The sequence below is a fragment of the Silene latifolia genome, chromosome 7 (genome assembly GCF_048544455.1).
Source record: "Silene latifolia isolate original U9 population chromosome 7, ASM4854445v1, whole genome shotgun sequence".
NCBI classification, from domain to species: Eukaryota; Viridiplantae; Streptophyta; class Magnoliopsida; order Caryophyllales; family Caryophyllaceae; genus Silene; species Silene latifolia.
Window position 1 is genome coordinate 63105919 of NC_133532.1, and position 72089 is coordinate 63178007.

The 72089-nt window shown below is 37.4% G+C and overlaps 3 protein-coding genes across 3 annotated transcripts; 1 reads left to right on the top strand and 2 right to left on the bottom strand.

The window, feature by feature from the left end:
* The first annotated feature begins 26462 nt into the window (after positions 1-26462).
* Positions 26463-29639, top strand: LOC141592247 (uncharacterized). The gene is made up of 5 exons (XM_074412851.1): positions 26463-26698; positions 27421-27939; positions 28032-28115; positions 28225-28296; positions 29298-29639. Exons 1-5 carry the CDS (start codon positions 26672-26674, stop codon positions 29460-29462), a joined length of 867 nt encoding a protein of 288 aa, XP_074268952.1. The 5' UTR covers positions 26463-26671; the 3' UTR covers positions 29463-29639.
* Positions 29640-29784: 145 nt separating this feature from the next.
* On the bottom strand, positions 29785-31750 carry LOC141592246 (uncharacterized). The gene is made up of 5 exons (XM_074412849.1): positions 31434-31750; positions 31193-31315; positions 30771-31007; positions 30444-30608; positions 29785-30352 (listed from the first exon to the last, which is right to left on the bottom strand). The coding sequence occupies exons 1-5, from the start codon at positions 31563-31565 to the stop codon at positions 29999-30001; spliced, it is 1011 nt and encodes a 336-aa protein (XP_074268950.1). The 5' UTR covers positions 31566-31750; the 3' UTR covers positions 29785-29998.
* Positions 31751-32508: 758 nt separating this feature from the next.
* On the bottom strand, positions 32509-36687 carry LOC141592245 (protein trichome birefringence-like 11). The gene is made up of 4 exons (XM_074412848.1): positions 36001-36687; positions 34434-34823; positions 33990-34148; positions 32509-33367 (listed from the first exon to the last, which is right to left on the bottom strand). The coding sequence occupies exons 1-4, from the start codon at positions 36546-36548 to the stop codon at positions 33007-33009; spliced, it is 1458 nt and encodes a 485-aa protein (XP_074268949.1). The 5' UTR covers positions 36549-36687; the 3' UTR covers positions 32509-33006.
* Positions 36688-72089: the final 35402 nt, after the last annotated feature.

Sequence of the window (72089 nt, forward strand, 5' to 3'; positions counted from 1 at the left end):
TTCAAAATTTGGGTCGATAGCCCAATTATTCAAAATTTTCAACATGTTCAAATTTCGGGTCGATGACCCAGTCTTCCAAATTCAATTTCGAAGGGTCGAGGGCCCAACATTCCAAGTGATGTCAAATTCAAACTTCGGGTCGATGGCCCAGTTTTTCAAAATTTTCAAATTCAATTTTCGGGTCGATGACCCAACCTTTCAAATGATCCAATCTCAAGATCGATGATCCAAATGTGCTTATGTGATGATTATTGCTTGTACATTTTCTATGTTTCAAATATAGCAGGATATGCTTCAACTGGGGGCTCTAAAGTCTTCGACTTTAGAGCCATTGCAAACTGGGGGCTCTGAAGCCGTTGGCTTCAGAGACCATTATCAAGATGAAAAGGATGACCACCCACTGGGAATTCAATTCGATACAAGAGTATGAAATGGAAGAATTCCGTAGTCGAAAGCAAATTATGAAAAAGCGGCGAACCTCCTCGGAAAGTCCCGTCCCATTTGGACAAGCGCCAAAGATGATAAATTTTGGGCAAATGTCAAGATGATGAATTTTGGACATACGCCAAAGCAGATGATAAACTTTGGGCATGTGTCGGCGATTTGCCGAACTACGACACGGGTTTGATTCCGTCAGAAACGGATACGTAGGCGCCTAAGGATAAGGCTCAACCCACCTTTTATGCAATTCATGGGTCGATGACCAACAATGATAATTCGACGCAATGAAAGCAAGAGTCAATCTCCAACGAAGTTTCGGTATGATCTCTTCTTATGGTCAAGGCGAGCTTATATACGCAAGTCTAATGGACTATAAACGACCGGAAGAATCCTCGGTCGAAAGGGACTGGGGTATACTTTGACTTTCGCCTTGTCCAAGCCTCAGTCAAAGTGGGGGCTCTGTAGATACCCGTATCCGTCGATATTGGAATTTATAGAGAACCCGACAAACACCCGATGATGATAGGACACATGTATTCTTTAGTTGTCATTGTCATTATTTGGAGCTCGTTTACGAGGTAGAATGGGCGTCGTCGATGAAGTATTTTGTTAATTTAAATGATATTTGAATTAATGTTTTTAGTGGGTTCATTTTGTTATTTTAAATGATATTTAAAATTAATGTGTTTTTTTGAGTGAAGTCATTTTTATTTAGTTTAAATGATATTTAAATTAAAGCTTTATTTTGAATTTATTTTCTTAAGTTATTTTATTGAAAATAAAATAAATATTTGATTTGAAAAATCATTTTATAAGTATATTTGATTTGAAAAGTCATTTATTTCAATTTGTTAATTGATTTGAAAAATCGTTTTTTAAAAGCGAAGAACTCGTTTTGCATCGTGTGTTTTGAGCTCGATTTTAGCTCGGTTTTTAAGCCCGTTTCCTTTGCGAATTGGCACGAATCTCGAGTACACTAACCCACCTATACCAATACCCATCAACCCATGTTCGAACCCCCTCACAAGCAGCCCAAATTCTCATTCAAAACCAACCCCAAGCAGCCCGCATAAAACCGCAAACAGTCCCCTGTTTTGCGAGCCAATTCCCGAGCCCAAACCCGCTTCAAACACTACCAAGACCCGTACCCATTAACCCTAACCCATACCCTAGTATCCTACCCATATTATCCTAGCTTAATCACCAAGAAATCCCCAAAACGAACCCTAGAAACCCCTCCCAAAACCGATGGACAGCAGCCATGTTCAATGAGCCCGACTGCTCCTTACTCCCTTTTAACCTATTTTAAACCCTTATAAATACCACCCCTTCACCATACATTCATTCCTCTAAGTTCTCCATACATCCAACCATCACCCACAAGCTTTAAACCTCAGAAACAAACCCTAAACATCCTCCAAAAACCCTAAACAAAACCGACACACAAACAGAAACTGTTTGTGTGCCTCCTTCGAAAACCCTTTCGTTCCTCCATCAAATCACCATAAAAATTCGAGTTTCTTGTTCCTAATTAACCACATAACATCCATCTACACATTAGACAAAGATTTACGAGCCGAATTGACTTTGAGAGCACACGAAATCCCTCGAAAAACAGAGTGAAATAACACTCTGTTTTCGCGGTTTCTTCTTGTCTGTCCAGTTCTGTTTGTGCTCGTTTTTCGTGCCCAATAACCCAAATCGAGCAGGGGTCGCTTTAAGATCCTTGTTCTCCTCTCTTTCTAGTTTCCAAAACATCTTTCGGATCGAATTTTCGTCGTGAAACGAGGGAGATATCACTGTTTTAAAACTGCTGTCCAGAAACTTTCCAAAACGCGTGTTGCTTTGTTACTTCGTCGACGACGGCCTCTCGAGATAAAATCTACCATCGATTACGACCCAAGACGGTGTCAACGATACATGTAGGTTGAGGGTGCATCAAATCCCCTTCTCTTCTCTCTTTTTATTTCGTTTTTTTATGCCCTTTTTATTGTCTTTTTTTGTTTGTTTCTTCGTTTTAATTATCGTTTGTTTTAAATTAACTACGAAACTAGTTAGTCCGAGTATGAGTTAAAGTACCACCACGAACACCCGCGTTGACTTGAGATGGGAAAAGAAACCGCTCCTTCTGTCGGTCGTACACCCCCGTCTCATTTACATATCCTCGTGTTCAAGGTAGGGCATAAATAAAACAAGTTATCTAACTTCGATCTTCGTTTTCGACCCCCTTTTGTTTCGGCCAAATCGATGGACCTTAGGACCCGTTGCATGTTAGTTTAACTTCTGATTGTTAACCTATGACGTAATTAGATGACTTTAAATCAATTTAATAATCTAATTAGACACTTTAGGTGGCTTCGACGTAAGTTATAAAATCAATCGACGATTTCTGTAAATAATTGAATGCATCTATCTCTTTCACCTAATTTCTCGCTAGTATAAGAGTGCGTGATTAGCACCTTCTTATTGACACTCGATGAGTTAAATTAATTAGCTTAATTTAACCTAATTGGACCCTTTAGGCCGTGTAGAATGCACCCTTGCGCGACAATCAATCAACATCGTTTTTAACTCGTTTTCTAACTTGTTTTCGATTCCTTTTCGCAATCATTCGATCTAATCAATAAATCTAACTTAGGAACTAGGTTGGCTTTGGTTGGGCCGTGGTTGAGCCGTGGTTGGCCGTGTGTTTGGCCTGTCCTATTTCGTTTGTTTGCGCATCGTTCGTTCTTTATTTTGTTTTGTCATTTGTAATTAATTTATGTTTCTTTGAGTCACGTTTTGTAATCTGTTTGTAATTAGTTCTCCTTTTTGAGTCAAAACCTTTTCTGAAAACCTTAGTTTTATTTGGTTAGACGGTTGTTCCCAATGCTTGTAGGAGCGTAGTAAACCGCATGTTGTTTAAAGCAACATGGCCCGGTTTATGCTAATGCATGCTTTGGTGCGTAGCCCAATGTCTAATTCGATGGGATTAAGTGAGAGCACGCAATACGAGGAGGGACCCACGGCCGTGTGTCATGTAGGCCGTGAGTCACCTCCCCCATGTGCACGGTTTTCAAGGCCCAATGGCCGTGTGTTTTGTGTCGTGTTTTGAGTTGTATGTAGCAATTGTATTTAGATCGAGTTGTATCTTTAATTTGTTGTTGTGTCGGCATGAAATGCTTGGGTTGTAATAGGTAGATCCCAACGGCTCCCCCATTCCCCCTTAAGCCTTGTTTGCTTTATTTGTATGTTGTTAGATCAATCAACCCACATGCTAAATTACAACTTTGACAAAGTTAGTATAGTTGCATCTAAATCAACATAGAAACTTCACATGTTAGGGTTTAAAACAACGTTTGCATTTCATACATCGTAGTAGCTATGACCTTGTTTGAAATCCGACACTTGACTTAGTAGAGGCCGTTATTGACGGGCGGGGTTGGGTGTCCTTATGGGCTTCCCAACACGTACCCTCACCCCTTACTCAAGATCTATGGTTTGTGGATCCGTCTAAATACCATTGGATTACGAGAGTCATTCAAATCGAGTGATATAGGGTACAAGTCTTTATCTTTAATCACTCGTAGTCGATTGGCTTTATGCTTTTCGATGAAAGGTGTAAAGTTGACTTGAACGGTTCCAAGTTCCCAAAAAACTTGGTGGCGACTCTAATATGTCTTAATTCGATTCGAAAGAACCTCGAGTCGATTATGTCAGGTGTGGATCCCTCGGACGCAGTTCCCGAGGGCCTTGTCCACACTTCTGCAATTATTTCTTCGTTCTCCCTTTCTCCTTCTATTTCAGCGATTTCGTCTTCTTTGGAGTCAAGATCAACACCCGGATCCAACATCATGGATATAGGAGGTCTCTTTATTAGACCACCACGACTATGCCTTCCTCTGCCTCATCCTCGAAGTAGGGCAGATCGTTTGGTGCGTTTGAAAACAGAGGGTTTTTGTACAGGTTTGGAAGGAGATTTTTCAGAGGGTAATGGACTTCTAGAATTATTAGGTGCAGGGGAAGTGGGAAAGGAAGCCATTTTCTTTTGAGCAATCACTTTTTGACAAATGAATCTCTGAGTATTTTAACTTCTCGGCTGAAACCCTTTTTAGAACGCATGTTTGAAGGTTGTAATTGTTTTGGATGAAGAAGTTGGAGAAGGTTTTATTTTTGTTTGAAAATAAAAAAGGTGATGGGATAAAGTTGGTTGGTTAATATGTGGAGCGTTAAATGTTTGGCCGGTTAAAAGGTCATGGGAGTTAAGAGGGGTAGTTGAGTGTATATGTGAGAGTGAAGGGAGAGGGTGTCGGTTAAAAGGTCATGGGAGTTAAGAGGGGTAGTTGAGTGTATATGTGAGAGTGAAGGGAGAGGGTGTAATACTACGGATTTTATTAAGCTGTATACTCGACCGAGTAGAGCCTACTCGGCCGAGTAGTGTTAATTGTGGAGTCTGTTTTGGTTCTGCCAAGGAATACTCGGCCGAGTATGGAGAATACTCGACCGAGTAGAGGATACTCGGCCGAGTAAAGCTTTACTCGACCGAGTATCCGGTCTGGCGAGTGTTATTTTACCGGTTTGATTAGGGAATGTTTAGGGTTATTTTTATATTCCGCGTCAGTTTCTAAACATTATTTTCAACCCTCATCATTTTACGATTACCCTAATCACTCCCTAATCACTCCCTAATCATCTCTTAATCTCGTTGTGTGTGCAATCGTCGTGATCCTTGCGTATAATCTCTTTTTCTACTGTTGGTAAGTTTCATTTCCATGTCATTTGTATTCTTTTGGGGTTATTGTATTTATGGAATTGGGAAATACGGGGATTGTGCAATGTGTAATTGTGTTATGTGGTTATTATATAGGAGAAGACTTCGTAGAGGAGCCTTTCTGATTGTTCGGTTTCCGTTCTACTGTTGATTGCTAAGGTAGGATTTTCCCTACTCAGTTTACTGTTCACTGTTTAAGACATGATTGTTTTGTGTTAGTTGTTATCTGCTGATCACCGGAATATGGACGTTGTTGTGACGGTGTTGGTGTGGAGATGTTGTGACAGTTGTAGTACTGTGTGTTTGTGATTGTGGTGGAGTCACTTGCGGGAGTGGCTTCACACCCTAGTTCGCCCTCCGTGGAACCCGCCACGGGAGGGGATGTGCACATTAAGGGACATGGATTGTTAGTCGCTCGTTGATGAGCTGGACTAGGTGGGATCGACTGTGGTCACCCACTGGCGGCGAGGATTACCTGTTGCGATGGGTAATCTGGCAGGGCTACACACTTCGGTGTGTAGTCGGTTACTGTGTGAGATCGGGAGACTGGGGTTGGAGGGTGATCAGCTAGTTACCTCGTTTGTTTGTCTTATATTGATTGAGTAATACTGACCCCGTTGTTGTTTGTGGAATATGCCGTGATCCATTCGGGGATGGTGAGCAGGCTTGACAGGTATTGCTAGTGGTGAGCTTGGGGCAGTCATGGGAGCGTTGTCATCACCAGTCATAGCATCACCGTCCGAGACTTAGTTTTGATTTCACTAGTTGTCAGACATTATAGTTTTTTTGTTGAATCAGTTTTGGATTTTGGTTTGATGTAAACTTTAACTCTTTATGGTATTTTAATAAATGTGCTCAGTTCAGACGCTTTTGATATGTACAAACCTCGGGCAACCGAGATGGTAACACACTTTCATGGTAGGTTGGTCCTGGTAAGGCACCTTGGTATGAGGGGGTGTTACAAAGTGGTATCAGAGCCGAAGATTTCGGCACCTAAACAAATGAATCAAATGAATTTAGGGAGTCTAAATAAAATGAACCCGGGGAGAGTTGTTTGGAGCTACCGCAAAGACTCGGGAGACGTCCCGGAGTCGCAATTTGGCCCTCATTAACTCGAGCCGGTCACATGGGGAAGTGTGATGAGAGTTGTGTCTTGTATGTGTATGTATGTGAAGATTCTTGTTGATAATAAGGGATGGTTGGAAATTTATATGTGGAATTCGTCAGTTTGATGATTGGAAAAGTAGTAGAAGGGACGGGTATGTGAACTTATGGTGTATTGGATAGCCTGTGAATGAGTGGTATGGTTGTGTGTTTATAACGTGGCATTTAAGTTCCTGCTGTTATATGTTTGATGATGGAATAGAAAGCATGATAGGGGACTTTATACTGTTTAACCCGTCTTTAGTATGGCTCGGCCGAGCAGGGCAGGTACTCGACCGAGTAGGGAGTACTCGGCCAAGTAACCAAGCACTCGACCAAGTGCTGTTTGGCAGTGAGTAGTCTTGGCTATGGTACGTGTTTACTCGACCGAGTAAGTAGGTTTACTCGACCGAGCAGTGACTACTCGGCCGAGTATTGTCTGTACTCGACCGAGTATGCTTTCTGGGTTTTTGACGTTAGCTACTGGAGTCGATTACTCGACCGAGTATCTGGGATACTCGACCGAGTAGTCGTTACTCGACCGAGTATTGTCGTATACTCGGCCGAGTGTTCCTTTGGCGGAAGATTGTTACATTTTGAGCAGTAGGCTTTTGTGCTTACGTTTCCTTATTTCTTATCAGCTCAAAATGCCGCCCAAAAGTACCCCCGCACAGATCCAAGCTTCTGAGATGACTCTTGATGAGGTTTCTCGCATGATTGAGCAACAAGAGGCTCTCCTTGAAGCTCTCAGAAATGTGGGAAAGGGGAATGAGAAGCCGATGGATGCTACTCAGCTCAGCATCTTCATTTCTCGCTTCAACCCTCCCACATATGAAGGGGTGGGAGAACCAAAGCTGCTCGAGAACTGGCACCGTGAGATTGAAGCTCTTATGGAAATGGTTAAGTGCTCCGAAGACATGATCGTTGAGCAGGTAGTATACTACCTGAGAGGTGAAGCTGCTGTTTGGTGGCAAAACGTCAAGGAAGATCCTAGGGCTTATTACCAGGCTGAGGGTCTGGGAGCTATTCCTTGGTCTGGGTTGAAGAGCGCTATGAGAGAGCAGTTTGTGCCGGAGCATATTCGACACAAGATGAGATCTGAGTTTGATTCCTTCACCATGTCTGAGGAGATGACAGTCACTGACTGCTATCATCGGTTCCTAGAGCTATCTCGTTATGTTGAGGACATGCAGCTAGGACAGAGGGGTTTGGCTCTCCGTTTTGAGAGGGGTTTATCTGCCAAGATCGTGAGTCGTATGCCAGCTGGAGTTGCTACTAACCTTAAGGAAGTGTACTTAAGAGCGGGCCAAGCTGAGAGAATGGTAGATCTCTCAAGAGAGATCGATGAGAGGACTGCTGCTGAAAAGAGGAAGGCTGACAGTGGAAGCAACAGCCAGTCGGGCAACAAGAAAGGGAACTTCAACCATGCAAAGGCTTTTTCTGGTGGAGGTGGTTTCTCGGGGGGGATCTCGTGGCTGGGTAAAGAATGGAGGCCGGAGTGTGAGTGACAACTCTAACCTTACATGCTTCAACTGTGGTGGTGTAGGCCACAGGAGACGGGAATGCACGAGTTACAGGCCCGACACTAGTTCAGGAGCTCGGCAGGGGAATTTCTCTCAGGGACCAACTCAGAGTTTTGCTAGTAACCGACCGGGAGGTTCATGGGGCAATAGAGGTGGACAGGGCAGCCAGGGCAGTTATAACCGCAGTGGTGGTGGATCATATCAGCGTCAGAACAACAGCACCACCCAAGATTCAGCACCTAAGCCAAGTACCTCCAATGCTTCGGTTCAGGGTGGAGGACAGAAAAACAGTGGGAAGCTTTTCATGATGGACAAACAGGAAGCACATGATGATGCTCATATAGTTACCGGTACCTTTCTTGTTCATAATGTACCATCCTTTGTTTTGTTTGATTCGGGGGCTACCCATTCTTTTGTGTCTAAGAGTCATGCCTTGTCCATGGGTTTGGGAAGTTCGAGGATGTAAAAGATGATGTGTTCATACCTTCGGGGGATTCTGTGTCATGTCTCAAGTTGTATAAGGGAGTGTCTATGGTGGTTGGAGGGGTAGATTTACCGGTAGACCTGCTAGAGTTTTCTATGGATGGGTTTGAGGTGATTATCGGGATGGATTGGCTGGGTAAGTATGATGTCAAGATAGAGTGTCGGCAAAATAGAGTGTCCTTAAAAGGTCCTAAGGATGTTAGAGTGTCCTATCGGTGGTTTGTGGTAAAACCTAAGTGTAAGTTCATAGCTGTGATGACTTTAAAGTCATGTTTGAGGAAGAAGTGCCCCTTGATTCTCTGTCATGTGAGAGATCGCCGAGTAGAGCCGCAGTCAGCTGCTGAGATACCTGTGGTGGGAGATTTTGATGATGTATTTCCTGAGGATATACCGAGTTTGTCTCCCAAGAGGGATGTTGGTTTCAGCGTGAAGCTTAAACCGGGAACAGGTCCGATATCCAAAGCACCTTACCGTATGGCACCTAAAGAGTTAGCAGGGTTGAAAAAGCAGATACATGAGTTGCTAAGCAAGGGTTATATCAGGCCTAGTGTGTCACCGTGGGGAGCCCCAGTTCTTTTTGTAAAGAAGAAAGATGGGAGTATGAGACTATGCATTGATTACAGAGAGCTCAATCGTGTCACAGTGAAGAACAAGTATCCTTTGCCTAGGATTGATGACCTGTTTGATCAGCTAAGTGGAGCAGGTGTGTTTTCCAAGATTGATCTGAGGTCGGGCTATCACCAGCTGAGGATAGCAGATGAGGATATTCCTCAGACAGTGTTCCAATCTCGATATGGTCATTATGAGCACGTGGTGATGCCTTTTGGGTTGACCAATGCACCAGCAGCTTTCATGGATTTGATGAACCGGATCTTTACACCGTTCTTAGACAGGTTTGTGGTTGTTTTCATCGACGACATCTTAGTCTATTCTAAGACTAAGGAAAAATATGAGGAGCACTTGAGGATAGTCTTACAGACTCTGAGAGAGAATCAACTTTATGCCAAGCTATCTAAGTGCGAGTTCTGGTTGGAGGAGGTGGCTTTTCCGGGTCATGTGATATCTAAGAAGGGGGTATCTGTGGATCCTAGTAAGATTGAGGCCGTAACCAAGTGGGAATCACCGAACAATGTTGCTGAGATTCGGAGTTTCTTAGGCCTTCCTGGCTACTACAGGAGATTTGTGAAAGATTTCTCTACCATAGCCCGGCCTATGACATCTTTGATGAGGAAAGAGACCAGATTTGTTTGGGATGAGAGTTGTGAGACGGCGTTTCAGACCTTAAAGGAACGCTTGACCACAGCTCCTATCCTAGCTTTGCCAGAGGGATGTGAGAACTTTGAGGTATATACCGATGCTTCAAAGAATGGTCTTGGTTGTGTTTTGATGCAGGCAGGGAAAGTCATAGCTTATGCTTTGAGGCAGCTGAAGCCATATGAGGAGAACTACCCTACTCATGATCTGGAGCTGGGTGCAGTTGTTTTCGCTCTTAAGATTTGGAGGCACTACCTTTATGGAGCAACTTTTAAGGTGTTTTCTGATCATAAGAGCCTAAAATATATCTACACTCAGAAAGAGATTAACATGCGACAGAGACGGTGGATGGAACTGATCGGAGATTATGATATGGAGATCATCTATCACGAGGGTAAGGCTAATGTTGTTGCAGATGATTTGAGTAGGAAGAGCGTTCATTCGCTATGTACGGCCATGTCCTTGCTGAAGCTGAGGGATGAGGTTTCTAGGATGGGGATATTTATGTTAAGGAAGGGAGATGCCATCGGGGATTTGACGATCGAGCCAGAGTTATATGAGAACATCAAGAGTAAACAGGAGCTTGATCCTAAGATTCAGGAATGGAAGTCAAGAGTAGAGAGTGGGACGGTTTCCAGGTTTTCTATCCATACAGATGAGAGTGTCCATTTTGATGGGAGATGGTGTATTCCTAAGGATGTGGAGTTGAGGAGAGTGATCTTGACGGAGGCTCATTGCACTCCTTATTCAGTTCACCCGGGTGGTGACAAGCTTTACAAAGATCTTAAGAAGACTTTTTGGTGGCCAAACATGAAGAAAGATGTAGCTGAGTTTGTGGCCAGACGTTTGACCTGTCAGAGGGTCAAGGGTGAACAAAGGAGACCACAAGGTAAGATACAATCTTTCGAAGTACCTGAGTGGAAGTGGGAGTCAATCTCTATGGACTTCATTGTGGGGTTGCCTAGGTCACAGCAAGGTAATAATATGATCTGGGTGATTGTTGATCGGTTAACCAAGTCAGCTCACTTTGTTCCTATGAAAGATACTTGGTCTAAGATGCAGCTGGCACTGGGTTACAGGAGGCATGTGGTACGGTTACATGGTATACCCAAGGATATCGTTTCTGATCGTGATGCGAGGTTCATGTCCAAGTTTTGGCAAGAGCTGCAGGAGTTGATGGGTACAACCTTGAAGATGAGTACATCTTTTCATCCGATAACCGATGGTCAGACAGAACAAACCATCAAGACCTTAGAGGACATGTTGAGGGCATGTGTCATGGAGTTTGGGGGCATCTGGGAAGACAGGCTTGATCTGATCGAGTTTTCATACAACAACAGTTATCATACGAGTATCGGGATGGCACCTTTTGAGGCTTTGTATGGTCGGAAATGCCGAAGTCTAGTTTGTTGGGATGACAATTCTGAAACAGTGGTTTTAGGGCCATAGCTGGTACAAGATATGGTTGAGCAAGTTCAGTTAATTCGGCAAAAGATGAGAGCAGCCCAAGATCGTCAGAAGAGTTATGCCGATTTACACCGCAGGGACATTGAGTTCGCACTAGGTGACAAGGTCCTTTTGAAAGTGTCACCTATGCGAGGTGTGATGAGGTTTGGGAAGAAAGGTAAGCTAAGTCAGAAGTTTATAGGTCCTTATGAGATTTTGGACCGTATAGGCGAAGTAGCCTACAGATTAGCTTTGCCACCAGCTTTGGATAGAGTCCACAATGTTTTCCATGTTTCTCAGCTTCGGAAGTATGTGAGTGATCCGTCGCATATCCTTGAGATGGAGAACATCGAGCTTGATGAATCATTGTCCTACGCCGAGGTTCCTAAAGAGATCCTTGATCGCAAGGTTCGTAAGACAAGGAATGGTGAGACGGTCTTACTCAAGGTTCTTTGGTCTAATCACAATGTGGAGGAAGCCACATGGGAACCCGAGGAAGCCATGCGAGAACGTTCTCCTAACCTTTTTGATCAGGTATGTTTGGTTACGGGGACGTAACCGTTGTCTTTTTAGGGGGGTAGGAGATGGTCGCGGTTGTGTTTTACCTTATTTTGAGTCGGGTTGGTGGTGTTTTGTGTAGTTCTTTGGGTTGACAAATGTTTTGTGGAAAGTCTTTTTGTGTTTTGTAGTGTGCTTTTTGTGTTTGTGGTGTCTCGTTTTAGGTTGGAGTGTGAACTTCGGGACGAAGTTCTTTTTAAGGGGGAAAGACTGTAATACTACGGATTTTATTAAGCTGTATACTCGACCGAGTAGAGCCTACTCGGCCGAGTAGTGTTAATTGTGAAGTCTGGTTTGGTTCTACCGAGGAATACTCGGCCGAGTATGGAGAATACTCGACCGAGAAGAGGATACTCGGCCGAGTATAGCTTTACTCGACCGAGTATCCGGTCTGGCGAGTGTTATTTTACCGGTTTGATTAGGGAATGTTTAGGGTTATTTTTATATTCTACGTCAGTTTCTAAACATCATTTTCAACCCTCATCATTTTACGATTACCCTAATCACTCCCTAATCACTCCCTAATCATCCCTTAATCTCGTTGTGTGTGCAATCGTCGTGGTCCTTGCGTATAATCTCTTTTTCTACTGTTGGTAAGTTTCATTTCCATGTCATTTGTATTCTTTTGGGGTTATTGTATTTATAGAATTGGGAAATACGGGGGATTGTGCAATGTGTAATTGTGTTATGTGGTTATTGTATAGGAGAAGACTTCGTAGAGGAGCCTTTCTGATTGTTCGGTTTCCGTTCTACTGTTGATTGTTAAGGTAGGGTTTTCCCTACTCAGTTTACTGTTCATTATTTAAGACATGATTGTTTTGTATTAGTTGTTATCTGCTGATCACCGGAGTATGGACGTTGTTGTGACGGTGTTGGTGTGGAGATGTTGTGACAGTTGTAGTACTGTGTGTTTGTGATTGTGGTGGAGTCACTTGCGGGAGTGGCTTCACACCCTAGTTCGCCCTCCGTGGAACCCGCCATGGGAGGGCATGTGCACATTAAGGGACAGAGATTGTTAGTCGCTCGTTGATGAGCTGGACTAGGTGGGATCGACTGCGGTCACCCACTGGCGGCGAGGATTACATGTTGTGATGGGTAATCTGGCAGGGCTACACACTTCGGTGTGTAGCTTGCCATTCTTGTGTGAGATCGGGAGACCGGGGTTGAAGGGTGATCACCGGTTACCTCGTTTGTTTGTCTTATATTTATTGAGTAATACTTGGCCGTTGTTGTTTGTGGAATCTGCGGTGATCCATTCGGGGATGGTGAGCAGGCTTGACATGTATTGCTGGTGGTGAGCTTGGGGCAGTCATGGGAGCGTTGTCATAACCAGTCATAGCATCACCGTCCGAGTCTTAGTTTTGATTTCACTAGTTGTCAGACATTGGAGTTGTTTTGTTGAATCAGTTTTGATTTTGGTTTGATGTAAACTTTAACTCTTTATGGTATTTTAATAAATGTGCTCAGTTCAGACGCTTTTGATATGTACTAACCTCGGGCAACCGAGATGGTAACACACTTTCATGGTAGGGTGGTCCTGGTAAGGCACCTTGGTATGAGGGGTTGTTACAGAGGGCTTCTAAAGTGAGGGATATGAGTGATGTGACAAGGAATGGTTTATTGGCTCAATGTACAAAATCAAGTGCATCAATTGTTTACATTTTTTGTTCCAATTTTTTTTGCATGCAGTAAATAATCCAAGTAATTAGAGTGAGTATTTCATATATCTTCTCTTTAGTCAATCATTTAGGAAACTAATTTAAAAGAGAGTCGCATATCACCCAATAAACCAATTTCCAACCGAACTTTTACGAATTGTTCTCTTTCCAACGGTTTTGTAAAAATGTCTGACTATTTGATTTTCCGTTCGACAAAAGCTAAGACAAACATTACCTTTTTCAACTTGATCATGTAAAAAGTGATACCTTATATCAATGTGTTTTGTTCTCTAATGTTGTATCAGATTTTTCGAGATGTTAATTGCGCTTGTATTATCAGAAAATATGGGAGTGGTTTCAAAGATAAGACTGTAATCACGCAATTGTTCTCGTACTCAAAGAATTTAGGCACAACAAAGAGCGACACTTACATACTCACTTTCGGCCATGGATAGATCAACGGTATTTTGCTTCTTGGATGCCCATGAGATTAGACACGGTCCTAGAAATGTAGCAATATCTGATGTGCTCTTTCTATCCAACAAGCCACCCGCATAATCCGTATCCAAAAATCCTTTAAGATCAAGATCATAATGAGTTGGGTACTAAAGATATAAGCCTTTATTTCCAATCAAATATCTAAAAATTCATTTAGCGGCTTTGAAATGTGATTCCTTAGGATTTGATTGGAAACGAACACACACACACACACACACACACACACACACACACACACACACACACACACACACACACACACACACACACACACACACACACACACACACACACACACACACACTAAATTGTATGTCGGGTCGACTAGCGATTAAATAAAGCAATGAACCGATCATACCTGGATATACCTTTTCACCAACACTTTTACCATTTTTGTCTTTGTCAAGACTAAGTTTAGCCACCATTGGTGTACCCATAGGATTTGAGTTAGTCAACCCAAACTTTATTATCATTTCCTTTAAGTACTTTTGTTGATGGATCATGGTTCCTTTCTCACCTTGCTTGATTTGAAGACCAAGGAAGAATTCAAGCTCTCCCATCATACTCATTTCAACCTCGGAAGTCATTAGATCCAAAAAGTACTTATAGAGAATATTATTTGTTTTACCAAAGATAATGTCATCAATATCTACTTGCACAAGCAACAGTTCCTTTCACTGTGACTTGATAATAATGTTTTGTCAACTAAACCACGTAAAAAAACCATTTTCCAATAGAAACTTTGAAAGCCTATCATACCAAGCTCGGGGATAATGTTTTAAACCATAAAGTGCTTTATCAAGTATGAAAACGTGGTTAGGGAACTCATTGTTTATAAAGGCCAGAGGTTGTTCGATAAAAACTTCTTCCTCAAGATAGCCATTTAAGAAAGCAGTTTTAACATCCATTTGAAAACGTTTTATGCCGACGTGAGACACAAAAGCTAGGAGCATTTGTATGGCTTCAAGCCTAGCTATTGGTGCAAAGGTTTCATCATAATAAATTCCTTCTTGTTGATTAAAACCTTGTACCACTAGTCTAACTTTGTTCCTTACGATTTCTCTAACATCATAAAGTTTATTGCGAAAGACCAATCTCGTACCAATTACAATACGTTTAGAGGGCCTAGGGACAAGATGTCATACCTTGTTTCTTTCGAATTGCTCCAATTCTTCTTGCATAGCGGTCACCCAATATTCATCGGTTAGGGCTATTTTGACATGATCGGGTTCAATTTGTGATATGAATGCCTCAAAAGCACAGAAGTTTTGGAGCGAGGATCTGGTTTTTATTCTAGAACTTAGGTCACTGGTCAGGTTTGTTAGAGGATGAGAGCTTTGGTGTTTCCATTTTTAGGGACAAGAGTGCTTGAGGTATTGTTTGGTTCTGTTGTCACAGTGTGTGTCACTGTTTCATCAGGCTCCGTGTTTTATGGTTCTATTTCAGTAGGTTGTTCATTAACATCCTCATTCCCCCTGGATGAGCTAGCATCTTCCAGAGATGGAGGAGGATTAATTCCCCCTGAAGTTTGGCCAGCCTCGTCATGCAACAGTGGCTCCAACTGTTGTTCAGCCTCTTCCACCACTTAATCCATATCATGTCGTGTCATTCCAATTTTAAAGTCATCTTCTTCTTCATCCTCTTCATCATCAACCTGTGTATTTAGAACAAAGAGACTAGATTCGTTAAATATTACATGGACACTCTCCTCCATTTTCATGGTTCTCTGGTTATACACTTTGTAAGCTTTACTATGATCGGAATAACCAACAAAAACTCTTTCATCACTACGAGCATCAAATTTGCCAAGGTTGTCTTTGCCATTGTTGTTCACAAATAATTTACTACCAAAATATTTTAAGTGTGAGATATTAGATTTTCTTTCTCGTAGTAGTTTATAAGGGGTTTTCTCAATGATTTTTCTAATTATGACGCGATTATAGATATAAAAAGATGTGTTAACGGTTTCGGCCGAAAAATTATGTGGTACTTTAGAGCTAATGATCATGGTCCTAGCCATATTTTCAAGTGTTCGGTTCATTCGTTCCGCAACTCCATTTTGTTGAGGGGTTCTTGCGGCGGAAAGATTATGGCTAGCACCATTCTCATTACAATAAGTTTCAAATGATAGATTCTCAAATTCGGTTTCATGGTCGGATCTCAAGGAAACAAGTTTATAACCAAATTTGTTTTGGACCTTTTTTACCCAAATTAAGAATTCATCAAAGGCTTGCTCTTTAGAACTTAGGAAAATAAGCCATACAAGTCATCAACAATTACACAAATATAGCTACTTCCACCTCTACTAATAATATGCATAGGTCCACATAAGTCTATATGAATAAGTTCAAGAGGTAGTGAAGTCCTAACAACATTTTTGGATTTAAAGGAGCATTTTACTTGTTTTCCTTTAACATAATCGTCACAAAGTGATTTAAATTCAAATTTGATGTCAGGAATGTCATCTAATAGATCAAGTCTCTTACGGATATTAAGTGTCTTAGCATTAACATGACCAAGTTGTTTATGCCAAAGTCAAGAGCCATTCTTTTGAACACTCATGTATGATAATGTTTGACTCGACTATGAGTATAAGTTAGTCATGTAGACATCTTTGACACGTTTACCTTAAAGAATGAGTTCTTTAATTTTTCCATCAATTATTCTACATTCGCTAGTATAAAATTCAACGATGTTACCACGATCACATAGTTGTGAAATACATAAGAGATTGTGTTTCAAACCTTTTACAAAAAACAACACTTTGTCGACACATAATGACTTTGACTTACCAACTTTTCCAATACCAATGATTTCACCTCGTTTGTTGTCACCAAAAGTCACCATGCCACCATCGTAGGCTTCTAGCGAGAGGAATTGACTTTCGTCTCCCGTCATGTGACGAGAGCATCCACTGTCTAAGTATGTACCAATTGTTATTGCCCTTCACTAATGCCTACAAGAGATCAAACGTTTAGTTTAGAAACCTAAATAAGGTTAGGTTCCTTCTTGACAACAACTTTCTTGACCTGTTCCTTCTTAATCCAAACTTGTTTAGCCACCTTAGTATTTCTTTCTAAGTCAAGGACTCTCTTTTCACAACCATTAAACTCATAACCTGTTTTACCACAATAGTTGAGAATGATGTATTCGGGAAGTCAAGCATACTTTCTTCTTCAAAAATAAAATTTGGTTGGGTCCTGGTTTCGGATGCAACAGTGTGTGTTACTGTTGCATTTGAAACCAAGTCCAGCATTCTTTGCACGCTTTTCGTATTCTTCTGACTGTTTTAGAAGAAACTCCAAAACATTCTGACTTCCTTCCATTTTAAATGAAACATCGTAGCCTCATCTAGCTCTTTAGTTAATGTTTCAGTTTTAGCAAGATGATCAAGATTTAGTTCTCCTACTTTGTCAAAAGCATGTTTAGCATGGCTTGCTTCATCATTAAGTAATAAGACAATTTGTTCAAGTTGTTTGTTATCATTTTGACATAAGGTGAGGTCAGATTGCAGAGAGTCATGTTCTTTAGTTAGTGAAGACACCACAAGTTTTATGAGAGTCTCAGTTTCATCATTAGATTCAAATGTCACAGTGGGTGCCACTGTGACATGAGTCTGCTCACCCTTTTTGGCTAGAAAAAAGTTCTGTTTTCTAAGGGTTCTCATCTCCTTTTCAAGACTCAATGATGAACTAGGTTGATCAACCTTATTTAGACAATCTTTTAAGTCAAAATTCTCTTCCGCGATGTCTTCGATTTTAGTTTGCATAGCCTCTAATATGTTACTTTGGACACTACACTTGTCAATGAACTTGTCTAAAAGAAGACACACTTTGTCTTTAGAAAAAGATTGAAACTTTTCCTTGAGCTCATTTAGCTCATTTTCTGAATCTGAATCTGAGTCTACTGAGTGAGCCATAAGACATTTGATATTTTCTTTCTTTGGTGATTTTGAAGCATCCTTAGAAGAGCTTGACGAGATGCATAATTTGGCGTCTAATTCTTCCTCAAGGACATCGTTCTCTACGGAATCAGATATACATGCCCCAAATAGTTGACATCACATTATTTTTGTAGTCACGTTTAGCAAAGTCATGTTTTTGCTTAGATTTTATGTCGTTCCATTTTGGGCATTCTTTGATTTGATGACCTTTGTCACCACATTTAAAGCAACCAATAGTGGAACTCGATTTTTTCTTAGGGAAACGACGTTGGCTAGTATTATTGCCATACCTTTATGAGTTTCGACCATTTATCATGCCAACAATGTTTTTAGTGAACATCGCAAACTCGTCATCATCACCCTCCTCATTACTTTAGAGAGTATTAAGAGTGAGTCTTTTCCCTTTAGAACTTTCACTCGAAAGCCGTGAGAGTTAACTCATGAGCCATGAGTGAACCCATTAATTTATTAAGGGAAATCAAAGCAAGGTCTTTAGCTTCCTCAATAGTCGTAACCTTCGGTTGCCACTTTTCAATTAAGCTACGAAGGATTTTACGGACTAAATCCTCGGATTCAAAGTTTCTTCCTGGACTCTTGAGGTCATTGACAATACTAGAAAAATGTGAAAATAGACTATTAATTGACTCATCTCTTCCCATGTTGAACATCTCATATTGTTGCATAAGAAGATCAATATGGTACTTTTTGACTTGTGACGTTCCCTCTCATAAGCAAGGCTTAAGGTGTACCAAATTTCCATGGTCGAGTTACATCCGAATATCCGGTTGATCTCTTGTTCACCAATCCCATATTGAAGGATGTACATGGCTTTAGAGTTTTTCTTGACTTTCCTATAATCGACCTCAACATATTTGTCCTTGCTTTTCGGGAAACTAGTGCTATCAGCATTAGTCACCGAAATAGCGAGTGGGTCCTTTTAAATGAGCAACCAATTTCATAGTCCGCACTTTTGACATAGTGCTCCATGCTGTGTTTCCACCAGACATAGTTCTCTCCCTTATACATAGGATAATTGATGTGTTTAGAATCGTCCATAACTATAGGATCAACTCTTTGGTTCTAACCAATATCAAGAGCACGGGGCACTGATACTAATTGAAGAGTTAAAAATGATTAATACCTAGGGGGCGGGGGGATGAATTAGGTGTACCTTTTAAAATGTTCAACTCAACTTGGTTAGGGGATAACACAAGTAAGAGATTTTAAGTAATAGTCTTGAGAAAATTAATGGATTATAAGTTCACAAGAGGTACAACAGGTCTATGTCACACTATGATTGACTGTGACATAGAGCAGATAGCAAGATTAAAATGAAATACGTAAAGGTAGATGAATCGTAAAAGTAAATAGACAAAAAAGACGATGTTTAAAAATTGGTTCAGCCTCTACTCCGAGGCCTACGTCCAATCGTTATTTTATTGCTTGTTTAGAAATTTACTCAAACAACTAATCCTCTTACAATGAAAATAACTCGTCAACCAACCCAGTTGCAACTCAAACTTAAAGCTACTCCGCTACAAAAGTTCGTGTGTTCTATCTCACAAGTTTACAGAATCAGAATCTTAAGAGTTTACTTAAGAACATGGAGATTACAATTAAGACTTAAACATGAGAATCATGGAACAAACTCATTATGTCACATGGAAATTTTATGACTATTTCGAAAACAGTTAAAGACTTTAAGACTTAAAACGTTTTTGCAAATACTTTAAGAAAGACAAAGCTTTTGACTCAAAAATGATTTTCAAAGTACTCAATAAATGTTCTTCAAAGTCTTAGTAATAAAAGAGAAATGAGAAAGCTATTTATAGAAGAATAAGTGTGCAAAGGAAGAATCCTAAAAGTGCTTCTTCACTCTATTATCCAAGAGTAATCAGAATTAATCACATTAAATAAATGTTTATAGAGAACAATTAGTTTGAAGGCTCAAGAAAAATTCATTTTAAATGTACGGAGTGTTCTCTATAAAATTTCATGGGAACTCACATTATTGCTAAATATAGAAAAGCAAAAGACCCATTTTTGTAATTAAAATCAACTTGTAAAAACAAGATTGGTATCTTTTGAATCAACTAGCAAGCATATTCTTTTTGTGCTTCAGATTTATAAAATGGTATCTTTTGAAAATAAGAAGTCTTATGAAAGTTTAAACTTTGCGTTTTTCGAAATTTATTTCCTTTTTTGAAAATTGTCCATTAGTTGTATCAGAAACTGCAGTGCGTTGCACTGTTGCAAGGTTTTGCTATCACTTAACAAATTGAGAATGTTACAGTACCTCGCTTACAACATTTGACTTAGGCTTAGGAAGATTCTTTGTCTTTATCAATCTTGCACCATCTTTGAGGAGTGATTTGTGAGCTTCAAATGCTATTAGAAATAACTAAGAAACAAACCATTAATTACAAAGAAACTTGGCATCATCAACCAAGTGTGGTCTAACATTAGTAACCCTAGATTTTGGGGGGATTTGTCTTATGTGAATTTAATTAGTGTGTTGGGTAATTAAGTGGTTTAATTAAGGATTTATTAGTATTATTATTGTTGTATAATATCAGTATGGAGTCTCCTTACTCCTCTTTTCCGCTCTACTTGCCATACTATATGTGATTTTTTCTTTTTTGGGGTTTTGGAGCCTTTAAAATTCCCGTTGAGAGGGCGGCATTCTCTCTCTTATCCAAAAGCCTTTATAGGGTGTTTGGATTAGAAGGATTTTGAGTGCCTTCCTTCTTTTGATGGGCTTTCATGCCATCTGTGAAAGCCCCTTTCACATGATGGGGCCATCGGGATCTTCCGGCCGAGACGGGTTGGTGGCACGAGTCTTGGAAGATATCTTTGGACCGGACTCGCCCAGAAGAAGGGGAGTTGTGATAGTCTTTACTTAATTACATGTAGGAGGAGACTTCTTAGATGATCCCTTCTAGTTAGTTAGTTAGTTAGTTAGTTAGTTAGTTAGTTAGTTAGTTAGTTAGTTAGTTAGTTAGTTAGTTAGTTAGTTAGTTAGTTAGTGTGTGTGTGTGTGTGTGTGTGTGTGTGTGTGTGTGTGTGTGTGTGTGTGTGTGTGTGTGTGTGTGTGTGTGTGTGTGTGTCTGTGTCTGTGTCTGTGTCTGTGTCTGTGTCTGTGCTTGGTTGTTGAAGATTTTCAAGAGGTAGGATTTTCCTACTCGGTCTTAGTAATATGTTTGTTTACATTTATGTTAATTGCCATGAATTTCTTAGTAAATGTCATAATTGCATTATAACATGATTAATTGGGAAATTGATGTTGGTTGCATACTAGTATTGAAAATACACCATGTCATATTAATGGGTAAGTGATATTAGCTTTACATTATCAATTGAATTTCATGATAATATGAAATTGGAGAATTGGTTACTAATAGGTTGGAATAATGGTGAACACATGCATTCATGTCATATTATGGTTCATGTTTATGTGGAAAGACATATTTGACATATATTGTGTATATCTTGGTTACTTGTGAATGTTGGACGAGGTTGGTGGTGGATTATTGATATATGGCTGTGTTGAGTTGTTGAGGAGACGTAAGACGGATTGGGAGACTGTCTTACAATTGGGTCGCCTTTTGGAGCTTCCCACTTCAAGAATGACATGCACATTTATAACTTGATTTTGGAGGGACTCGTGGTGTCATGACGTCTGGCAAAGGTTCGGTTAGCCCCCGGGCTCGGTACTTTGGGCGTGTCCCGAGTATCATTTACGGACTGCGGACCGGCTGTTGGTGGCGGTGTTGCTATCCCGTCACCGGGTTTGTTTGAAGAATGAGTGGTGTTGGAGGTGACTTGTGGTTGCCATACTTCATTCTTTCATATCATTGTTACATTTCATATCGTACACTCATGTTATATCGTAAGCACTTGTATTATTGAGACTAACCTTAAATGTTTTCAAAATCTGTGGTGAACCATATGATATTTTCGGTCATATGGGGAGCACTAGATTGACGTGTAGCTTTGTGCATATGTTTGAGCCAAAGGCTTGGAACGGTTTTTCACTTAGCATGTCACCACTTAGCATTTCATAAATTTTGACATTATTCATTAGACTTCAGTTATTTCCCTTTGGTTTGTATAATTTGGTATTGTAGTTTAATTCCCGAATATATTTTTTAACTCTATTAACTTTAAACTTATCTATGCTAAATTGCTTCTAATTTAGTTATTCGCACTACTACCTTGGGAAACCAAGATGTGTAGCGCCTCCATTGGCTAGGAAGGCCTTGCTAAAGGTTTCTTAATTAATGGGGGTGTTACAAGTATTGTGATGACTTATGATGCTTTATCTTATACTTTTCAAGTATAGTGACAGTTTCAGCTTGAAAATGAATCTCATGATCACTGATGAACTCATGTGGCACCCCATATTGGCAGATCTAATCATTTTGAATAAACTTTGCTACCTGTTTCGCATTTAGCACTTTGTAAGACTTTGCTTTTACCCACTCCGTGAAGTAGTTAATCGCAACAAGGATAAAACAGTGCCCTCTGAACAGATGAGTTTACTTTTCCAATGATGTCGATTCCCCAGGTTGAAAATGGTCATGGTGATGTCATGGTGTATAATATAGAGGTTGGCATGTGCTGCACATTTGCGAATATCTGACAATTATGACAGCATATGACATTTGCGGCAATCCGTCTCCGTTGTTGTCCAATAATAACCAAGTCTCATAATCTTACGGACTAACATGTGAGCATTCATGTGCGGCTCGCACTCCCCGTCATGTACTTCTTCCATGACCTTTTCTGCTGTTGGTTTGTCTATGCATCATAATAGAACATCTTGCGCTGTCTTTTTGTACAGTTGCCCGTCATTAGTTTTAACAAAACGGGCTGACAACATTCGTAGGGCACGTTTTCCACGCGCGTCAAGGTCGGAAGGATACTCTCATGTTTCCTTGTATTTCAAAATGGATGTGTGCCATGGTTCGATTCCACCCTCGTCGACATCGTCTATTGCATTTACATAGGCACGTGACGATCTGCCTTCGACAGGTATTGGCATACTATGTATGTGATCAGGTATGTTGATCAAAGCAGCTAGTTTTGACAATGCATCAACAAACTAGTTTTCATCCCTCGGGAGATGCACATACTTAATGTCATCGAATAATGCTTTGACTTCTTCTATTTTTGCTTGGTACGGGGCCAAACTACTGCTCTTAATCTTCCATGACCCAGCCACTTGGGTGATGACCAAGGACAAGTCTCCGTGTACTAACAGCTACGCCTAAATCAAGAGCACTGCGCAAACCGAGGAAACATGCTTCATATTCAACAGCGTTGTTCGTGACATTGAAGTCTAGCTTGATTGACACATGCACATGTTCATATTCTGGCGAAATGAGGAGAATTCCCACTCCGTATCCCATATAATTCGATGCTCCATCGAAATACAGGTCCCATACATCAGTTTTTACATGGACGACGTCTTTATTAGAGAATGACCAGGTGTCAACTACTTCCGTTTCTTCGATTGGATTATCAGCAACGAAATCGGCCACCACCCTTACCTTGATCACCTTCAATGGTACGTATTTGAGATCGAACTCGGATAACATGAGAGTCCACCTTGAAATTCTTCCATTTAGCATGGTTTTTCAAACAGGTACTTGATCGGCTCCATTTTTTAATAGACACACACGCTGTAACTGAGCATGTAATGTCTTAGCTTCTTTGTTGCCCAAACTAAGGCCAAACACGTCTTTTCAAGAGGTTTATACTTTACTTCATACTCTAAGAACTTCTTACTGATGTAGTAAATACACTACTACAGATACAGGCTATAACAACGGTCAAAAACCGTTGTTATATAAAAAAGCGGACGTTGTTAAAGCGTCCGTTGTAGAAGGTTTTAACAACGGTTATTTTTCTTAAGGAAACCGTTGTTAAAACTATTAACAACGGTTTTATGTATAAAAACCCGTTGTGGAAAGTGTGACTCAATTTTGGGGGGAAAGTTATAACAACGGGTTTTAATATACAAAACCGTTGTTATAACTAAAGACAACGGGTTGTTTTAAAATAACCGTTGTTAGAATTCCGATGCATGCATTATTACTGACATCACTGTACATATGAACGGATAATATGGAATGAGAAGGGTTAGTAATAAGATTTGAAGCAGCATTATTGAGAGATATGATGATGATTATGGCACAACTTCCTAACATATATATTAATTAAAAAGCAACTCAACCCACACATTGCTTAGTATAAATACATTGCATATCTCAACTAACATTTCCATTATCTCAATATATTCATTTCCAAACCCTAACTACTAAAACAAACTCTACTTAATCTTTCAAAACAAACTCAAAAAACTCCAACAAAATGAATGATTTCATCCTTAAGACTCTTACCATGATCGAGAACAACAACAACTTCATCCGCCGGTTCCTCCATATTGAGGAAAGTTTCAGAGCTACCTTGCGGATGCTCGATCCGCATCAAGCACGCCAAAGAAGATGGCTTGGCGGAGCGGCGGCGATTGCGGCTATATGACGATATAGCAATCACTGAACGGAACCTCCAAATAGCCAAGGAGGAGAGGACGGATACGATAGAGCAGAATAAGATCCTCTATGAAAATATAAGAATTGCATTTTTACATATGTAATTTTTTTTTTTAATTTATGTATATATATATATATATATATATATATATATATATATATATATATATATATATATATATATATATATATATATATATATATATATATATATATATATATATATATATATATATATATATATATATATATATATATATATTAATTATGTTTATCTTACTTCTTTATCTTGCTTCTTCATTGTTTTACTAACTAATTATGCGAACAATACTTAAACAAATAACATAATGGTCGATACAAACACATACATGCAAAAGAAATAAATAGAAAAAGAAAATAATGACGATGAAACTAACAGTGACGGCGAGATTTACCTGATAAATACAGAACGTAATAGACGATGAAATCACAGTGACGGCGAGAAGATAAAGCGACGATGAGAAAGAGAGAAAGAGAGAAAGAGAGAAAGAGAGTGTGTATGTGTTTTGTGTTTGTTTGTCTGCTGTGTTTGTGTTTGTGTATTAAGGGTTGTGTTTTGTGGTCAAGAGACTTACTTTGTGTGGTTTATAGTATGGAAGGTATTGACAACGGTTATTAAACAACAACCGTTGTGAAATATGTTTTAACAACGGTTGTAAAAAACACCCGTTGTTAAATAAGTTTTAACAACGGGTTTCAAAAATAACCGTTGTGATTACTTTTCACTAACTTTGCGCCAATTTTGCGCCAAATTATTAACAACGGTTGTGCATGTGTGACCCGTTGTTAAAACTAATAACAACGGTTTTTATAACCATACCCGTTGTAAAACCGTTGTAATTTATTTTAGTAAAATTCGCGCCATACATTCTACAACGTCTATTGTGATTTTCGTGAATAATCGTTGTTAAAGGGGCGTTGTAGTTGCCCGGATTTGTAGTAGTGATAGCCATTTCTTCTTTGTCAATGGTTTATGACAATATTGCTCCCATTGCAGTATTTGTAACAGTTAGATACAACGATAACGGTAGCCCCACTACAGGTGGGATAAGAACTGGTGGAGAGGACAACACTTCTTTTATTTTATCAAATACAGTTAGACACTGGTCATCCCACATAACGTGTTCTCCGACCTTTAGCTTCTTAAAGATCGACTTGCATATCATTGTCAGCTTCGCGACAAATTAAAACAACGAAAAACGAACGATAACAGGTCGTGCTCACAACAAGGGCAAACTTAACAAAGTGTTAACGCACAAGTCGTTACCTAAGCACAATTATCACTCATATTCTAGGTTGAGGATTCTCCCTAGATTCCCTAAGTCGATTTTCACGTAAGGTGAGCAAGGGTTAATGGAGTTTCGAAGGATATTTCTAAGGAGGCAGAGGGTGGTTGCTTCGGTTTATGCTCGGGTATTTCGGAGGGTTTCAGGGTGATTGCTTCTGTATATTCCGTGTTCTCTTTATGGGAATGAAGAGGAGTCTATGTAGAGACGCGAGATGCTCTAGGGTTTCAATTAGAAAGGTTAGGAAAGGTGGGTGTGAATGTGATAAGTTGTTGAGACGGTTTTGAAATAATATTGAAAAGATAAATCTTTAATTTGTTCTCTATCTTTTTTGGCTGACATGAGAGGATAAAGGATCTAGGAGATGACAATCTTGGTGAGCAAGTAAGGGAGGTGTCGGTTTCTAAGGAGCTTGAGCCATGGCTCCAAGAGGAACAAGGGTTGCCACCCTGTTTTGAGCTCACATAACAGGGGCTCGGGTTTGGTTTGGCTGGGTTCGTAGGTGGGAGAAAGAGCGAAAATGGTCAATATTAATGGAATCTTTTACTTAATTTACATGATGACATGATTTTGAATTAAAAATTTTATTTGAAAAGAGAGAAATATTCGTACCCAAAACATTACTCCGTATATGTAATTTTTATGATGACATGATTTTGAATTATCATTAAACTAAAATTCAATGTTAACTATTAAGAAAAAAATGTTTTCTACCATATTCATCCCATGTATTTATTTATCTTTTTATTTTTCTTTGACAGATATATTCTAATCATGTAAACAAATTATTAAATAAAGGAGATAAACATTAAATCCTTATCCTTATAACTTTTTTTCATTATAATTATAATTATATATACGTTAATTACCCGTTGTAACCCATGGGCTTTCAAACTAGTTATTATTATTAATAATAAGTGAGGTATTTATTGTACAACGCCTAGTCTTCTTTCTTCAAAAACCTCGATCAACGTGGGCTTGTTCTATGAACCATTGCAATTCCAAATTTGTGGGACTAATCTTCTTTCTTCAAATACCAACGTCCCAATTTTGTTCCCTTTGCAACTTCTGTTAACCCCAAGATTTGGCGTTATGGGTAGGAAAGCAAAAGCAAGCAAGGTTTGTTTAACCCTTTTATTCATCACTAATACTTTACTTATCATTCATTATTTTTACTCGAAGATTGATTTTAGTACTTGTATTGCATTTGATTATTAGGGTTACTTGTGATTAGTAAATTTCATATTCTATAGCAAATTCTTTTGAAATTTACTTGAAGATTGGTTACGAGACCAATCACAACAACGACAATATTATCCCCGTGCCTCAAGGGCTCCCGCGAAAGGTAGGGCAAGGAGTTGGATATATACAATCCTTTTCACTAGAGACGGGTGTCGTTGACCCACATTATGATCACTTTAGCGAGCCAGTTTGCTTTATCGATTCTTTGCACCCTTCACTTCCTCTTCATTACCAAACTAAACTTAAAAGTTTTCATGCTCACTTATATTTCATGGTAAGTTACACTTCAGACACGAACTAAATGAACTGAAGAGGTCTTAGTCTAGTGGTTAACACTGAGGTAACCTGACAATAGGTCGCGGGTTCAAAACTTCAAATAAAATAAAGTCAACTGTACTCTGTCAGTTGTTAGTAATGCCCTACCATGCTATTCATGTGTTTTATTTTGCTTGGATATTCTGATTTCATGTACTTCATGAGTTATTTCTTGCTTTATTACTTAAGACATTCATCATCTCGCTTTCTCGATTAATGCTACTTTTGAATATTGTTATTGTTATGGTTGTTGCTTTGGTGGAGTATTAACTTTGCTATGACAGAGCCAAATAATGAAGGAACCATTGGTTCCCAAGTCTCCAGTTGAAGGGGCAACAAATGATTCTCATGGAAATCTTGATAACGTAGAGCATGGCGCTTCTGTGTCGGGTACTTCCCCTCCTGGCAAAACTAAATCAAAAACGACTTCTAAAGTATTTACTAGAAGATCTCAAAGGGTTCAGCCTAATTCTGTAAATCAAGTATCAGGACCTGTTGTTCATGAAATTATCAGCGAAACTGAAAATAGCAAAGAAGTACCTGAGAAGGACAAAGAAGATGAAACTCGTGTGATTGAAGATGAACCAAGCAAATCTCTCGAGAAGACATCCCATATAACCATTAAATCTTGTCGCAGAAATTTGAAAGTTAATATGCAAGAGCCTGCTGTAAATCAAGTATTAGAATCTGTTGATGAAATAATCAGTGAAACTGAAAATAATGAAGAAGAATGTGAGAAGGACAAAGAAGATGATGAAACTCGTGTGATTGAACTGAACAAATCCCTCGAGAAGATATCCAACGTAACTATATCAAATCTTTTCCTGGAAGTTTGAAAGTTTTTGTGCAGAAGGCTGTTTTATTTAATTGAAGATTCTTTTTCTTTTGTTGACAGGAAACGGACCAGAATACCGAGGAGGAAATTCTTGGTGGAACTGATATGAAATATAAAGCAATGTATATCAATTCCCAAAGGAAGGTAAGAGGACTGAAAAATACTGAAACCTGTCATGTAATTATATAATGTGGTTAAGTCAGTCATGTGGATAGGTTAGCCTCAAAGTTAACTGCTTTTCGACATATTACAGATCGAGTCTTTGATGGAGGAGAATAGGGAATTGACCAAACTTCTGGAACATGCTGTTGGGAAAATCGATGTGGTATGTGTCGTTCTTCTTTTTCTTGTTATTTTTACGAGTTGCACTTCGTTATACTTACATTGTTTTGCAATTGGTGGTTTAACCTCAGAATTATCTTTCCTATGTTTCGAGTATGTTTTAGTATTTTTTGAATAGTTAGACAGACCCCTTTCCCTTCCTTTTTCATGCTATGTTTCCCTCATATTGTTAAGGATGCGTTTAGCTCAATAACTTCTACATCCATGGCTATCGAAACTCAGTTTAGAAAATGTTGCCACTAGGTACTAGACAATTACGCGACTACTGTCGAGGGGGAGTGTTTTCTGCTTCCTTATCTCAGGTAAGTGAAAAAGGATTACAGTAAAGGGGCAATGCTCTGAGTTGTCTGTTTAACCTCAGAAACATGATTTAGCTTCCTTGACCTTTGGCCATGTGATAATTATGTGGGTGAAATCAAATTAGGGAAGGTTTTCTGGATTCTTGTTGAGGAATTACAGGCACATTCTTTCTCATACTAACCGATTATATGTATGTAATTTTTTGCATATTCAGAAAAGAAATTGTCCATGATATTAGAGGAGTAGGTTTTAGTTTTGATCAGGGAATCGGTTAATACCGCCTGAAATGACTTCATGTATATAAACCTTCACGGCTTTTAAGCGGCCATGATGAGTGTCACGTTCCCTTCTTAGACATCTTCATTCAGTACAATTTTAAGTCGCTAAATCCTTGTCACTTGTATGCGGATCTTGTGAGTGATACTCCCTCCATTCCACTTTTATTCTCCCCTCTCCCCCTAAAAGTTACTCCAAATTTATTGTTTGTCCAACATCTAAATTTAGTATGGTTAATGAGTGATCTATTGATATTGCCCCTAATTTATTAACTACTGCACCTCTCCATCAAAATGATTTATCCGGTTGTTCCCATTCTTTTAATTCAAGAGTAGGTTTGTTATTTTACCACCATGGCACCATTTGACTTGATAACTTTTGTTTACTATTTTTTGTTGCTCGTTTCAGTTTGAGAAGCAAAGCAGCATCTTCTCAGAAGTAATGAATGTATTTGCCAGTTTGTCTAAAGTAAATGAAAACCTTTCACGGCAAGTGAAGCGTGGCGGTTCTTACGACCAAAATGATGATGGAATAAGGGCTTCAAAAAAGAACAAAGTTGGATTTGAAGCGTAGTAGTAGTATCAGCAATTCAGCATTATGTTCCTTTTTTGGCTGCAAAATTTCTTCTTTGTACATCATAGCCAATATTTTCTTTGCGAAAGTTCTAGGATTTGATTTTCTAGCGAGTCGCAAAATCTTAATTTTATATGTGATTTGATGCTTTCACATATGACAAGTTTAATGTTGAAATTTGCGGTCTTGTTTTATGCCTTTCGTGTGAGCATCTTATGTCTCGATTTTTTTACCCTTTGTTTGGATGAAATGATTTGGTAAAAGGGAAATGGTATTAAGGTTACAGTTTATGACAGATTTATGCAGATGGATTGACACGAAATGTGACAAATTAATTTGTTTTTACATCTAGTAAACGCAGAGTCCGCATTGGAGAAAACATTAAGTACAACAAATGACTTATAGTAGTCGGAACTACTCAGAAGTGCTAATATTTGCCAAAGTGCATGGTTTTGCAGGGAATGTTGACATAAAATTTCATGTGGAATTTCAACGCATTTTACTGAGGCGTAGAAACTAAAAAGAGAATGAGAGATTCAATGATTCACTAGCTCTTCGTCTTCAACAAAGTCAGCACGCAGAGGGGTATGGAAATCAAAATCATCTGATCTGGGCATCAGGACATCTTCCTGATCCTCGACGCTTTCATTATATCTGTGGTCTTCCTGGTCCTCAATACTTCCATTATTGCTCCGTTCTTCAGCTCCTGGAGAAGAGAAATCCAAGCAAAGCCCTTCAATAACTTGCTCATAAGAAGCGGAAAGATCTTGGGTGGCGAACTGGTGGTACTCGACTAGTTGTTTAAGGCACTGGTTTTCCCTTGTTAAATTTGCATTGTCTGTTGCTAATCTCGACTTCTCAGCAAGTAGTGCCTCTAATTGTAGCCTCACCTGTTATATACCAAATAAAATTCGAGTTATAGGCAAGCTGAAATTAAGGACAGTTCAAACATACAAGTGTCTTCAACTTGTAGATTTTTACCAAATCATCTTCATCAGGTCTAATGCCTTCTCCAAACCCATCTCGAAGCCTCCGGTTTTCTTCCTCAAGAATTGCACACCTCTCTTGCAGAAAACACATATCGGATTTTACTGTTTTCAGCTCCTTGGCTAGCGAGGCCGATTTACTTGCCATAGACACTGCAAGCTGATATTTATATACAGAAAACATCAAATACTTCCTGAGTCAACTATTCTAGAAAGATGCTCAGATTTGTTAAAGTGTCAAGTGTTGAACACGAGTCTGCAAGCTAATAATAAGAATGGTGGGAGTAACATAAAACAAACATAATGAAACACAATTCCATACATTTCTGACTTTCTTGAGTTGCATATCAGTTTGGTGTTGCTTCTTTTTCTCATTCTCCCCTTGTTCATCAGAGCAACATTCATCAATCTTTCTCTTCAATCCCTTTTTCTCTTCTCCAATATCTTCACCATTCTCTGATTTTCCATCATGCTCATCTTCAGATTTGTTGTTTGTGCTACTAATTGTGTTGTGGATTATCTCTGTCAATGTTGATGACTTTGCTAAATCTCTAGTCCCCTATATCATAATTTGTAGAACTAAATGGTGTTATTCCTCGTAATTTCAGGAAACTAAGCTTAAGACCGTCTCTTTTCATGTTATGTGGTTCAATAATTGAATGACCGCTGTAAGCTTACGACGGTTTTAACTTTTAGGCACAACAAGCTCTTATAAAACCACAAGCTCTATTTAATTAACAATACCTGAAGGGCATTATCAAGGTTACTGGTGAGCTGAGATAGTGAAGATGCAATTGAATCAAATCCCCTAATCAATAGCATAGAATCCTCTTTCATTCGCTTTGCTCGACTCGAATCACCATCAACCTTGCACCCAATACAATAATTAAACTCAGGGAAACGCAAATATAATATAGTACATACCCAACTAAAAAAATTGATTGAAACCTCAAAATAAAATCAGATAATTGAAAAATCAACTAACCGTGGTAGAAATAGAAGAGGGCAGCTGGGAATTTCGGCTTTCGAGAAGTTGTTCAACGCGATTATTCAAATTGCTCCATAAACGCTTATCTGAAGTGGGACTAATAATCAGGGTTGATGCTGAATTTGTCATTGATAAGGCTAATTCCTATAATCAATAATATTATTATAAACCAAATAAGTAAATTAATTGAAGAAATAAAAATTAGATATTTAGAATTTAGATATTGGTATGTGAAGGAGAAGAAGGAATTAAATTGAACAATAAGAAAGAGTGAGTGAGTGTATAAAGAGAGTACAACGGCTAGTTTTTGTGGTGAGGATAAAAAGGTGGAAATGTTTAAATAGTAGGCGCTATTGTCTAACGTTCCAAGGTTTTCTTTCGTTTTCTTAAATGTCAATCCAACGGTTTTGTGAAGTTTGCTTGGAAGTGGGGGACTAGGTAGTTGAATTGATAATTGTGAGTACTGAGTACTTATTGATTGTTGGTGTGGCATTCATTAATGGTCTAAGTTAGATTAGAAATATTAATTTAGTAATTTCGCTTGGATTAATGAAACTTTTTTTTTAAAGAAAGATTATTGAGAATCAAATTAATGGCCAGGATTTCTTTCATGTAAATATTACGGACTTAGACTTTTTAGAGTGATACAAGTTTGTAATCATTCCAAAACGTAACTGAGAGTGTTCAATTTCGGCGAATCAAACCAACTACAGTTAGAAGTAGCGAGTGCTCCCCTTTGCTACTAGTTAGGCTCCCCTAACAATACTGGTAGAGTTAGTGATTCACCCATGAAAATTTTTGGCCTTTGTGTTTGTGTTTTTGGTAATTCATTATTGTTGAGACTTGACAATTACCCTCTTTTACTTAGTAACCAACCGTTTTCATAAGAGTTGTAGTCACCATTTTTATTAGCGAACAATTTAATATTATTTGTTACCTGTTTTATCAGTTTTAGAATCTTTGATACTAGTTATCCACAATAACTTTATGTAAAACCGTGTCTTTCGGAAAACATGCCATATTGTCAGATGAATGAGAGATACTTGTATTTACAAGCACAAAAACCTGCTACTTATGAAAATGGCCAGTCCTGCACTGGGAGAAATACACTTGCTATTCACTTTCATGTGGTTTTACATCTATCAAATTTCACACTAGAAACAACATTCTTATCTTTTTTTTCTTTACATTTCCAGGATGTTACAATTGAGTAATACCCTAACAAAAGAATCACAAACTAATCTTGTATACCAAAATACCAAATCATATGTACCCATTTCTTAGAGGCACAACATACCCCCTCCTAGAATCAAATTAAAGCTAGTATAATTCCGGCATCCACTCCAAACACTTGTACACAAAGATCATATGATTCCTCCAGCTACCCCGTAAAACTTACAACCCTCCTCCGTCAACACCAAAGTTTACGCACAAGTAAAAATGTGTCTCCCACGTCTTAGTGGCGGATTTAGAATAGCGTTCTCAGACGTAAAGGTTTTTTATAAAGCACTTGACTTTCGAAAAGAAAAGCTGTCAAATGAATCATCTTCTGATTTTTTTACCTTTTTCATTATAACCCATCTTCCGAAGCAATAGTAGAATTCCTCGAGTTAGCGGACTGCTGTTTGAGGAAAACAGCATAAAGAAGTTCATTCCATGTATCAGGAACGCCTGGCAGGCACCAATGACTACAGTCTTGTCGATGCATGGGAGCGGGTTTAGTGCCCATGTAGTACAAGGATGGATGACCATCTCTTCTCTGCATTGTCAAATAGGTGACATTTACCATGTTCACGCCAGGTGTCTTTGTATGATTGGACAGAACATCATTGACGATATTATAGTGGCCCCACATTTGCGGCGAGTAAGGCGCCTCTAAGTCGGGTGTTGTTTCCAAATGACAAGCCCCACCATTTTTCCAGTCACCTCCACTGTGAAACACAGTTTAGAAAATACAGGGGAGTTTCAGTGCATTGGCTAGACAAGATACTTTCAAACATGGTATACCTCAAATTATTTTGTAGGGGTAATCCATCACATTTATAATTGGCGTCATCTATACCAAGTTTCCAGAATTCTAGTGTCCATATATGAAATTTCAACAAACATGACTAGCGGTTGTTTTTTACAAGATGCTATAAAAATGATTGTGATGAGAGGTTGTATCGTTTAAAATTCACAATTTTATTCATGATCGTGTTCAATATGTAGCAGCACTGTGGCAAATTGTCGGACAAACAACTAAGAGAAAGCAATGGCCGTAATTTTCATTCCTTTACAAACGCATGGAGAGCTTAAATGGTATCCAGTATATGTTCGAAAGTGGAAACCTGATATGTCAAAATGTGGCAATTTGGCAATTATATAACTTAAGGCTTGCAAGGTTGAGGAAAGGATTTTAGTTTGAAGGACTGAAACCAGAATACATTTATCAACATGCTCATACAGAAAATCTATTATGCAGCCATGCATTAGAGCCTTAAAATTGTTTTAAATTCAAATGCATCGAAAATGTACAACAGGGAAAAACATTAGAGGTTTATGATGGCAAACCTGAAATGCACTGGAGCATAAGAACGGAAATAGACACTGGTCTTGGTCACATTCACTTGACTATCTACCCAACTGACAAGAGTCTCAATTGACCGTCTGAAAGCAGTTTCCACTGTCATATTCATCTTCACCTCATTGCCTTCTTGGAAGTAACAACCGCTGAAGAATAGGAAGAATAGCTTAATTCAAATATTAAGAGGTTAAACGTCGGTTCAAGTACATTTTAAAATTCAAAAATCCACGAAATCTCAGTTATATTTAGAAGATGGTAGCATGGTAGGAGTATTACTTGTGCACTACGATTCCCCCCACTTAGATTAAAACAAATGCTTAAATTATGAATGATAACTAAATGAATGATCATCGTACATAAATCAACTACTTAATTCATAGCAAACTATAACAAACTGCAAAACAAAGGACACCATTTACGATTCTACTCACCTCCTAATAGTCTTATCGTGCGTCCACCAATGGCCAGCATTGAAAATTAGGACATCAGCATCTTTCCACTGGCGAGAGGTCCACTCCAGTTGATCCACTCTCAAAGTGTACCTCACCTGTTCTGGGGCACCAGCAGGCGGCCTGCCCTGAACAACTAAGAAGGGAGCTCTGTAGTACTCAATGGTGCAGTTATAATCCCGAAAGCGAAAGATCAAATATCCCATATGCTTTGTTATGGGATTCCCATTTACTTCATAGATTGAAGCCTTGTCAGGAATTGCAGAAGAAAGCATGCATAAAAGAGACTCCCATTGATTCCTTCCAATTGAGTCACCAACATATACAAGCCTCTTGTTTCTAAGCTTTTCCAACATCACCTTTGCATCGAATCTGTTACAAACAAGTCGAGATATAACATGTCATTATTCATATTCTACAATAGCAGAACCATCAAGGAGTACACAAATCAACGAATTTGGCAAATAAAATAAATATCAACAGCCCTCGCAAAAAAAGGGGTAATGAGGGACAGATGTACGCAGCAATACCCTGATGGATGAAATCCGAAATTGTATCAAATGTCTGCTATTTCACGATGAAAGAAGTGAAGTTGTAGAATCATTTTGTGTTATTCGATCATAATCTACCTCCAAGGAATAAAGACTTTGGAAAACAGCCCATCGAAGATTAATTTTGTTTATCGGTACAAAGAGATGCATACAAGGCCAATTTAATCCCATCTTAGAACTCTTAGCAAGAACAAAGCGTCTTGCTTGTGACGGGCTAATCCCGTCACAAGCTGAAGACCTCTCACAAAAAGGGAGAGGGGACAAGATGGGGCACCCCCATGTGCTTCCCCACTCACCTCTCATGGGTATTTTGTGAGAGGAAATGATATCCGTCACAAGCTTGTGACGGATATCGCCGTCTGTAATGAGATTTTGTGTAGCAAGAAATTTACCAACTACACCAGTAGTACAGTACAGTAATACAGTACCTAAGGGTTAAAACCCACCTGAACTGCAGAAATCTCAGACCATAGGATCAAATTAAACAAAACCAAAGTTCATCTAAAATGTAGAGGATGAAAATATCAGTATATTTATTTCAATCATTGTTTTAAGGGAGATAAAAGCTTCACAAACACCATTTGTCCAATACATTAACTAGCTGACATAATGAATTGGGCACATTTCAAATTACAATGCCTGCTAGTTGAACCCAAGAACATATTATCTCGAATGAGTCTTGTATGAAATCGTCTCACATATAAGACCACACATATATGAATACATCCTAATTTAGTTGTAGGTTCAATGAGTCTGACTCTCAGAGTCACATACATGTAAGACCGTCTTAAACAAGAATTTATGATCGACCATAAGATGATCCCACCAACCAATAGTTACTGTATTCAAATTTCAAAACTTATCCTAATAGATACCCCAACACCATGGACTCCTATAGTCCTATGTCTACCAACATAAGTACTTATGACATCAAAACTATACATTAACAAAAACATGCAAGTGAAAGCATAATAAAAAAGACGGAAAATGTGAACAACCTGGGCATATCACAATTGTTGGGTTGCCATCTCCACTTGGTATAATCATGATCAGGTCTACCATTTTCCAAACATCTAAAACCACCATCAGAAAAGGAACAATCTTTTGAATCATAAAGTGGGTATGTTTCATCCCACACCCATTTCCCTGAAAAATAATCACATTCTTCTTCACTTTTACTATTATTACCATTATTACTATTGTTATTATCGTTACGGTTACTTTCACTGCTCTCATTTTTGTTTCCTTGAATAAAACCAATCCCAAACTGCCACCTGGCTGCTGTTTCTCCATTTTTACCGTTGACTTGAACACCATGGTCAAAGTAAAAGAAAGAACACAAGAGAAATAAAGTAAGAAGCAAGAAGAATACTAAACTGATTGAAAATTCATGTGGGTTGTTGTTGTTTAAACGGTTTAATTTCTTGAAGAAATCAAGTTTATTGTTTATGTTCATGTTCATGTTCTTGATTTCTTCTTCTCCACTTTTACCAAGTTTTGGTCCTCTATAATACTGCTTTGAAATGGGTGAAATGGGTGGTTTCATTTTTTTCTTTGGAAGTTACTACAGATATATACTGTATTTATTTAAAAAATACAGAGTATTAAGTATTATCCTAAATGTTTATGTAAGGCGGTTTTATTTTGTCCCTTTTGCTTTTGGTGTTCTAACAGTTCAAAGTAGCAACTTTATGTGTACAAAAAAAAGTGAGGAAAATGGGTTGATTGGAGGAACAGCGAGGTTTTTGTGTACAAAAGCTTTTTGTTTTGAAGACGGAAAAAAAGTGATAAGAGAAGCAGGGAGGGAGGCAGGGACTAGAAATGGGAATGCGTTCAAAGTGGTAACGGCTTATGTATAAATACATATACTCCGTAATATGTAGTTTGATTAAATAAATACATAAAAATTATGTCATCATGATTCATGATTGATGTTGCTACAATACGATTTACTCCCTTCATTCAACTCCACTTTACAAGTTTCTTTTATCACGTTTACCAACGCAGCTTTTACACGATAAATATCATTAGCTGCGTATTTGCAAAAATTATAAAAGTTAGATATTTTTAATGTACTCTTAAAGACGAATCAAATAAGATCCCATATGAATACATGACATATCCCAAACACAAATTCTCATTGAAAGTTAGATATTTTTAATTATTTAGAGATTTACTACCATGTATTACCATGTTTTCCCAAACACAAATTCTCATTGAAGACATGACATATCCGTCACAAGCTGAAGACGGATATCATTTTACCTCACAATATACCCACTTTTTCTCTCTCTGCAACACTATTCATGTGGTCCCCTTTCTCCACTAACCCATTTTGTTATCATTTTATCTCACAAAATATCCGTCACAAATGGTAACCCGTCAAAAGGGAGACCAATTGTTTCCCAAATTCTAACATATACGCTACTTAATTTTTAAGAAAATATTTAAAAAACATTTCATATATCTCTAATGTAACGCCCCGTAATTTCGGATCGTTAATATATTTCGAAAATAATTTATTAATCAAATAAAAGTTGATATTTAAGTATTTAAAGTAAAAATAATTCAAAGAAATATAATTTTATTATATTTTGAAGAAAAGTATTTATTTTGATAGTTTCGAGATGTTTAGAAATAGTTTAAACCGTGTAAAACTTTTTATTTCGAAATAAGGGCGTATCGGGGGAAAATGACGATTCTTTTGAACATTGGGTAAACGGATTTGGAAATGGGTCTTATGAATACTCAATTTTCTTGTAATCTCGTGTTTAAGAACTTTGGTCTTGACGGAATTTGCGTTTGACTTACGGTTTTAATTATTATCGAAACGAGTCAAAACCGACTCGAAAAATCCCGACTCAAACCCGCTCTCCTCCTTTCCTTTCTCCCTTTCACGCGCACCACCCCCTTCCTTTCTATTTTTTTTTTCTGGTTTTCTTGTTTCTTCAACATTCTATCTTATTCCAAAGATCAAAACACCATTTCCATATAAAATCAAGCTTATTTTCGACACAACTCCTTCATTTCTTAGCGGTTTTTCACGAAATTTACCTTTCCGGAATCCTCTCGTCGCGATCTACAACTTGGTATAATTTAATTTCAGTTTTCTTGAAATTGTTTTAAGATGAAATTTCGGTATTTTCGGTATTTGTGCTTATTTATGGTGTTTTTATTGTTTAATTAGGTGAAGATTTGGAAGACGAGTTCGGGGACTCGTATATTGTAGAGGATAGCGGCTAGTTGTTGTTAGGGTTTGGGTTTTGAGGTGCTAATTGCTCATTTTCTAGCTTAAGGTAACATATTTCGAGTTACTCGACGAATTATCGTCACAATCTTTGTTGTTTTTGTATGTTTAGTGATTTTTGTTTGAGTTGTAGTTTTCACATGTTAAAATTTGTTGCATGCATGCTTAATTTGTGCCTTTTGTTAGTTTAAATTATCAAAGTTGAATTGGGGACGATTAATTAATGTTCAGACGGTCTTTTACTAAACAAAAATGGAAAAAAAAATGGTGGTGTAGGGGACGGCCCAATAGAAATGCAAAAGCCCACTGACAGCCCACGGCCGGCCTTGGGGTTGGCCCGGTTGGTCCGTTGCTTGTTTCAGTTTTCCTTGCAAAATTTGTCATTTCGGGTTTATTAATGACATAGTTAGTATGAGTACACTTTAGGAATTGAATCATATAAGTAATAAAAATTATGTTAATGGTAAAACTATGCTTATGTTAATAGTTATCACATGTTAGGATAGTTTACAAAATGAATTTGTAAATAATAGGCTCAGAATGAATTGTATAGGGATAATTGTAATGTTTTGTTGATTGTCCGAAAATCGAGCCTTAGTCCCTTTGATGATGCGATGTCGCTTAATTGAGTGATTGGTCACCGCAATTTAACCTGCACTGTCGCAGGTCAGGGTTGCGGGTAAAAATTCGGTTGAATGATTTAGATAATCGGCCTTTTTCTTGTTTTAGGCCATTTATCAAGCTTTAGTTCACATGTATAGCTTATTGAATTTAATAGTGTCTTGTATTGTAGAAATGGCCCTAGTTTCCCCTAAAGCCTTTAATATTGTTAAAATTGCTAGAATTAGAAATTAGTATTGAATACTTATTGAGGATATTGTTGGGTTGTTTCTTTGAATAGACATTTATATAGCCTTTCACATGATAGAATGTTAGCATTTAGGTTGGTAAGTTGGACTTTTTGTCCTCTTATGGTTAAGTGGGTGTCTTACTTGACTTGTGTGGTGAGTCTTGTGTGGTGTGGGCTAAAGTATTCAAGCTGGGACTAGCTGGGACTAGGTCCTAGGTGAGTATTTCGGCCTTCATCATAGATAGGTCTTTTAGTCTTTGACGAGTATATGTTCACTGCTTGATAGCCTTTGTGTTCCCGACTAGTGGATTTATATCCAAGTTGGGGCATGACCTCGATTTTATTTTGATAGTAAGGGGTCAGCTTAAGTACTAGCCAACCCTTTGGTGGACTCCTTAGGGTACTCACTATGTTTTTAGAAAAATAGTGGGTCTTGGGTGCGGTGGTGTGTATCCGCATGTCTAGGTCTGCGCAGATTTTAGGCTAGGGTTGTGTTGTCTCTTGGCCATGTTTTATTAATATTAACCGCTGAGCCAAGATACCGGTTCGATTACCTTCCCTACCTCGTGGTATAGACTCGAGTTACAAAGTGGCTATTGACGGGACTAAGAACTTATGTCTGTCTTTGATATATTGCCCTTTCTTGTTTGATGATTCTATGAATCATAGAAGGTGAGATGTAAGCCGGCTATGGTTGATAGAGTTTGGATTACAATTTGTTAAATTTTTCACATGATAGTTTAAATTAGTCAATTTAGCATTCATATGTTAGGATGCTTGGAAATTAGATGAATTATCATATAGTTTACATGTTTTACTACATGTTACATTAATTATGACGATTCGTGGCTGGGAGGACTCGAAGTTACTCCCCACTGAATTGTGGCTTTCGTGTTTGTATAAAATGCGATTGACAGTTGTTGATGCTTAATGGGGTCACGACATTTAGCTAGTGAGCAAGGAACCTTGGACCTAGTTTGGCTTTCTTTTGTAGAAACCTTTTATCTTTTGGTTATGTATATAACCTTTTAACTTTTGGTTTTGTATATAATTTGAAGGGACATATGTCTCCCTTTTCTATTTTGGGTTGTATCATTATGTATTTTCTTACCTTTAGCGGTGTAAGTAAGTTAGATTGTTAGCAATTGCAGGTTTTGGCACCCGTCTATTGGGAACGTTGGAAATGTTGTGATTGGTTTAGGAAAATTTTTGAAATTACAGGTTTTTGGCTAGTTGAACCAATTACAAACATATCCTACCAGTTTTTCCGTAGAATTTACGCGTTTAACTATCGGGTTATTTAAGGTTGTCACATCTAACCTTTTCTAACCCCTAAGTTTTCTTGTAACTACTACCACCCCCATCCTCTCCTTCCACCCCTGCTCCACCTCCAGTTCCGCCAAAGATGCGGCTCTTTGGGGCTATCTCCGGCGGTTTCTTGATTTGATCATGGGTTTTTGGTTCCAAGTACAGGTACATCGTTCTTTCCCTCCAACCTCCGGTTGAGTTTGTGTTTCGAGTTGAGTTTGTTGCTTGATTTGTAGCTACGACGGCGGCAACCAGATCCCTTTATTTGTCTGCCGCCTTTATCGGGTTGTTTCTTTGTTCTGTTGGTTTGGTCTTCCAAAACTTCTCGCTATGCCTAATCTCTTTAATGCTTTTAAAATTTTCTTAAGTTAATACTTTCGTTTGATTGGTTTTTTTTTAAGTTCTAAGCCATATCCAATTGAGATTCCTTCTTCAGGCTAAAATTCCATGTGCTCAACTTTATCATCATTTGATACTGCGTTTTCGGTTTATCTCAATGAATTCATACCTTTAATTGCTTCAATTTTCTTTCTTATGGTGCTTCTGGTCATTAATTGTTTGTTCTTTTAATCCATAAGTCCCGATATCTTTCACTGTTAAGATGAGTTACTGGTTGGACGGAGGTTGATAGTTTGTGGTTTTTTCGGACGATGTCTTGCTTTTCATCTTCTGCACCCATGGTCGAAATCTTACGGAGGTGGTTCGTTTGGGTTAGTAATTGAGGCGGTTGGGCTGGTTGTAGTAGTTTTCGTCTCTGTTTGAGTTTGTTTGTTTTATTTAATCTACTCCTTTGTTCCTCTTATTTCTTTAATCTTTCCATTTTAGTCTTGCTTTCCTACTATGGAATACCAATCACTCCTACTTAACCTTTGTGAACTGTTTGTACTCAATGATAATGGTGTTGGTGTTGACGACGATGTCCTGCTTCAGTGGATTATGGATATGGGGGGACCATCTATCCCCAATATTTATTTGGTGAAAGAAAGGAGTAACTCTATTTTCAAGGATGGTGAATTTCTTTTAGCTTCCCGTCATTATATGCAAGCACTTAAGCTTTTATGTTTTCTTGACCTTCCATCCGTACATGACGAGCCTGCTGCCGGTTCCCTTTGTATTTCACTTGTTCTCAATTTAGCATTTTGTGAGTTGAAACTCCTCCGTTATGAGCAGGCTTGCTCTTACTACACTTTTGTGCTACATTTTTATCCCTTCAATGTTAAAGCCCTTTATCGTAGAGGATTAGCATATAAACATTTGAATCTCCTCAAGGAAGCCTTGGAGGATTTTGAGCACGTGGTAAAACTTGAGCCTAATAATAGAGAGGCTAGTAGTGAACTTCTTAGTATGGTTGACAGACTCGTATTGAATCCTAATGGGAAGCGTGTTGCATTTCCTTTTGACCATTTGGGCACTACAAAGACAGGTAAGAAACCTATATTTAATGACGTCATGGTTTACAAGCCTCCATCAGTGGCTTCTTATCCCGCACCAGCATCTTGCAATTTCGCACCTGAGCTACACAGTACAGTAGTTTCCGACCCGCTTGGCAAAGAAAGGACTGGAAAGAAGTGTAATACTCCGTATTTTAGTTGGAGTTCTTGGTCGAATACTTGGTTGTTACTCGGTCGAGTGTGTGTTACTCGGCCGAGTGCACTTAACCGAGTAAAGCGGTTCAGCAAGTTGACGGTTTCTTTTATGTTTTGACCAAGGATATCGTTATAATGCTTATATCATTTCTAGTTCATTTTAACATCTCTATAAAACATTTTCTAAACCTAGAGAGAGGGAGAGGAAGAAGAGTGTCGAGCCTTTCATTGGATTGGAGATTTCTCATCTTTTTCAACCTAATTCGATTTCCCTGTTGGTAAGTCGATTTCATTCAATTGTTTACACTATTTTAAAATCGTCTTCTTCGAAAATTTTGAAAAGAGAGTCCTGTTTATTTGAAGTCTAGTTTATGCATATCAAATATCGGGGTCAAATTCCTTATGGTTTGTCCTAGGTGATTTATTTATGAACATGTCGCTGAAAAGTCCGCGAATCTGATTTGGTTGTGGAAATTGATTTGAAACCCTAATTTATATGTCGATTCAGTTTTGGGGCTTCTTCATATATCATCTTTGTAGAGTCTATATGACAATAGAATTTGAAATTTCTGAAAAATAATGTTTTAAACTCGTTTTATGAATCAATACTTTTTATGCGACGGTTTCTGTCAGTTTTTGGAAATCGGTCTGAAAATCCTTGATAAGTTTAGAATTTGAGAAAAACACGTTAGATATAATTTGTAGCTAAGACGCATGGGGTTCCAATTCAATTGGCCTTGCATCAATTAGAATTTTATGGAATTAGTTATGAATTTTATACCGAGTCTGCCATGTGCTGGAAAATCAGGAAAAGTCATGTTTGTTCTTTAAGTTGATATTCCTATTAAGTTATGATGAGTCTAGGTTATGTGCATGATTAATTGATTGAGTAGGTGGTAATTATACATAATTATGTTATGTAGGTGATGGATATGTGAAAGATCATAATTGATTGCTTGTGTGTGCTTGGATTGCGAAAAGGTAGGGTTTCTCCTACTCAGTACTGTTAATTGATTGAGATTGCATATGCTTTATAATTGTTGTTATCTGCTGATCATCGGAAATTGGGTGTTGTGGTGACGGTGTTGGTGTGGTTGTGTTGTGACGGTTGTGGTGTTGTGACAGCTGTGATGCTGTGTGTGTGATTGTGGTGGAGTCACTTGCGGGAGTGGCTTCAGACCCTAGTTCGCCCTCCGTGGAACCCGTCACGGGAGGGGATGTGCACATTAAGGAACAGGATTGTTAGTCGCTCGTTGATGAGCTGGACTAGGTGGGGATGGGCTGCGGTCACCCACTGGTGGCGAGGATTACCTGTTGCGATGGGTAATCTGGCAGGGCTACACACTTCGGTGTGTAGTCGGTTACTGTGTGAGATCGGGAGACCGGGGATGGAGGATGATCAGCTGGTTGTATTGTTTGTTGTCTTATATTGATTGAACGGTACTGACCCCGTTGTTGTTGTTTTGTAAAACCAGCGGTGATCTATTCGGGGATGGTGAGCAGATTATGACAGGTAATGCAGATGTGTAGCTTTGGGACACTCATGGGGAGTCATCACTTCGAGTCTAGCTTCCGCTGTTACGAGTTTAGCTGTCTTTGATTTCAGTTGTATTGAGTTTTTTTTTCACTTTTATTTTGAGTTGGGCTGAGATTTATGTAATCGTTACTCTCTTCATACTTTAATAAAGTTGTTTGGATTGTTGCTTTTGATATACTAACCTCGGGCAACCGAGATGGTAACAACCTCTCATGCTAGGGTAGTCCTTGGTAAGGTACCTTGGTATGAGGGGGTATTACAAGAAGCCCTTGTTATCCCCGACTTTGACCGATGATTGTATTCCTCTTAGTTCAGCCGATGTGCTTATGGATTTTGAGAGTAGCCATGCGCCATGTGAAGCCTTGAATGATTCAGCTTTCTATAATTCATCCTCCCCAGGTAGCTCAAAACCACCTCAATTCCACTTCACCAGCAAGAAGAAACCTCACAATAGATTAAATCTATCATCTCAAGATTATGCGAACTTAATTCATGGCAAAAATTTGGGATTCTACCACCCTAGGTCCATATGTTACTTGAGGGTTTGTACCCTCACCTCTAAAACTATCCAGACGGAAACTCCCCATGAAGAAATTTCAGGGACAACAGAAGTTCCCACCAATTCTCCTATGCCGGAGAATCTTTTTAATACTATTAATGTCGAGCAATCTGAAAGTGTTGAGTTGGTTCAAGAGGAGGTCGTCATCGAAGTCAATATGGAGCCCCATGAAGATAAAGTGGTTCAAGAGGATGTTGTTTTACAAATTGCTAAAAAGAAGCGGGTATCATCGGACTCCGCTCAAGTTAGCAAGGTTTCTGCGAGTCAGTTTGAGTTTGTTGCGGTTAGGGAAAACAAGATCAGGAGCTGTAGACATAAGATGGCTTATTGCTACCATAGAAGTCGTGGGACCAAAGATAGTTTTCATATGAAGAAAAGATCTCCGGTCTCTGTCGACTTTTCTCTTTCTCTTTGCAGGTGCGCCAAGGAAATTGCAGTAGTTAAGAGGTCTAAAATGAAGGAGACCAACTTATTCCGCTTCGATGAATTTTATCATCCTCCTTATAAGAAGAGTCGTCTTACCTTTTCTGTTTCATACTCATGTTACATTAGTTCCGTTAGAGTTGGCTTTCTAGTAGTTTAAGGAACTCCGGCATCCCGGGGTTCGTACTGTAACTAACTTTCTTTTCTTTTAATATCAGTTTATTGTTGTCAAAAAAAAAACATCCGAGATTAGTTTTTAAAATGGGTAATGCTAAGGCTCCGTTTGCCAAGACATTTCAGATTTTCAGGTACCTGATTTGGTCAAGGTAGTTTATTTGACCAAAATTTCAGGTACCTCATTTTTTTTTGAAGCGTTTGGCAAGTAGCTTATTTAACCAAATAAGCTACCTGAAATGAAATGCTACCAAGAGTAGCATTTGAGATTTCAGGTACCTGATTTGGTTTGATTTTTCGTTTTTACCCTTTAAATCTATACTATTAAATAATTATCATATACGTTTACGTCATTTCATCAAAATCAGTTACCTTTTCAGTTAGTTTGCTAAACATTTTTTTATATAATCAGCTACCTTATCAGTTCCTAATTTTCAGCTACCTTTTCAGGTTTCAGTTAGCCTCCCAGTTTTCAGTTACCTTTTCAGGTTTCAGCTATCTTTTCAGTTAGTTTTACCAAACATAGCCTAAATACAACCCATATAATTTAGGCATATATTAAGAATTTATTTCCTCTTTTGGGTTGTATTTAGGCATTAAATACCATATAATTTGGATATTAATTTAGGGATTAAGAACTAAATTGCACATTAACTAATACAACTAATGCATATATTAAGAATTTATTTCCTCTTTTGGTTTCTTGAGTTGTATTTATCATTACCCTTTTAAAATACCCCAAGTACCCAAATTTGAGTTTTTTAATGGTTATATATTGTTACAAAAAATTGTACATTGATGAATAAATAAGGTTTATATTGACAGGTTTACGTATTTTGAATGCGTAGTCAACTAAAGCTGCCCAAATATAGTACTCCCTCCTAACACCTATGTTTACCCCATTTTAATAAAATACTCCTCACACATATATTAGAAAAATGGGGCAAACACTTTTACGCGGAGGGAGTATTTAAAATTTTAAGATTTTTAAGAAAGCATTTAGGGTATTTTTAAGAAAGCTTATTGAATTTAGGGGTATCTTGTTGTGTGATTTTGAAAACCGGGGGTATATCGTAGAATCCGAAAAAATTCAGGGGGTACATGGTAGAAAAACCCTATTATTTATATGTATTGTCAATATTCAATTGTTTATTTATTTTTATTATTGAATATTTTAATCTAAGATAAATAAATAATTTGATTAGAGAGTATAAAATCAAAGTAAAAAGAGATAAGAAAAATTAATATGATCCATTGATGCCGATTGAAATTTTTTACCATATTCTTAAATCTTAATATGGTATTTATCAATTGAACACATGTAGATATTGTTGTCAGTGGTCTGTATAAGTGAAGTTTAGTGGCTAAAACTTAAATAAAATTTTCAATGTCTTAGGTTAGAGCATTCCAAGAGTAATGTTGTGGAGTGTTTATGGTCAAAGACTATGCCTTCTAAACTTCGAGTTTGTCATACTCGAATAGCTTAACTGATGATGATAGACGTGGTTTACAGACTATCACTTATATTCGAGAGTTTATCTAGTACGTATGAAAGATAATGGTGGCTTCGTCATTAAAAAAATATTTCCGACAAGAGGAAGGTAGCAGATCTCGTTTTATGGAACATGATCCATGATGATAAGTTGGACACTTTTGTGAATTGTGATCCATCGCAGTTGTTTTTCTGTAAACGAGATGAGTTGTAGTATCACTTTCAGTTAGTCACCATTAGAGTGACTAAAATAAACGTGCTAAGAATTTAATGACTATCCTTGTATTTAAGGCCTTCGCATAATAAACTACCATTTCGGTAAATGTTTTGGTCATTACTTCTGTCAGTCATGTTAATAAAAACCATTTAATTTGGTAGCGTTTACTGAGATTTTACTTGTGTTACTCAGTACTCACGCAGTTCCCCTTTCAGTGGCAGTGGTAGTGTAGAGTCAAGCATATAACACCTTCGGAAATAGGGTGAATTAGGTGTCTATTTAAAATTTTAAACTTTTTTTTAACACTTTAGACACTACTTAGACGAAAGGAGAAGTTGATACTTAGAACTATAGAGGTAGAAGTAATCAACAACAATTCAGCAAGCAGAAGTCAATGTGTACTCGACCGTTGTTTCTGAAAGTAAAACGAGAGTTTAGAGTGACAGCTGAATTAAAACGAAATAGACACAATAAACGATGTTTTTAAAACTAGTTCGGTCACTACTCCGCGACCTACGTCCAGTGCTATTTTATTAAACGTCTTAGAAGTAAACTCATAAACTAAGACCACCCTGAATAATAAAACAACTCCTCAACCTACTCCGGTTCTTATTGCTTAAAAGCTACTCCGCTTCCAAGACTTTTGCTTAAAGCTACACCGCAATAAGATTCTTGTTTTGGGCTACTCCGCCGAAAGACTCCATGCTCAAAAGCTACTCCGCTTCGAAGACTTCTTGCTTAAGATAACTCTATCTTAAGACTTTGGTTTGGTTCTACCCGGTTTGTTACAAAAACTCCACTTATCTCAATGTTGTTCACACAATGAACGGAGGAGATAAAGTTTAAGAACGTACTAACACGGGATCCTTGAACTCGATTGAACGACTAAGTGCAACACAACGTACTCGTTAAAAGACTCAAACAAAAACAAACTTGCAAAATGTGACCCAAAGATTGTTAAGTAATAAATGATTTTGCAAAGTTAATTTACTCGATAACGCTTAAGTCTTTTTTTTTGTTTTAAACTCGTTGTTGCACAGTTTTTAAAAATGAATTAAGCAAGGTATTTATAATGTCCAAGTAGTGTATACTTCACACATTAAAACATCTCACACACCATTAGTTCAAGTGATAAAATTATCGTAAATTGATTGCTTGGGCAACATGCACAAGTCACCGAAATTCTTCATCAAGCAACCGAGTTTCTTCCTCAAGAAATCGGTGCCTAATAATGCAAGAAATCAGTTTTGCACACGCACACATATGGGTTAGGTTTTGCATCAAAAAATGAGCATAAATGGTTGTGTTTATGGGAACCATAAACATTTTCATAAATGTAAAAGTAAACATCTCATTTATAGTAAGTGTCTTATTTTTCAAGCAACCTCTTTAGCAAGACATTTCAAAGCTCTATTTTTTTCAAAGATATCAAAACATTTTCAGAAAATTATTTGTGAACATTAAAAGCATTTTAACAATAGTTAAAGTATTTTCGAAATGTTTCTTTGAAGGACGAGTCAAAAGTAAGAGTTGACTGCACTGTTTTTAGCACTTAGACATAAAATCGAGTTAATAATCTCTTACAACACATGACTCTTACACTATTGACAATCTTCATCTTTGATCTTCTTGATAACCTTGAATTGATGATTGGAGCTTCATGCTAAATGATTAAAACTTAAGAGGCACACGATTAAATAAACAATAAGATCTATAAATATTATTAAAAGGCTACCTTAAAATGACCAATTAAGTCCACGTAGACAATGCCACGTAGGATAAAAAAAGCCACGCAGACATTTGAAGCTCACATCAACCGCATAACCTCAATGCCACACACACATTCATACCCAATTATCACGTCTCTTATCATCACTGTTCCTACCGACAACGACAATCTCCCTTTTTCCGCTCATTTCGTCAACCGGCATTAATTTATTATTATATGGCATTAATTTAATTTATTTATCTATAAATTAACTTAATTCACTTATCTATAATATTAAAAGATATTATCTATATTCTTAAATGATTTTTGTATATTAAATATATTGTTTTCCAAAAAATTGGTCTACATTTTCTTTCCCCTTCATTAAATTTTCGTATCAAAACAAAGTTGTAAGGAAGCGTCTTGATAAAACCCGTGCATTGCACGGGTCACAAAACTAGTTAATTTTCTTAAAGCGTCATCAACACTAGCTAGTTTAATCAAATTGGGTCTCAACGAGTAGAAACTAGAGTAATGGGGTTAAGGCTACTAGGTTGTTCCCTTCCGTTGAAAAATAAAGTCTGATATTTTTAAATAAATTTTTATTTTTGGAGTTTACGGCGTTATTCATTCGTCTTCTTGAACTTCATTTCTTCTTCCTTTACTGTCCAGCGTGATAGGGTCATCAAGAAAGCTGTTTCAACGATTATCAAATATTCTATAAGATTAGCATAAAATTACAAGGATTGTGATCCTTAGCCTTAAGTTCTTGGTTTTAGAGGGGGGTGGATGGAAAGAGGAAGATCTCATGCCATGGGTGCGTGGAAGTAATTGATGTGTAGACCGAACCGTAGAGAGGGCTCAACTTTGTGATTGGAAAATTCAGCAAGACTCTATTATATTAGGCAACCAAGTATGGCGATTGTTAATTGTCGATAGTCTGATGGGGTAGTGATCTAGGTAGCCCCAAAACGGACACGGGCACGTGACACGGCATCCCATGAAATTTAGAACATAGGACACGTTATTTAAATTTAATAAAATATATATTTAATAATTATAAATGTTCGATTTTATTTTCATATAAGTATTTGATATTAAATTTAAATAAGTGAAAGTAAAATTTGCCCTTGATTATAACTCATTTTCGTTTACCATCCAAACGCATCTTCTAATTAATCTCTTTCGACAACTCATTTCTCATTTAAAGAACATCATTCACCTTAAATGATGTCTAAATGTCATGGACACGCGTCGGACACGACCTAAATACCATGGACATGCATCAGACATGTGGCCGGATAAATGTAGAAAGTTAGACACGACTTTATAGGTGTCTGACTGTGGACATGGGCCACCTGCGGCGCGCGCGAAAGGGGGCTTGAATGAGCCTGCATTTGTGGAGTCGCCACCAATTTTTATGGGAAATTGGAACCGTTTGAATACCTCGTGCCATGTCAAGACACAAAGTAGTGACATGAACACTAAGAACTCGTTACCCTTATTTCTAATAATTATGGAAATCGTTCATAGTTGATATGTTGTCGATTATATGCATGCAATGCAACAGACAGTAGATTAATCCTAGCATGTGAATTAAACTATGTCGGTGAACGCGTAATTTACCAAACAATTGGGGTCGAAGTCGATGTTAGATTCAATTACATGTGAAAGCCAAGTATATAAACCATACATAAATAATAATTACGATAAATAAATTACAATAATTAAAATTACAATAATTACAAAGGATATTTGATCTACGTCAAAAGCACGCTCAAAACGAGATTTGAAGAAGGAAATAAAAGAAAACAAAATTAGAAATAAAAGTATGAAAATACATCAGATTAGAGGTGATAATACGATTAATAGTTGATTAAATACGTAATTAAGAACTACGTCAAAGTGAGAAAGAGTTCAGGGACAGAAACCAAGCCAGAACAGGCGCAGCATCTGCTGCGTCCTCTGGAAGAGGCGCAGCATTCCCTGCATCTGTTCTCCAGTTGGGCTCTGTCTGTGAAGTTCGAACCGCGGATTGTTAATATTCGTTGGTGAATTTAAAGTCGATTATTGATATTAGACTCAAGTAGAAGTAATTTAACAGATTGCATGCATACTAATATTGTCATAAAACGAATCAAAGGTGAGAATTTACAAAGGTTTACATAGTTATATGACGAACTCATGTCGGATTAAATAAAGGAACAAACTTTGAACTCGAAAACGAAATTGAATTAATTAAATTGAAGTTAAGCAAAGGAAATTATATACAAAAGATGAACTCCAGAGACTTGATGTGAACGAATCGAGCCTCTGAAATTCGGGTTTGAATAAGATGACGAAAACTCACAAATATTGAATTGTAAGGGATTTAAGTCGAATAAAACGTTATAGTTTGAAAAGAATTAATTAGATATAATTATATATGATACTAGCGAAATAAACAGAAGAAAAATAAGAAAAACATAAAGTAGCAGAAGATCGAGGAAGAAGAAGAAGAGCAGGAGCAGCGGCAGCCTCAGGAAGAGGCGCAACATGTACTGCGAGTCTTCGAAGAGGCGCAGCTGCTGCTGCATTTCTTCTCGACGTCAGGTCTCCGCCGTTATGTAAATACGGTTTTAAAAAGGTGGTTCTTAAAGACGGTTTTGAGCGTGCTTTTGTTATAAACCTTACATTCGTGATACAAAAATAAAAGGTACAATAAAATAAATAGGTTTTTACACCCTCGGACTTACATGTTTGACGAAATGAAATTGACTAAAGTTATCTTTTAGTGATTGCTCAACTCGAATATGCGAATATGAAAGTGCCCTTGTTAAATGATTTAAAAGTTTGATTAGATTGATTAAGTGGAGTTGGTCAAATTGGTCGGTCTATGCAACGTGACTAGGACTCAGAATGATCTGAGCTTACGTGGTCGATTGATCAAGCACGTAGGCGTCGAAAGCGAAGAGCGTGGTCTAGAATTCAAAGAGAGAGGAGAAGGGCGGACACTCGCGTACCAAATATGGAGGCCGAAGGTTTCTATTTATACTAAACATACAAAGGAGTTTAGGTATGGTACGGAAATAAATCATGAAAAGATTCTGGAAAGCATGAAAAGAGGGCTGGGGAAGAGGCGCAGCAATCACTGAGACTCTTGGAAGAGGCGCAACACCTGCTGCGTCATTTCTTCGGAGGTTTCCTCCTCAGCAAGAAAGATTTCCGTGTTTTTTTATGGAATTTCGGTAGTTATACACTTCCTTATTCCGTGAAACACAATATACGGAATATAATTCCTTAAAGATATTAAAATAAAATAGGAATAAATATCCAGAGAATTCTAGAACACTCTGGAACATTCCGACTCGACATTTTAAACGGTTTATAGAAAATGAAGCGGTTTTTGACCCGGACTCCAAATGAACTCTAATTACAGTCAAAACGACCGTATCGGCGCGTAGATAACGACCGTGAGGTTGACTCAAGTGTTTGAGCTATTACTTGTCGATCAACTTACGAACTGTCATAAAACTGTTCCGCGTATCAAACATGCGGCCCAATCATCACTGGGTGGTTGGCGGGAGGTGTAGAAATGAGGTATCTACACTGACACATTTTGGCGTGTGTTCGAGGAGTGTCGGTGTTGGACACAAGACGCCTGATTAGGAGAAGTATCCGTGCTACCTAGGTAGTGGTCAAAGGTAAATATTTTCCGAATACTACCTTTATGGAGGTGAAGCCGTGAAGCTGAGAGTTGACCTAGCTACAGTTGGCAGATATGAGACTAAAGATATCCAAAACTGGGCGTGACGCGTTGGATTGGCGAGAAATTGAACACTTAGATATGGCAGGATCCTTGGATTCCGAGAACTCACATGAGAAGTATTTTTTTGCCACAAGGCATGGCTCATGAAGGTATGAGGGTCATTGATTCAATGAACGACAATGGTGATGGTTAGAATTAATTGAAGATCGGCACGATTTTTTTTTTCTTGTCGTTTGAACATGATAAAGTCTTACATATTCGATTGAGCCGTTTTAAATCGGCGAACACTTGGTGTTGGGGCTTGGAAAAAAGATGTGGAGTATTCAGTTCAATCAGCTTATCGTCGTCTTGCGGAGGAAAGGATGGTTAACGAAGGTCAGTCTGGTGAAGCTTAGGTTATATGATTTTGGAATCAATTTGGAAGGTAACTATGCCCCATAGTATTAAAGTGTTCTTTTTGCAGCTGTGTAATTATGCGATTTCGACGAAGAGAAGTATAGTTGCCCGTATCAGTCCAACCGATTATATTTGTCCTCGATGTTCTAATGAGGTAGAGAGTTGTCTTCACAGGGTTTGGGGGATATTGGATTGGCTGAAAATGGAGGTGTTCCCGAATATTATTGGGTTTGAGCGAGTGGGAGGAGTGAGTTGTTTGTCATGAGGGGATTGGGTGTCAGAGAGAGTTTGGTTGGATTTTAAGACGCGGGTTATTGGGTTATTTGGTAAATGTAGAATAAGGTGGTCCTTGAGTATGGTTAGTGGCGTGGTGACTGGGACAAAGCCGAACAATGTGGCGAAGAAAGCCAATGTGGATGTTGGGATCATGAGCGAGAAAGCGTCGAGAGAGGGGATCGTTTGTCGGGATGAAGAAGGAAATAAAGTCGACTGGGGCGTGGTGGTCTAAGGGAGGAGCAGTTTGGAGCCAAAGATGGCGAGGCAATGACAATCCTACATGGGATGTGAGAAGCCAAATGTACGAGGAAGAAGCGGGTGATTGTTGAAGGCGGTTATCTAGCTGTGATAGTAGAATTGAAGAAAGGAAACATGGAAGAAGCGATATTTACCTCGTTTATGATTACATTCTCTTTTCATAAGTGATTTGGGTCGGTTCCACTCTCGCTTGTTCGTAGATTTTTTAATCAGGTTGTACACGAGTTAATTTTTTTGTTTCAAATGAGCGCATTATGTTGAGAGTAAGAATCGAACCCTTAACCTCACGGACTCACGGTAGGAATAAGAGATCTCTTACCACTTGAACTAACTCTGGTTGTTTAAGATTCTTCATTGTTTTTTTTTTCGAAAGAAAAGATCAATTCATTAATAAAACGTCAAACGACACTTACAAAAGATAGGTATAATCGAAAATAATTCTAATAGAAACCAAAGGACAAATTTCTCCTGTAAAACTACGTATCTCAAAACATGATATGACAACCTGGCTCGTCCTTGTATCGCTCTCTTCAAGTAGCTTTTAAGGGGATACTTCGTTTGATTCATTGATGGAGAAAATTTACATTCTACTGGCACCATAGATCGCTGACGAGTAACGCATATCCATTGTCGAGTCGTATGATGATCAAACCACTCTTAATAATAATTCCAATAATAATTAATACTAAACCTTAGAAAAACATGGACTGAAAAAACTCCGAAAATAGAGACAGAAAAACGGATCTCACCAAAAGGGAGACTTTTATTGATTAATTCATAATAGTTCATACTAGTAATTGATAAATGAAACTATTTGAGGGGCTTACCATCGATCAATGGTCGATGGAAGCCCAAGATTTGATTGATGAAGGCTAGGATTCATTGTTAAATATGGTTGTTTCTGCAAACATTTTTGTTATTTTCAAGATATAGTTATTGAACTCGTGTAAAAATAACAAGTGCAAAAGCAAGACCTCCTTTACGGGGTCAAAGTCTCCTGAAACAAAACAATTTTTTGGTGTATTTTGTCCAATTCTTAGGTAAAAATATGAATAAATTTATATTTTTATATAAAAATAGGTTTTATGTTTTCCTTGAGAGTTCGGAAATAATTTGTAATCCGTTGATGACCTGTTGTAAATAAATATTTATGGAAATTAGGTTGAAGTTTAAAATGAATTTTGATACAAAGAACTATTATATACTCTCTATATGATTCTTCTTTTCTAAATGATCGATTGATAAATTAATAAGGTTGGAGATAAATGTGTATTAGGATGAGTGAAGGAACAAGATAACGGAGGGGGTGAAAATGAAAATCGTATAAGAAACACACGAAATAGAATAAAACATACGAAGACTTTATCCTCAATCATGATGAAACCAACATACTACGCATAACAATGTTGTTACATCTCTATTATTATGTGCTAATCATTGTCTCGCCGACATGGACGATTCTTAAATTTTAACAATTTATCACCATGTGATTGCTAGTTCATCTCCGGTGTGCCATTAATCATTTCTTTTGCATAGTCAATAACCATTATTCCCTACATATTTCAACGAGAAGGTATGAACCTCTAAAATTGTTTTACAATATCACCTTATAAAATCATACTCCCTCCATACCACACCAAAGATAACACTTACTATAAATGGGCATACCACACCAAATATAACATTTTTTATTTGACCCACCACATTATCAAGTTATCCTTATATCCATTTCATATTTACACAAAATGTCATTACATACTCCACCTACCAACCCACAATTAAACCTACAATTACATACCCCACCTATTTTTTTCTCTCTTTACATTTACTTTTTCCATCTTTTCTTAAATACTCTATTTTTTTTCCTACGTTACCTTTGGTGTGGTACGGAGGGAGTATAACCAACCAAATGTGTTTGGTGTGGTGGTTGCACACCTTCTCCCTTAACCATGAGGCTATGTGGTTGCACATCTTTTCCGCGGCGAAGGATTATACACTGTTATCGACAGTGGACATCCCAATTTACACCACAAAAAAGAACATATAACAAAAGAGATTATTTCCTTATTATGAAAAGTAGCTATTAATGGAAGTTATTTTAATGGGGATTTTAGGTAAATAATCATATGATTTTATAATAATACTTATATAAAACAGTTTTATATAAAAAAATGTTGACTATAATTATCCAAAATTATTCCAAAATTCATATTGATAACCAATGATACTTGAGTTTTGTCAAGATATTGCGGTTGGCAATGAATAATCCATTTTTTAAGAAATTATATGACAATGAAATGGCAAATAATGTTGTCCATCAAGATAATTAAAAATGAACAATTTTCATGTAGGGCATTTATATAATAATTGAGTCAATGAATCCAAGTATGCATGATTTGAGTGTTAACGTCGAAGACTCACTCTCATGCCTCACCGAATTAGGATAAGGATGATTGGCAACATGTCATTGCCAACACCGATTGGGGCCATTCCCATACCGAAAATGCCTATAATCGTTTTGTACCCCTCCGGTTATTTCATTTCCATTTTTGTTTCTTGATTATTCTTGTAAAATTCTAAGTACTCTAAGATGGTCTCGTAATAAAGTATTGTGAGAAAATATAGATTAAAAAAGATAGATGAGAATATGAGACAAAAGCATAATGTGTGGGATTAGAAAAAAACATGTCTCAATTATTCAAGTGATGTGTTATTTGACACGTTTAAATTTTAAAATAGATATGGCCACTTTAATCTAGAACAACTGAAAATATTAATTCTTGTTTAAGGCGAGCATATCCGTCTTAAACTTAAAATGTAGGATATATGCGACAAAAGGAAATACCTGAGTTTGAAGGTTTTGGGAAGAAGCTGGAATCTTTTCGTCAAGCAAGAAAACTCCAGGCAAGATACGAGGATCATGATGCTGGGAAGAAAAATTATTATACGGATGATGTGTTACAAGCGCAATATTTATGGATTGCAACCGATTGTGACATTAATATATTAAGAATATATCGGCACTATATTGACACTGTGCCTCGTTCATGGGAGGCAGAACAAGCAATGAGGATCCTCTGTCCCATTTTTGTGTCCCATTATGTGTGCCACACCAATAACATTTCGACACATCACTTGTGGCAAAATAAAATATTACAATATATATATTAATTTGTTGAGGTGTTAGAAGCTGAGTTGTGTGGCACACAGAATGGGACACCAAATGGGACAGAGGATCCTCACTGCAGAACAAGTGCCTCTTAATAATCCACATATTGAATTCCCAATATTTATCGCAATCGCAAGGTAATTACAAGATGATTATGTTGATTAATTATTATTATTATTATAATTAATGGTTTTAAAACCGCGCGTCTTTTAATTTCTTGTTATGTATGTGTTTTTCTTGAATAATATATGCGTGGTAGTGTATTTTATTATTATTTATTGCAAGTTACGTAGGTTTAAAATATTTGTTAATAAGTCAACTTTTACATTAAATTAATTACCAACGGTTACTTTTACATTAAATGTGACTATAAATGTTAAAGCATCCTTTACAAACATTTATTAATCAAATCACAATATTTCATCCCCATTACACAAATTTGAAACAACATGGCAATGAACCCTAATTTTATCAACAACGAAGAATGACTTACACAAACGATTGAAGATGATGGGAAGGTTCTCACCGGGCTTCCCGCCGATCAACACCCATTAATCAAAGCATCCCTTGAACATCAACGGAATTATTGGATTAAGAGGCGTGAAGCAGTCCGGCTTGTCAACAAAGCCTCATCATCATCATCATCATCATCATCATCATCATCTTCATACCCTCGTCGGCCTGTTACTCGCAACTTGGCTGTAACCAGAGATATGTTGAGTTTTACTCTTCCAACCTTATCTCCACATGCAAGTCGTGTTCTTGCACATATTCAATTTGTTATTGCAAAATATGAAGCCAATGACCCGAAAGTTAGCGATATACCAGAGTGGCGTGATTGGTGGCAGGTTGAGAAGCGCTTTTTACGCTTAACCGGGGTTGTTCCGGCTTATTATACATCTTTTGATTTCTGATAAATGCTGTAATGTATTTGGTTTAAAATTAAATGAAATGATCATTTTGAAAGTGTTGAGTTATGCTTGTTTGATTTGCTTCCATTTTTTGAACTCCATAGATCAGTCAGTAATCAAGATCCAGATTGCTGCTACGTAATACTCATCAACAACGGTTCACCTGCAACCGTTGTCAATTGGTTCATCAACAACGGTTCAGCTACAACCGTTGTAAATTGGTTCATTAACAACGGTTAGCCTACAACTACAACCGTTGTAAATTTGTTCGTTAACAATGGTTCACCTACAACCGTTGTCAATCGTGACGTTCTAACTTCAACGTGCACTGTTTATTAATTGTTTGACCATACGACTCAATATATTAAAATAAATAAAATAAATAAATGTCAGATATGACGATACGACTCATTATATTAAAAAATAATTAATTGTTTGACTATACGGTATTTTTTAAGCAGTGTGCCAGTGGCTAATATTTCTCATTATTCTTGATTTGACCAATGCACAGACGGTTCAGTTATTTTTTATTGAACCAAGGTACAAATATTGTGAGTTCATGGGTGCAGAGAGATCGTAAGTTGTTAGAAGAAGCATAAAATAAAAGATTAAGGGAATTGCGGCGTCAACCGAGCTATATTGAAAGCGAGAAGAAAATGGATGCGTTACCAGAAAGGTTAAAGGAACAATGTATGTTTATTAATTGCACATTGGGTTGTATTTAGGAAACCAATTGAGGAAAGAAGTTACATTGGGTTGTGTATAATTTAGTCTTGAATTTCCATTTTTCCCCACTTGCTATCCTAGTTGCCTAATTGAGGAAAGAAGTTTGTACTAACTTAATACGGATTACCAAATATGGAAGATGTTTTTTTTTTGCGGGAAAAACTTGAAACAATGAAAGATAAATGACAACGGTTAGGTACCAACCGATGTAATATAATGAAAACAATTACGGGTTTATAGTCAGCCGTGGTCATATTGCAAAATACAGAATACTGTTTCGCTTAACCCGTGTTTACTAGTTTCAATAAAATATTCAAACAATACACATGCAAACCTTCTCCTCGCCCACTTAAAACCCTGGAACACTGAGTTTCTCTAGAACCACTACTATTCTCCATCGTCGTCGTCGTTGCAGTCATCGTCGCCATCGTCGTCGCCTCTGCCGTTGCCATCCCCATTGCCTCTGTCGTCCCCTTCGTTATCGCCATACCGGGGCCGGCTTCTCCTCTTTGAAGAAGTAATAATAAACCATACTCCTTCGTCTCATTAACTTAGTCTTTATTTTCTTAGTTGTGATATTATCCCCTAATTATCGTAGGTTTATTGTGTGTTAAACAACACCTATTATTTTAAGTATATTGTGTGTTAAACAAATATATATTTTTAGGTATACTGTGTGATCATTTATCTGAGACGGTGCTCCTGCTATGTCGATTTAATGCTTAAAGTTAGTAGTTTGTTAATTTCTGGTTTAGATATGGGTGGAAAGCGGAAAAGAAATGATGGGAAAAGGTCAAACGAAGAAGATTCAGGTGATGAGAATAATTTGGAACCGGATACTGGGCGAAGGACCCATAAGATTTACCTAGAAGCAATAGAAAAAGGGATACCTAATAAACTTGAATGGGATCCATTAACGGGGCTGCCAGATGGTGATTTTGTTGCAAATTTCGCGACTTGGATTGGTTATTATGTAAGAGAGTATGTGCCTCTCGGTTTGCCGCGTATCAATCAGTTGAGTCAAGACCTGGAGGAAAAGCTATGGGGGAGAATAAAGGTATGTATATACCATAATAAATGAAGTGAGATGAAATTATCTTAGTATTCGATATGTGCTATTAGCCGAAACTAACCAAATATGCTCACCATATATGCAGGCATCTTACACTGTCCCCCAAGAACATGATGGTTACCTAAAAAGAAAGATAGGGGATTCCTTCAGAGCATGGAAGTTAAAGGTTGCTCAGAACTACTTGTTCGACAAGAAGACCAGACAGATAAACAAGAAACTACCAAAGAAGAAGTATCAGCTTGTCAGCCAGCAAGATTGGATTAACTTTATTGCTTATAGGCAGTCTGACAAGTTTAAGGTAATTTATCTGCGACTCATTGGGATCACTTTATTAGTAATCACTTAATAAGTAATGAAATATACTTACGTTACTCGATAAAATTCATTTTATTAAGACTATGAGTAGGCAGAACCAAGAGAACATTTCAAAGAAAGAGAGCGTCTTTCATGGCTCCAGAGGTGGTTATAGATTGATTAAGAAGAAGCTTGGAACTGTCAATCGACACGACGCTTGGGTGGCCGGTCACACTCCTAAGAATGGAAAATTAGAAACTCCATATGATAAGGCCGTCAAAGAGAAAATTGTAAGTTTGAATAAATATGTCACTCCTAGCACTGGTGGTCGGTTATATAATTGTGAGTTTAAATAAAATTTAGTTGCATAATGGTTTTATGTGTATGTAGAGGATCTGTGAGAAGGAGGTACGGGAAGGAAAATGGAAGCCTGAAGGACACGATGACATTCTTGCTAGGGCAATCGGCAAAGCAGAGCATCCAGGTCATGTGAGAGGGGTATCGACGCATGTTGGTATCACTAAGTATTTTGGGAAAAATACTCGAAGGACAATGAGTGGTGATGATAGGGTATATAAATACTGTATTTTATTCAACATAATATATATATATATATATATATATATATATATATATATATATATATATATATATATATTCTGAAATTATACTAATTTTAATCATATTCATTTCTACTACACAACTACAAACAATAGCCAGGTTGATACTCAGAATGGTGGAAACGGGGGATAAGCCATCTGAAGAAGAGTTGATTATGGTTCGGCAAGTCATAAAGGAAGCAGGAGAGAAGAAGAAAAAAGCGGGCATGCAAAGTGAGAAAGACATGGCAAAGGATCAAGATGGGGTAAATGAAGAGGAAGCCATGAAGGCAGGGGAGAAGGACGTGGAGGTGGGAGCCGAAGATACGTTCTTATCGTCTCCAATTACGGGTTTTGACGAGGTATTAACTACTACAACTAGTTTATAATTGTTGTATATATACTAATTAATTAAATTTATTATTTAAAGTAGGCATGTATATATACTAATTAATTACAAATGTGAAGGTCGTTTGCAAGAAGCCTTGTGTTTTTTACTACCAAACCTCTACAGTGGCATCGGGCAGAATTGTTGTTGCTAGGGGAGTTGAGGTTGAAGGCAATCAAGGCATTAGCCCCCGTGAGGGATGGAGGGAAGTGGAAGTGACTGAGTTATATCTGGAGAAGTATGGTATTCTAATAGTACCATGTAGTGATAATTCGCTTTTGCAAGATGCCGTGGGTTCTATTGTGCAATGGCCTGAAGAATTCATTACTGTTGACATCTCCGGGGTAGTTATGCTAAAGCGAACGCATTTTATATAATGAACGCCTTTAAATTTATTAGGGTAACCTTATCTAACATATAGTAAGTATTTGGATTTTTACATTTTCAGGAGTTACACGAAGCCATTATGACTGAAATTAGGACTACTATGTCAACACCCAAAGTCACTGATTCGACTGCCTCTCCACCCAAAATTCAAGAGGTAGTGATAATTTGAAAAATAGATTGCTAGTGAGTTTTTCCTTTTTTTTTTTGCTTATTTAAATTATATATGACGTCTCGTGTAATGTATATATTTTTTTTTCTAAATTGTAGACTGGGGTTAAATCTACTCTTGCTGCACACAACCTTATTGGTGTTCCTTTTAAACCTAAATATCAGACCGATGATTATAAGCAAAAATTGAGTACTCCAACATTCGTAGCTTTGCACCAACTGGCTGAAAGGAAGCTAGCTGTCGGGGAAGTACTCATGATTGACATCGAAGAGGATGTTATGGGTTTCGGTTTCACTATTTATATGGATGGGGAATCACTGTGTCAGTTTCTCGACCTTGACGAGTTATATGCTATGCACATTGGAATTTGGATGAAGTAAGTTTTTTAATTAAAACTTGGCATTTGGTTTTACGAATAGTGATGTTTATTTAAATCATCAATGAAAATAACATTCTTCGTTCCATTTGACGTAATAGGTACCTATGTACACACATGGCTGAGAGGAACTATGTTTCTCATGACTACGGATTCGTGTCACCTGAATTGTTCTCTCATAAGTCCTTTGGATACACATACAGAGAGTACAGCGAGAGAATTGCTGAACGGTTGATGACGCCCAAAAGCCTATGATTTGCCCCATACAATGAGAATCGGTATATATAGTAGTTTATTATAATGAATCACGATTCTATTCATTTATTTTAACACGCTTACATGCATGTATATGAACTAACAGTTCAATTTTCAATATTTCATAGCAAGCATTGGCTGCTAACGGCAATTAGTGTGCAAAAAGGCATAGTGTACTGGATTGACTCTTGCGGACATCCTCCCACTGAGAGATTTGTAAAGATGATGACTGAGTAAGTTTACAACCTTACATTATAATGTCAATTGTTATTGTATGACCTTTGAAGACTAGGATCCTTTTAATGTCCTATCGATTCGAGCCAAATGCTAATTATAATTTCCTGTATATATTTATGAATTAGTGTGTTTCAAACAATTGGAGCATCAAGTCCAACTTTTGTCACGATAAAAGTAAGTGTATTCTTAATTATTACTCCTATCATTTAATTTATGTTTATGCCAGAGGTTGATCTCATTTAGCTTATTTGTATGTGATTTATATAATAGTCTCTTGTACAACAGCCAGGCAGCAACGACTGCACCTTTTTCTGTTGTCGCTCCATGTGGGAGATTATCACCCGAAAGTATATATATCAACATACCCTCACCGGTTAGTATGTTTTAATAACTATTTCAAACGTAACTTGGGTTTAATTCTGTGTAATATTTTACTTATTCTGTCTATTTTGATTAAGTATATTTTGATTTGTAGTTCCCATCTTCAATCAGTAACAAAGACTCAACCTATTCGAAGGAAGACATCGCCGACATGAGAAAAAAGTGGGCCACTTATTTTCTTTCATTACCGGAGTATCAATAGTTCGCTCATTATGTATGTGTGTGTATATAGAGCCATGTGTATTTAGTTTTGGTCACCCTGTTTATAATATTTTGATGCTGGGTTGAATAGATCAATCTGTGTAATATTCTGATGTTGCAGGATTGAAATTTTGCAATCTTGCGACTCTTCGAAATGCTATATTGCGGTAGCATTTCAAATGAACTCCATCTGCAAAAATTAGCATTTCAAAGAAATGCTAGAACCTGCTAAAATAATTTTTTTAAAAAAATATTTATAAATTCGATCAAGGTTAAAAATAAAACCGTGGTCAATAAATCTATTGAAAACGGTCGCATTTAAATAGAAACTCGTTGACATATTCATCCATAATATAACAGTTTAATAATTACAAACCGTTGTCGAATTCATGACATTTAAAACGGTTTAATAAGCCTAAACCGTTGTCATATTTACTATTTTACAACGGTTGTGTTTCAGTAATACCGTTGTCATAGGTTTCTGTAGAGCATTCAGACTAATACTACCATGGTTTCAATATTATAGACAACGGTTTTTGAACCGTTCTTAATATTGTATTACGGTTATCTGAACCCGTTATTTACATTTCATAACGGTTCCGCCTTTTTAACAACCGTGGTCACGAAATAACAACGGTCGATGTAATAACGGTTCCGTATTTTGTATTACAACGGTATATCACCTTATCTAACCGTCGTTTCACCGATTATTTGGCGTAGTTCATGCAATATCAAATATGTAAAATGTTAAAATAGGTTGATATAATATTGTCTAATTGTTTCTATCACATATTTGCATCGTCATGTTTAATCTATGTTTAAAGGCCTTATTCATTGATTAAGTTTGTTCATTCAATCTAAAAGTCGAGAGGCACGGAATTGAATTAGACTAAGCATGTGTAGTAGGACGACCTAGTGATGGACGAGAGTTTCTCTAGGACCCGGTCTATGGTTGACACTAATATCGTAAGGTGAGTGTCTCTAAGCCTAAACAATTGACAATGTTATTGATATCAAGTTTAACATGATCATATATTTACCTTTACATGTGTGACCCGACTCTCCTAGACTCCCTTTTGTCATATAGTTTTCATATTAATATTTGTTAGTCATCAACCAAACAACAAACAAACCCAAAACGAAATCGACCTTGATAAGAATCTTCCCATAGCATTTCACAACGCAATTCCCGTCTCCTTGTGTTCGACCCCTATTGCTACATTAATTTGTGTCTAGGGTAATTATCTTTGCATAGGTACACGATAAGCCTATCACGTGGATAGAGCAATGGTATTTTTCTTCTTTGAAGCCCATGAAATGAGACACGGTCCCATGAATGTATCAATACCCAAAGTGCTTTTCCTATCCAACGAGCTACCCGCATAATCCGCATCGGAAAATCCTACAAGATCAAGTTCATAGTGAAATGGATACCAAAGATATAGACCTTGTGTTCTAATCAAATACAGAAACTTGAAGTCTCATTATCTTTCACCGAGGTAATGACGCAAATGCCACTCGACACCAAATGTCTCAAAGATGTGTTGACAAAGAAAAGAATAGTTAGACGAGATGGACTTTTAGTCTTGACGGAGGAATGTATGTGGTATTACTTAATCACATGCCTAAAAAGTTACAAAATCCGGGTAGCTTCTCAATCCCGTATATGGTAGGCAATGTGAACATTGAAAGAGCATTGTGCGATTTGGGTGAAAGTGTTAGTATCATGCCTCTTCCCATTACCAAGAAGCTTGGTTTTCAAGACATGATACCCAATTCTATGACATTGCAACTTGTTGATCGATCGGTACAATATCCTAAGGGAGTTATTGAAGATGTCCCGGTAAAAGTGGGGAATTTCTATATACCGGCGGATTTTATGTTAATAGATATTTCGGAAGACCAACAAACTCCAATTATTCTTGGAAGACCATTCATGGCAACTGGAGGAGTAAAGATTGATGTGAAAAATGGAAAGCTTTCCTTCAATGTAGGAGGAAATATGGTTGAATTATCTCTAACGGGGGCTGATAAGGTTATTTTCAGTCGTTTACCTTAGTCAAAATAAATCCTATACTACTACTAACAAGATAGCTAGCGGTAAGTCAGGGTCGAATCCACAGGGAGGCTAGTTAATTTATCTAGTTTGTTTATATCTAATTTTGTCTTAAAGTAACAATTTTGGGGGTTTTGGTTTGTTTGTTTTCTATCAACTAATAGCAAGTAAATTAAATGATGTATAATATTAGAGTCTAGGGATTCGAGTTCACTAGCACTACTACAAATCCAGGCAACTACAACGCCCCTTTAACAACGATTATTCACGAAAATCACAATAGACGTTGTAGAATGTATGGCGCGAATTTTACTAAAATCAATTACAACGGGTATGGTTATAAAAACTGTTGTTATTAGTTTTAACAACGGGTCACACATGCACAACCGTTGTTAATAATTTGGCGCAAAATTGGCGCAAAGTTAGTGAAAAGTAATCACAACGGTTATTTTTGAAACCCGTTGTTAAACCTTATTTAACAACGGGTGTTTTTTACAACCGTTGTTAAAACTTATTTCACAACGGTTGTTGTTTAATTACCGTTGTCAATACCTTCCATACTATAAACCACACAAACAGAAGTCTGCTGCAGCCACAAAACACAACCCTTAATACACAAACACAAACACAAACACAGCAGACAAACAAACACAAAACACATACACACTCTCTTTCTCTCTTTCTCTCTTTCTCTATTTCTCTATTTCTCTCTTTCTCATCGTCGCTTTATCTTCTCGCCGTCACTGTGATTTCATCGTCTATTACGTTCTGTATTTATCGGGTAAATCTCGCCACACTTTGTTAGTTTCATCGTCATTATTTTGTTTTTCTATTTATTTCTTTTGCATGTATGTGTTTTTATCGACCATTATGTTATTTGTTTAAGTATTGTTCGCATAATTAGTTAGTAAAACAATGAAGAAGCAAGATGAAGAAGTAAGATAAACATAATTAATATATATATATATTTATAAATACATAAATTAAAAAAAAAAATTACATATGTAAAAATGCAATTCTTATATTTTCATGGAGGATCTTATTCTGCTCTATCGTATCCGTCCTCTCCTCCTTGGCTATTTGGAGGTTCCGTTCAGAAGTTGCTATATCGTCATATAACTGCAACTGCTGCTGCTCCGTCAAGCCATCTTCTTTGGCGTGCTTCAGTGCAGATCGAGCTTCCGCAAGGTAGCTCCTGAAACTTTCCTCAATATGGAGGAACCGGCGGATGAAGTTGTTGTTGTTCTCGATCATGGTAAGAGTCTTAAGGATGAAATCATTCATTTTCTTAGAGTTTTTGAGTTTGATTTGAAAGATTAAGTAGAGTTTGTTTTAGCGATTAGAGTTTGGAGATGAATATATGAGATAATGGAAATGTTAGTTGAGATATGCAATGTATTTATACTAAGCAATGTGTGGGTTGAGTTAATTGCTTTTTAATTAATATATATGTTAGGAAGTTGTGCCATAATCATCATCATATCTCTCAATAATGCTGCTTCAAATCCTATTACTAACTCTTCTCATTCCATATTATCCGTTCATATGTACAGTGATGTCAGTAATAATGCATGCATCGGAATTCTAACAGGCCGTAATTATGCATGCATCTAGTAATATTTAATTTATTTATTTTTTATTTTTTAAGAACAAACAACAACGGTTATTTTAAAACAACCCGTTGTCTTTAGTTATAACAACGGTTTTGTATATTAAAACCCGTTGTTATAACTTTCCCCCCAAAATTGAGTCACACTTTCCACAACGGGTTTTTATACATAAAACCGTGGTTAATAGTTTTAACAACGGTTTCCTTAAGTAAACCAACCGTTGTTAAAACCTTCTACAACGGACGCTTTAACAACGTCCGCTTTTTTATATAACAACGGTTTTTGACCGTTGTTATAGCCTGTATCTGTAGTAGTGTAGGTAGTCATCAAAGGGTAGGATTTAATTCATTGATTGAGCAATTTATATTGTTGAAAGTCATATGATCAGTCGATTCTAATATGTCTTTTTAGATCTAACTTAACATGCAATCGCTATCATTAAGTCGGTCTAATTCAATTATCATGGCCAATACTAGTCTAACCTTGTCGGTGATAATCCTAGTTTATGCGATACTAATTAATCAATTTTGATCAGTAATCAACTAATTAGAAGTAGAACAATAATTGAACAACAATAGAGAGCAATTTAACAATCAATTCATAATAACCCCTTTTCTAACAACCTAGATCCCCTTTCAACCTAGATTAAAGGCTTAGCTACTCATACTAATAACAATAACAACAATAACAATATAAGAAAGCATAATTAAGAACATGATGAACAATAATAAAGATGAATAACGAATTAAACAATAATTGAGGAAAGATTAATAGTAATACCGTAGTAATGAAGAACAAGCTTAGATCTGAACGATAATAATGAAATTAAACTAAACTAAGTATTTTTAGAGAGTTTGTAGAGTAGCTATACTAAACCTACGGAAAAAATAAAAGCGTAATTAACCTAGGATACGAGTTTAGCTATTTATAATAATACATAACCGACTTAAGGAATTTGCGGAAAAATATGGAAACTGGAAGGTTCCTCGATCGAGCATATGTGCACTCGATCGAGGCACCAATTCTCAGATAAACCAACTCTCGACATTGCACAAACTGGTTCCTCGATCAATCCCGGATGTACTCGGTCGAGTATGGAGGTTCCTCGATCGAGTACACAAGTTCCTACTTCGCGCACTGAACTTCAAACGGCCGCCATTTCTTCGTTACTTGTTGGAAACAAGCGATTTTCACAGCGTTAGAAAGCTAAGAAGATAAGATTTCACCCCTAGTTAGAATCACTTGAATATCAGTTATAGAGCTTGACATATGGTTCTTCAAAGTAGGCACTAGTAATAAGAAGCTCTTTTCTTCTTAATTTCTCTTCCTTCATTCTTATGGATTCTCGTGCCATGCTTCGTGTATTTCTTAATGCCTACTCTACGATTTCAATTTCATTCCTTTTTCCTCAAATGTATCATTCCTACATTAAACATCAAAAAGCGAAAGTATCAACGTTCTAACATAAAAGGCATGTAAATGATATAAACTAGCACGAAAACTGTATCAAATGCAATTAAGGGAAGACATAAATATGTATATAATTATGACTCATCAGGGGCTATGTCTAAGCCAATGTTTGAGAGTGCTTATTCGGTTGATATTCTAGAAGATGTGATTGAAGAAACAAGAGATGAATAGTTGGGGGAAGATAAAGAAGAAGATTATGAAGCTTTACCACCGTTTTCATGTGAAGATGAGGGTAAGAACTCTCTAAAGGTAGAGCTTAAACCCTTTACACCCCCTCTCCCTTAAATATGCTTTTCTTAATGATACAAAGGTCATATTATCAATGCTAACCTACACGTGGAACAAAAAGAAAAACTTTTAAGTGTCTTAAGAACCAACAATGATGATCTAACGGGTATCAATCCTAGAGTGTGTATGCACCGCATTACACTAGAGGATGGATACACCCCCTCCGCTCAACCTCTAAGGAGATTGAATGAGAAGTTGAAGGAGGTGATAAAGAAGGAAGTTGACAAATTTCTTGAGGCCGAAATCATATACTTGATGATACGTTGTCGTCACACGCTCAATCAAACACAGTTATAATCTCAACAAACAACTAGTAAGTGGCTAACTCGAGGTCGATCCACGGGACGGTGTGTTTTGGGTTCTAAGTCTATCTATCTCAGTTTATGCTAGTGTCATATTTGTTAGGGTTTGAAGTTCATGAGTCTAAACTAATGAAAGCAATAAAGTAAAACAAGCAATAAATTAAAAGATGTAAACAAATGATAAACAATACTAGGGAATCATGGGATCATAAGGGAATCATGGTAGGATAGCATAAATGAATCATGTAGATGCAAGTAATTATTATTGTTGGAATCAATTTAGTGTATCTCTTACAATTTCTAGGGTAAACTTAGGTCTTGGAACCGAGTCGGTCAAGACTTTACAACACCTACAAGTCGACTTGGTTTTCCCTATTCATAGTGAGATAACATAAATGAATCCTAAGAATGTTTGGGTCCCGGAGCCGAGTTGGTCAAGACTGTACAACGCCTACAATCGACTTAGTCTTTCCTAATCAACTATATGCATGGTCTAACAAGCCTTGAGTTGGTTTATGTCTTACAAGTCTTGTTGAAAGGATAAGAGAAACATGCTAGGTTGTCAATCATGCATTTCATCAAACATGACATGTGCATAGGTTGGAAAACAATAAGCAAGCATTCATATGAACTCATTAAGCATAAATCTTCCCCATGATTAACTCTCCTAATAATCCCCCACTAATCCCTAGTTAGGAAACTACTCACTTATGATCATGGAAAACATGCTAACAAGGATGTCAATCATATTAACAAGTCTAAACATGATGAAGGAGTAAAACAATAAACAAGGATTAAGTAAAGAGTAGAGAAATTGTACCAACTTAGGATGATCAAATAGAAAGCAAAGAATAATAGAAGAAAACTTGATTGATTGATAAAGAGTTGTCAATTCTCCAATCATAACCCAATAGTCTTCAATTACCCAATAATAAATCTTGAAGAATAATTAAGGAAAGATTAATGTGTAATTTGTGGAAAGATTAAAGACTAATCTATTCTAATCTATTCCTAATGAGATCTTAATCTAAACTAAGGAAGCTTAATCTCCTCTAAATACAAGAGGGGTATATATAGTAGTATAAGGAGTAGGTTAACTAAGGATTTAAAAGACGATTAAGCCCCTTGAAAGAGGATTAGAGCCTTTCAAGTCCCAGGAGGAACCCCACATCCATGACTGAGAAAATCTCCCTGCATGAGAATCCAAGCGTTCTGGAGTAGGCTCGGGCGTTCCGATGGGTTGCTTGTCTATTTGAGCTCGGATTGTAAAACAAACGCCATTTCCTCATCCGGACTCCTATTGGAGTGATGCAAAAGCCTAGACCACTTGATTTTTCGACGCCGTTTCATCTAGCATATTTTCAGAGAAAAAAAATCAACTCTTGGTTTGGTTCCGAGCAATTTTCTCTTGTAACGGTTCCCTTCCAATCCGCGGGCACTACTACAAATACAGGGAACCACAACGGCCCTTTAACAACGATTATTCACGAAAATCACAATAGACGTTGTAGAATGTGTAGCGCGAATTTTACTAAAATCAATTACAACGGGTATGGTTATAAAACCGTTGTTATTAGTTTTAACAACGGGTCACACATGCACAACCGTTGTTAATAATTTGGCGCAAAATTGGCGCAAAGTTAGTGAAAAGTAATCACAACGGTTATTTTTGAAACCCGTTGTTAAAACTTATTTAACAACGGGTGTTTTTTACAACCGTTGTTAAAACATATTTCACAACGGTTGTTGTTTAATAACCGTTGTCAATACCTTCCATACTATAAACCACACAAATGTGAGTCTGCTGCACCACAAAAACACAACCCTTAATACACAAACACAAACACAAAAGACAAAAACAAACACAAAACACACTCTCTTTCTCTCTTTCTCTCTTTCTCACTTTCTCATCGTCGCTTTATCTTCTCGCCACACTTTGTTGATTTCATCGTCTATTACGTTCGTATTTATCGGGTAAATCTCGCCAAATCCTTTGTTAGTTTCATCGTCATTATTTTTTTTTTCTATTTATTTCTTTTGCATGTATGTGTTTTTATCGACCATTATGTTATTTGAATCTAGTTAGTTAGTAAAACAATGAAGAAGCAAGATGAAGAAGCAAGATAAACATAATTAATATATATATATATATATATATATTTATAAATACATAAATTAAAAAAAAAATTACATATATAAAAATGCAATTCTTATATTTTCATAGAGGATCTTATTCTGCTCTATCGTATCCGTCCTCTCCTCCTTGGCTATTTAGAGGTTCCGTTCAGCAGTTGCTATATCGTCATATAGCCGCAATCGCTGCTTTGCTCCGTCAAGCCATCTTCTTTGGCGTGCTTCAGTGCGGATCGAGCATCCGCAAGGTAGCTCCTGAAACTTTCCTCAATATGGAGGAACCGGCGGATGAAGTTGTTGTTGTTCTCGATCATGGTAAGAGTCTTAAGGATGAAATCATTCATTTTGTTGGAGTTTTTGGAGTTTGTTTTGAAAGATTAAGTAGAGTTTGTTTTAGCAGTTAGGGTTTGGAGATGAATATATTGAGATAATAGAAATGTTAGTTGAGATAATGCAATGTATTTATACTAATCAATGTGTGGGTTGAGTTGCTTTTTAATTAATATATATGTTAGGAAGTTGTGCCATAATCATCATCATATCTCTCAATAATGCTGCTTCAAATCTTATTACTAACCCTTCTCATTCCATATTATCCGTTCATATGTACAGTGATGTCAGTAATAATGCATGCATCGGAATTCTAACGGGCCGTAGTTATGCATGCATCTAGTAATATTTAATTTAATTTTTTTTTTATTTTTTAAGAACAAACAACAACGGTTATTTACAAACAACCCGTTGTCTTTAGTTATAACAACGATTTTGTATATTAAAACCCGTTGTTATAACTTTCCCCCCAAAATTGAGTCACATTTTCCACAACGGGTTTTTATACTTAAAACCGTTGTTAATAGTTTTAACAACGGGTTGCTTAAGAAAACCAACCGTTGTTATAACCTTTTACAACGGACGCTTTAACAACGTCCGCTTTTTTATATAACAACGGTTTTTGACCGTTGTTATAGCCTGTATCTGTAGTAGTGGGGGATCCTTCATGGGTCGTGGGGATCCTTAGTCATTGCCCAATTACTTGTTTTATTAACTTAGGCCTTTAGTATTGGTCTCCTCTTTGGTGCTTGGTTGTTATGCTATCAATTTAGCTCCGCTTCACTCCATCTAGTCAAGTTAGTGCTCTTCTCCTACAAAGGACACCAAACCTCATAGAATATGTATAGAAAGAGGCTAAAGACAAGAAACAACCCTAATACATACTAAAACGAATAGGAACTAGGCTAGTTAGAGGACTAAATGTGCGTAAATAGGAGTCACATCAAATATCCCCAAACCGAACTTTTGCTCGTCCCGAGTAAAGAGGTGACTAAAACTATAACCTTTATTTATACTAATCTAATAATATAGCCGATGCGAGACAATTAGCGGGTCTCACTCTGCCCCATCAACTCACAACAAGACATCTATGAGGTAAGATGCCTTCTTGCGAAGTAAGGTGGGGCTTGCCAAAATGTTGATACATCCAAGCATTTAAGCACACAAGAACAAGTAAAAGGATGCATCTACAAAACAATAGTCACTTTCCTCATCTAAGTGGCATAAACACCTACAAGGGAAGCAATTCAAGCACTCCATCATAGATATTGGTTCTCGTAGTTACTAAGCCCGAGAGGATACAAACAAGTCACCTCCAAGTTATGTTAAACTAGGTTACCTTCGTCCATAATCGCTAAATGCTTTTGTCAAGAGCCAAGTCCCTATGGTGTTAGAAAACACCGTACGATTGCGAAATTCCCCCTCTTGCCTAGACAAGAAGAAGGGTCGCCCCCTCTCCGCCATGCAACAAAGATAGGATCATCAAGGATAAAGTGATTCAAAGTGTATGAGTTTCATGATGGTAGTTTGCTTTTCGATTTATTTTTCCCCCGATTTTTTGTAACATGTTGATATTGAAGGACATTTCTTGCCATTTTTTATGTTTGGAATTTTGATACTTGGCAATTCCATTTTTTGCATTTTTGAACATTTTTCAAAGTCACCCCATTTGTAGCAAGGGTACTTCTATTAAAGCATAGGAGTCTATTTTTGCTCCTCATTTCATTTGATGCAATTGCAAACTTTTGACATTGATAACTTGAACTCAATTTGATATTTTTGTGTCCATTCCCTTTTTGTTGACATAATATGATCATAGAAGTGTAAGGACAGTTTCATGGCATCAAGGGTCACCTTGGAATAATCGGTAGCCAATGAGTCATCACACCACAAGGTACTCTTGACTAGGCCTTAGTCCATGGATCAAATGATACTAGTATGACATATCCTAAGG

What these genes read in the sequence shown, in the direction of transcription:
- LOC141592245 (XM_074412848.1), bottom strand. Translation starts at nt 36,548, where the DNA reads ATGAAACCACCCATTTCACCCATTTCAAAGCAGTATTATAGAGGACCA. An exon ending in CACGATAAGACTATTAGGAG is followed by an intron (nt 34,149 to 34,433) that starts GTGAGTAGAATC and finishes CCTATTCTTCAG; the next exon opens with CGGTTGTTACTTCCAAGAAG. An exon ending in TATGCTCCAGTGCATTTCAG is followed by an intron (nt 33,368 to 33,989) that starts GTTTGCCATCAT and finishes TGTGTTTCACAG; the next exon opens with TGGAGGTGACTGGAAAAATG.
- LOC141592247 (XM_074412851.1), top strand. Translation starts at nt 26,672, where the DNA reads ATGGGTAGGAAAGCAAAAGCAAGCAAG. An exon ending in CCCTCGAGAAGATATCCAAC is followed by an intron (nt 27,940 to 28,031) that starts GTAACTATATCA and finishes TTTTGTTGACAG; the next exon opens with GAAACGGACCAGAATACCGA. An exon ending in ATATCAATTCCCAAAGGAAG is followed by an intron (nt 28,116 to 28,224) that starts GTAAGAGGACTG and finishes GACATATTACAG; the next exon opens with ATCGAGTCTTTGATGGAGGA.
- LOC141592246 (XM_074412849.1), bottom strand. Translation starts at nt 31,565, where the DNA reads ATGACAAATTCAGCATCAACCCTGATTATTAGTCCCACTTCAGATAAG. An exon ending in CCTCTTCTATTTCTACCACG is followed by an intron (nt 31,316 to 31,433) that starts GTTAGTTGATTT and finishes ATTGGGTGCAAG; the next exon opens with GTTGATGGTGATTCGAGTCG. An exon ending in ACCTTGATAATGCCCTTCAG is followed by an intron (nt 31,008 to 31,192) that starts GTATTGTTAATT and finishes ATTATGATATAG; the next exon opens with GGGACTAGAGATTTAGCAAA.